Raw genomic sequence first — 72089 nt, 5'->3', positions numbered from 1 at the left:
TGAAGATTTTCAATTAAAAGAATAATAAATCTACATTTATAGAAGGATTCTCACAATGGTCACTTCTTTCAATTAGATCCCCTTCAAGCCTTTGGGATGCCTAATACTTTCTTATATAATATAGTTGGGGCTTGCTACTTGTTGGCGTGTTGGGGTAAACGAACTTGATGTGTTTTTTTTTTTTATCTCATAGTTGGAGTCTATGGAATAAGAAAGAAATTTGATAACTTGAAAAAAGTGGTAACTTGACAAAAGTTATAGAGAAAAGATTAATCTCTCCTACCTTGACAGAACTTGTTGTCAATATCAACACCTACAAGAACTTTGTTTTGGAATATTATCAAAACTAATATAAGGATATGAAAGAGTGTATTGTAAGAACCTTGACAAACACGGCCACTGAAACTTGGAACATTGTTTGTAGGAAGAGAAAATTATGTTTCTTTTTTCCAAACATGTATGTTAGTATATTACAGTTTAATGAATATGTTTTCTTATTATCATATATGGTTTCATAATTTAACAAAACATTCGCCAAGACTTCACAATGTTTTATTATTCAGTAAAAGATTTGCCAAGATCTTACAAGATTTTATAATTCAGTGAAAGATTCTCCCATTTTTCCTATGTATCATGGGGATTAGCCCATTTATTATACATATAAATGTAGGGTGGTTCTTAAAATTTTCCCTAAACAAAAAGGATTTGAAAGATCATAAATTTTCTACGACTCGGGTCCAACTAGACAAAGAACATCTGAAAGAAAAACCAAGAAAAGAGAATAGAACAATAACGTTCCCCAGTGAAGTCGCCAATTTGTTAGGCAGAAAAATCCCTCTTGCTAACAGGAGCGATCTCCCTAGATCCTAAAGGAAACTAGAAACAAACATACAATCAAGCTAACTCCTTCCATGAATCTATCTTTTCTTGAATCATAAGCTAACCAGGTGAGAAATGGAAATTCATACCTTATTACAACATGCTTGATGAAGATCCCCCTTTGTGCTTCAGTGCAGCTCCCCCATGCTTGAATGCAGATCCACGCACATGGAAACAACAAAGGATCAAAGGCATATGCATCATAAATGATTCAATAATTCAAACTAGTGATCAAGGAGACTAGTAACAAACATCATTTCAATGGAAAAATAAAAATAACATCATTCCAATGGAAAAATATAAATAACATAAACCATCCATGAAATTCATCAATTAATCCATTAAACAATGCAGTGAGAAGAAAATCTTGTTTGTATTAATTTTAGAAACATAAAAGAGCTACAAAACTTGTGCCTTGATGTTGTGAAGCTCCTCCTATTGATCTCAATCCTCTCCAAGAATGATAAGCTCCCCAATTTGATTACCCTAGCATAAACTTACTCTTAGTAGCCTCCTTCAACTCCCCCACCTATGGCTTGATTAATAGGCCAAAAGGAAGTAGTTTCAAATCCAAAAGAGGAGGGTGAGATCCTCTAATTGAGGGATTAGGGTTCCTTGAGGAAAAGGATTAAGATCCATCATTTGAGGGTTATAGCTCGAATAGGCATCACCTAGAAGATTTCAGTTGGGATATATTTGACCAACTATGTTTCTGGAATGTACTTTTTTGTTTTTACTTTCTTTGATTCACTTATGTGGTCCACAATGGTAGACAGAGCATAATTATGTGATGTTCTGAGGGATAAGTTCAGCGAATGCGCAAAAACTTCTAGGGAAAAGTGCGCAGGACCTACTTAACAAAGTATACACACTATTTTTCCCAAAGTTCTCATCTTCTTCAAGGTATTTTTGGTTGTTTGACCTCTAAGGGAGTTCAATGAAAGATGTTCGCGGATGGTGAGAAATCCATTTATATCAATCAATTGCCATGGTGAAAAAATGACGTGTAGCACTTCGTGACCAAGAAAATCCACACTCAATGGAGTAAGACATATGCAAAAATCATCCAATTGTGAAAAAATTGTGTTCAAGAAACTAGTGAACTCGGGGATGTGATCATCCGACTATCATCTACTAAACAATTTCATCAATTTATTAATATTGTAATTGTGGGCTTCTCAGAAGCATATGGGATATTGTTGAGTAGAGACTGGTCAAGAAAGTTGTAAGGATAATTTGCTATTGACTGGTCACAATTATGGATCACGTATAACGGCAGGAACAACCAGATCCGAGTATTGTTATAGAGATACATGAAGCACAACATAACTCCCTTGAATGGACATAACGAGCCATTGGATTTCATGGAACTTGTTTTCGGAAATTATTTTCTAGAGACACAATTGGGGTGCTATCTTGCAGAGCCATCCCCTATCCCACCAGAAACACAGTTGGACCTCCTTCCATGTTCAACTAGCGAAAATGAAACTTTTGTAGTAAGTAGTAGTAATATTAGTAGCAGTAGTACTAGTGCGGTAAGTGGTCCATGTACAGATGATATGTGGACCATGTACTTTGATGGATCCAAAACACAAGAGGGATTTGGAGCTGGTTGTGTTTTAATAGACTCATTGCAAAGAAAAAATTTAATCTTTAGTCGCACTCATCTTGGGCTTACAGAAATCCATTGACCTCAATGTTGCTATCCTGAAAGTGGTAGGTGACTCTGAAATCGTGGTGCGTTCGGTACGTAACACTATACACTATGTGTCACCTCATCTTAAGAGTTATCAACAAGAGGTATGGCGACTCATTTCTCTTTTCCAAGCTTTCAATATTATTTCAGTACTAAGAATGTGTAATGCAACTACAGATGCCTTGACAAATGAAGCTTCTAGGATGTTACCATTAAGGGACAATTGTACTATTGAAATTATGTACAAACCATCCATCCTAGACAACATCACTAATTTACGCATTTTTTTTATGATGACCAATAGATACTGCATTTTATGGCCAATGCTGATGTATTCAAAGATGCAGCGATAGACGAGGACGAGCACGAGCAGATTCTGTAGAACGCAGCTCGTAGAAGAAAAGGAAACCTCATCCCCAAGGGTGTGGTATCACTAGAAACATTGTATGACCTACAGAACCATTTTCAAGGACCTGTGAATGCTAAGACCCATAGATCTACATTGTCGCATGAGCAAATTAACCTGGGAACAAAAGAATCTCGGTACTTGTTGTACACCACAATAGTGGCAAGATTTTATCCGCCTATTCAAGTAGTACAGTGATGTATTCGCTTGGACGTACAATGATCTTAAGAAATATGACTATTGATCCTCAAAACTGCCCTTTCCTTAGCAACTCTTCTCATCCCTTTTCTTTGTTTTTCCATGAAGAAAATGCATCTCTATCATCAATAACCAGTATATATCACCTTAAGGAGAACATTTTAGTGATTTACATATTATTCTTTTGTGTTTTTCTGTTTGAATAAGTTTTTGTCTTTTAGCTATGGTACGTAGCCTATACTGCAGCTAAACGGTTGTTCTACAACTACTTCCATGCTCTAACAGGTTCCAGGTGTCAGAAGGAGAAAATAACTACATGGGCAGCTTGGAAATCATTATGACATGGATTGTGTCCTATTCACCTAGCCCAGGTCGACAAGGAAGATGGTACAAGACTCCGGTCAATGGAGAAGTCAAACGTAGAGACCGAAGGCAACAGGACTCTGTTTCATGGATAATCAACACGTTTCACAGTGATGGGAAGCGTTATCCGAAACAACTTCCTGAACCAACGGACTCCAACAGCCATCTGTGCAACCGAATCCAACAACCATCATCTTAGATTTATGTCTCCAGCAGCCGAGGAAGAGAATTCTGTGTGCCTGTCTGCTACATGTTTTTAGTTGTAGCTTATTTTTCTCCACAAACAGTTGCATAATTTTCTTATAAATACCTATGTAAAGAACTCAGAACCAGTTCGAATTTTCGCATGTATTAAGCTCAGACTACTGCTCTGTAATTTTGAAAAACTCATTTCCTGTTTTTAATATGAAGACCATGTGATTTATGGATATCTGAAAGCGTTTCTTGGAGATTGATTGAGCACACATAACCTGATCAGTTGCAGAGGGCCCCTGCGCTGACTAAGGTTTCATTTCATTTTGTTTTGTCTTTTCTAGTTAACTATAAATTCACCATTTCTTTCACAGTGTTCATAATCATTTCCATACTAACCTTGTTTATAATGCAATCCTTATCATTTTCTTACTAATGCAGAATAGCTTCTTTCAGTGCAGAATAGCTTCTTTTTGCTTAATTTCTTTCTAGTTTTTATCAGTAGTTAGAAGTTGAAATGCAGTAGTGTAATGTAGTTGTTTCATTTATTGTTTCACTAGTCTTAAGTTTTTCAATTAGACTGATCAGTACCATTACAGTTCTTGCCATTTTTTTACTAGTTTATTGACTCATGGTGTAGATGAATGTTTCTAAAGAGCCCTTCTAGTTGATAACTCATCTTAAACTAAGTGGTTGAATACTTCATTCATGCAATGAGTCTTTTCTGCATTTTTGCATTTATCTTTTCTTAGAATAATGAAGTACATAATTCCTCAAAATGTCATCACAAGGAGGTTTTTCTCCCAAAATTGAGAGGCAGAGTAACTAAGCACTTCATTTAGTTTTGTTTCCATAGTAGATTAGTTGCAATTTCATTCTTAGTCTTGGTATTTCATTTAGTTTTGTTTCCATAATAGATAGTTGCAATTTTACTTTCAGTTTTAGTATTTCATTTAGTTTTGTTACAGAATAGACAATAGTTGCAATTTCACTTTCAGTTTTCAGTATTCCATTTAGTCTTGTTTTTTTGTAATTGAATAGACAGTAGTTGTAATTTTACTTTTTAGTTTGTAGCTCATGATTTGGAAATAATGATATGATTGGAAATAGAAACTCTGTTTTCAATTCTTGATTAAACTTTGCTTCCAAATCTTAAGCTCTTTTTAGTTCTCATTTCTTTAGGTTCTTAACAGTCTTTACTGAAGTTAGATTTAAGATTTTGTAAAGTACATTGTAAATCATTAGGGATTAAAGGATCAAAAACCCCCAAAACAACATAAAACTCAAAAACAATGAAGTAAGAAGGGTCATCTAGCACATATAGTGCACTACATTTCATCAGTTTACGATACCTGGATTGATAATTTATGTAGAGAAATTTAGGACACTAAATTGATCAAACATTTTGGCGTCGCTGCCGAGGAAGTGTAACTAGGTAGACTTATCTCTTAGATTCAAAAAAAAAAAAACAAAACAAAACAATGACATGCATAGAGAAAGAGACTCTAAGGGTAGATTTATAGCTAGGAGAAAAATTTCGATTCCTACAATACCACCTACTCCACCAAGAGTTAGAAAAGAAACACCTCCATCCCAGACTCATACTCCCAGCCATATGATTCCTGGAATTCAAGGGGTAGAAACTAAATCAAAATATTCTCCTACTTCATCTACCAAAACAGTCCTAGGAGAGAAAATTTTTGAATCTCCAACAGCAGGGATAACCTTTTTCACCTCCACAGGAGAGCCTATTGTAGTTGAAGAATTAGGAATACCTGGTGAGGAAGAAAAAGTAGAAACTCTCTCCCATAGTCCATTAATAGAAGAACTAGAGGAGGAGGGAATAACCTTGCAAGTTGAACCCTATACTGACTCTGAAGAAACTATAATGGCAGAAGAAGAACAAGATGGAGAATTCTCACTATTTGGAGGAGGGGGTAGAGGGAGAGGTAGAGGAAATAATGGAGGAGGTAGAGGAAATAGGGAAGTAGATAACTCTTTTGGATTCCCTATAGTGGATGAGGAAACACATACCACAATGAAAAATATCTCACCATCTGTCCTCCCAAACTTCTATGGGTTGAGAAGTGAGGACCCTGAAACATTTTTGTTTGAGTTTGAAGTCTTGTGTAGAACTTATGACTATCTAGAAGACTCTCAAAAAATCAAATTGTTTCTTTCAACACTAAAAGGGGCTACTTTGAAATGGTTCATGGGGTTAGTCACTCAATCCATTAGAACATGGAATGACATGAAAAAGGAATTTTTGGATAGATACTTGGATTATTATATGCCTACCAATCATAAAGATGAGGTATTCAAAATGATGTAAAGAGAGGATGAAAACTTAGAAGATTTCATTGAGAGATTCAATTATAATTTGAAGAGAGCAAAGATGAACAATTTAGATGAAGAAACTTTCAAATCTCTTTTGTTAAAGGCCATTAGAGATGAGTGGATATATATCCTTAACATGATGGGGAAGGGAGACATCTCTCAACTTCCATTGAGTGATATAGGAGAACTATGTGTTCATCTCTCAAGAGAGAAATATAAAACAGGGAAAGGGCCGAGAGATGCTTCTCTTGTTAGAGCAAACAAATCTCCAACTGGATCTATAAGTAGGGCAGAAATTGGCAATATGCTTGATGAGTTTAAAACTGATATTTTAGGGAGCCTTAGTGAGCAACTAGACACCCTTAAAATTCAAAACAAGCAGAAAATAGAGGCTAATGCTTTAGCCATTTTTTGTCCAAAATGCAAAAAGAAACATGCTCTAAAGGAATGCCCTTTAGATGCAAAAATTGTAGAAACTTATATGATCTGTTTGGAAAGTCATGAGACCAAGGGTTGTCCCTCAATCCCAGGTATTAAGGTTGTCTTTCAAGAGGAAACAGTCCCAAATTCTGTAGAACCTCTTTGTTTTGTTACAAGAAGACCTTGGCAGGGGCCACAAAATCAGGGATTTAACAATCCAATGTATCTTCAGCCCCCACCAAACTGGAATTCTTGGCAGCAACCTTGGCCTCAACCTCAATCTCAGTATCAATCTCAACTGTGGGCACAAGAGGTACAAAATCCTTATGGGAGATTTTCTCAATATTATCAATATCCTCCATCCTATCAGAATTATACTCCCCCACAAAATCAGCAACAAAATCAGTAACCACAACTTCAAAATCATAACCCTCAACTTTCATTTCCATTTCCACAACAACCTCCACAACAAAGTCAACATCCTCAACTCTTACTGCCATTTCAGCAGAAAAAAAATCAACTACCTGCCCAACCATTACCAAACCCCAACAATAAAAACCCTCAGAATGCTTACATAGTAGAAGGACAATAATTTCCAACCTACATGATTACTCCTCTAGATCTTAATGATGTTCAGCTAAGATCTTGTAGGATATTAGAAAAGGAAAGACCTTCTGTAGTTATTCAAGAACAAGACACTTCTGAGGAAGTTTCTATAAAAGTCAATAAAGGTTTTGAGGAAACATCTCTCCAAAACCAAAACAATGAAAAACAAAAACAAAAAGAACCAGTAAACACAATTCCTATCATTGAGCAACCAGCATCTATTTCTACACCTCCTTTTCCCGAGAGACTACAAATTGATAGAGGGCTAGAAAAACAGATCTTGTTGCCCAATTATGATTTTCTAGATGAATTAAAGAATGCATGTATCAAAATTCCTTTGTTACAAGCCATTAGAGAAATTCCCATTCTAGCCAAAACAATAAAGGAGTCGAGCATCAAAAGACCAGGAAGAAAATCAAAAGAAACAAAAAGAATTCCCTAGTAGGAAAGATAGCAAACACAATGATGGGAAAAATAGCCATGCAGAAATATGTGGATCCAGGGAGTCCAATTGTCAAGACACATATAAATGGAATTGAAATTCCAAATACATTGATTGACTTAGGGGTAGCAATAAACATTATGAGTAGACAAACTATGGAGCAACTTAAACTTCTAAATCTTCTTTACACAGCTACCTTACTGTAACTTGCAGATAGATCAGTAATCAAACCAGATGGTGTGCTAGAAGATATTTCAGTATCCTTAGATTCTTGGAAACATCCTGTTGATTTCATGATCTTAACTCCCAAGAATAACCTAGGAGGACACCCACTCATATTAGGAAGACCTTGGCTGGCCACAGCTGATGCTTTTATTAGTTGTAGATCTGGTGACATGTATATTTTTTATGGTAATTCAACAAAGAAATTTACTTTGTATCCTCCAACAAAAGGGATCACAAAAATAGATGACAAGGAGTGGATTGATGATGAAGATGATATTCAACCTCTCTTTACTACGTCAAAAATTAGTGAAGATAGTCAAATATTGAATACATTGGAAAATTTTGAAACATCTTCAAAATATCATCATGCACAATTTCAAGAAAAATCTAATGTTGAATACTTGTCATCTAGGAAGATGTCTCTCTATTCTATGGAAGAGTTTGGTAGCTCTACAATTGAAATTTTTCCAAGTAGGACATTGAACATAAACAAAAACTTCGGGAAACTACAACAAGAAGAACTAACCAAAACATTACAAAAACATTCTGTTGCATTTGCATGGGAGTACACCGACATGAAAGACATTGATCCTAAGAATTGTATCCATCATATCTATATTGAGGAAAACAGTAGACCAATTAGACAACCTCAAAGAAGAATGAATGCAAATCTTAGGGAAATTGTAAAAGAATAGCTCCAAAAATTACTCAATGTAAACGTCATTTACCCAATTTTAGATAGCCAATGGGTTTTTCCTTTGGTAATTGTGCCTAAAAAGAATGGTAAATGGAGGGTGTTCATTGATTATCGAGAATTGAATAAAGAAACCCTTAAATATCACGTTCCTTTACCCTTTATGGATCAAGTTTTAGATACATTAGTAGGTAAGAAGTATTTCTCATTCTTGGATGGTTTTAGTAGTTATAATCAAATTGAGGTAGCACCTGAGGATCAGAATAAAACCACATTTACTTTTCCATGGGGAACTTTTGCTTACCGAGTATTTCCTTTTGGATTATGTAATGCTCCTGCAACATTCCAAAGAGCAGTACTAGGAATTTTTTCTGATCTAATACATGATTGTGTAGAGGTATATATGGATGATTTTATAGTCTATGGAAACACATTTGAAGAAGCTTTGGAAAATTTGGAAAAAGCTCTTAAAAGATGTAAAGAAACAAACCTTTCATTGAGCCATGAAAAATGTTTTATGATGTTTACAGAAGGTATTGTTTTAGGACATCACATTTCGGGAGATGGGATTAAAGTTGACAAATCTAAAGTTGAAGTCATCTATAAGTTATCAATTCAAAGTTTCCAAAAGGATGTTAGAAGTTTTCTAGGATTTACAGGATATTATAGAAGGTTTATAGAAAAATTCACTAAAATAGCATCTCCACTCTTCAAATTTCTTACAAAAGATTATGAATTCAGTTGGAATCCTGATTGCCATTAGCATTTGAAACCTTAAAAGAAAAAATTTCTGAAGCACCTATTTTAAGAGGTCCAAATTGGAAACTTCCTTTCCATATTTCCACAAATGATTTAGATACAGCTCTGGGAGCTGTATTGGGACAAAAATATTTGATTCCTTATGCCATTTACTATACAAGTAAGAATTTGAATCCCACTGAGTTGAATTATACTGTGACTGAAAAGGAATTTTTAGCTGTTGTTCATGCAATTAATAAGTTCAGACACTATATAACAGGCTATGAAACCTTTGTTCATACAGATCACTCTGCAATTAGATATTTGATGAATAAACCTATTACTAATGGTATAGTTACAAGATGTATTTTACTTTTGCAAGAATTCAACATTACTGTGCTAGATAGACCTGGAAAACAAAACACAATTACTGATTTCTTGTCCAGGATTCAGAATATCAAAGAAGACTCTCTGGTTGAAGATAAGTTTCCTGATGAATATCTTTTTGCAGTAACTACTCAAACTCCTTGGTTTGCAGATGTTGCTAATTACTTGGTTACAGGGAAGTTACCTTCACATTTGTTTCCTAGAGAGAAAAGAAAGATTATTCAAGAAAGTGCAAGATATTCATGGATCACTAATGAATTGTATAAAACAGGGCCAGATCTTATGATCAGAAGGTGTGTCAGGGAAGATGAAATGCCTAATATTCTCAAAGCATGTCATGATGAGCCGTGTGGTGGACACTTTGCTGAAAAGAGGAAATCCTACAAAATCCTTTCTTTAGGATATTATTGGCCATCCATCTTCAAAGATGCTAAAGAATATGTTAGGAGGTGCAATAGCTGCCAAAGGGTAGGGAAACCTGCTCCCTCAATTGAAATGCCATTACAAACTCAGGTACTTATTAAACCCTTTGAAAAGTGGGCTTTAGACTTTATTGGACCAATTAATCCTCCATCCAAGCAAAAAAAGTATATATTGGTATGTACTGGTTATGTACTGGTTATGTCACCAAATGGGTAGAAGCCAAAGCATTACCTTTTGCTAACGACAAATCTGTAGTTAATTTTCTTTTTTAGGACATCTTCACTCGTTTTGGTGTTCCAAGAGAAATTGTGACAGATCAGGGATCTCAATTCACATCCAACAAGATGGGAACGCTTATGGAGGAGTACAAGATCAAGCATAGGAAATAAACTCCCTATCATCCACAAGTAAATGGTCAAGTGGAGTCTACAAATAAAGTGATTGAAGGAATCCTCACCAAGACTATGCATCTACATAAAAGAGATTGGGCAGAAAGGCTTCTTGAAGCCTTACGGGTCTATAGAACTACACGGAGGAACACAATGGGACATACACCCTATGAACTTGTTTATGGGAAACAAGTCCTGTTCCCTATAGAGTTCCAAATCAGAACTTTCAAGATGGCAGTCCAGTTGGGGATGGATTTATCAGAGGCTCAAAAGCATAGACTGAAGCAATTAAATAAACTTGATGAAATTAGGCAAGAAGCAGTTCAAAGGACTGGTATTGTCCAACAACAGAGAGCTAAATGGCATGACAAATACATCAAGGACAAGAGGTTTCAAGAGGGAGATTGGGCACTGTTATTTGATTCAAGTTTAAATATTTTCAAAGGAAATTTCAAACTCATTTGCTTGGGTCATATGAGATTGAAAAGGTTTTCAGTAATGGAGCAGTGAGGATGAGAACAATAGATGAAATTCAAACTCCTGTTCTTGTGAATGGTCGTAGATTGAAAATATATCAAAAACCAATCTCAAAGCAGGAGTTCATCAAGATCTTTCAGAACAATTCTGAAATGAAGTTAGTGAAGAAGAATCCTTCTTCTCCACCAACTTAGTCTTTATTTTTCCTATCTGAAAAAAAAAAAATAAAAGAAAAAGAAAAATAAAAAATAAAAATAAAAATAAAAATTGTATAGGGTTGAAAACCAATCATTGATTGGCATACTTATACAGAAAATACATGGGGAAATCAGAATATTCTGACACCCTATATTTTCCATTTCCTTTCTAAAAAAGTGGTGACAAAAAGCCACAGTCACTCAGCATTTTGCAAAATTCATTGTCTCATTTCATTTCACTTTGTTTTACCTTTACAGCTTCACTTCTTTCCATTGCCATATTTCACCAATAAATTTTTCCTTTCCCAGAATTTCTTTCATCTCCATTTTTCATTTATCATCATGTCTTATTTTCACTTACATAGCCATTTCCATTTCATTCATTCATAAGCCATATTTTACTCTCTGTTTCACATTCTGCAGTTGTTTTCACATTCTGCAGCTGTTTCCACGTTCTACAGCTGATTCTGTTCCGTAGTTGATCCTGTTCTACAGCTAATCTGATTCTGTAGCAACAATTTGATTATCAGTGCACAAATGTCCAATTCATAATAAAATATTGTATGCAGGTAATTGAAGAAAAAATCAACTTTGAAGACCAATCATGCCTAAAGCACCTGTGGCGCAAACATCAAAATATTAGCAAGTGGGAGGTAAAAGTTCCAAAGGTGAAATACAAAAATTTATTTCAAAAAGCAATTCAAAAACATAAGCTTGTATAACATGTATGATCACATGTCTCCTTGATTAATCATCATGTGATTTTACCGCCACGATGTCTCTGGCATATCTTCCATCTTCAATGAAAAATGGTCCAATGATTCCTTCATAACTGATCTCCATTTTAAACTCCATAACTTGTACTTAACCGAACTTCTACAGCTACACCTGTTAACAGTCAGATTAATGACATGACCTACCTATATACGACTCTTCAAACCCTGACTGTTTATTTATTACATGCCAACTCTTAAGTTTTTCTCTCATATTTACGCAGCCACTTTGTGCATACAGTCACTCTGTTTCCATACATTTTGTGTATACAGTTACTCTGTTTCCATATATTCCGTATATACAGTCATTTTGTTTCATATTCATAGTCATTCTGTTCCCATATACCGTGTCATCCTATTTCCATAATTCATAGTCATTCTATTTCTATATACCCAGTCACTCCATTCCCATATACGCAGTCATTCAACATACACAGTCTTCCTATTTTTGTATACACAGTCTTCCTATTTTTGTATTCAAAATCTTCTTATTAACATATACGTAGTCATTCCATTTCTTATACAGTGGGAGTAGTTTTGAAGGGTACCCGAGAACAGAGGATATGGGGGTTATTGTTAGAACTGAACCTGTAGGAGTAAGATACATGGATGGGTTTCTGCAGCTGAAAGGAATGTTACAGAAGGCCAGTTGGTTGTGTTTTATTGAAAAATTTAACAATTACCATAAGGAAATCACTAAATCCTTTCCCAAGTCTTTTGATGGCACGGAGGTGGAAATAGGGGACATCAAATTTTCAGTTATCGAGTCCTTCATAGCAGAAGCAACGGAACTCCCAAGGCTAGGAGAAAGGTGGTTTAAAAACAAAGAGTTTCATGATGAATCTTGGAAGGTGATTCTTAAATTGATGTTTCAGTCTTTAGAAAAGGAATTTCAATTTCTGCACTGAAAAACAAATGGAGTAGCATGTTGTTAATACTGCAAAAATTCATTACCTGTGAAGGGAGGTTTGGGTCTATGTATGTTTATCATATAATATTGTTAATGAATTTTCTAGAGAATGGAACCCTCAATCTTCCCTTTTTCCTTCTGAATAGTCTGAGAAGAATGACAACTAATGTTCAAAAGAAAGTTGAATCAATAAAAACCACTCTATATCATCATGGACTAGTGAATATTTTAGTTGAATTTCACTTGATAAGTGTAGGGGATACATGGGAGGACTTCTTGGTAAGGAATTTCTTCCATGATGCTCCAAATTTATCTGAGGGAAGTCTTGTTAAAAGAAGTAGAAGAAGAAATATCAGCATTAAAAGCTCCTCACAAAAAGATGATGTAGAAATGGCTCCTAAACCAGAGGTTAGGAAACAGACTAAGCAGAATAGAAAAATGAAAGAAAGGGTTGAAGAAATCAATAAGGACATCCCTGAACCTTCATCACCACAGGAAGATGAACAACTACTTTCTAAAAGACTAACCAAGATCAAAGAACAAATCAAGAAAAATAAGGAAAAAGGAAAGAGGAAAAAGGACATAAAAGAAGAAACCATAAGCTTCCAAAATGTGAGAAGGAGTTCTAGACTCCGAGGCAAGGTGAAGAAAGTGAAATAAAAAGAGGCCCAATTTATAAATTTAGAGGAAGAAACTCCAGTTCAGTCCCCTGACAGTATTCCATATGAACAAAGTCCACAGAACTCTCCTCCACAGAATTTTGAAGGCATCCCATGTAGAGCTTCTCCTGGAATTGATCCAGTACAATAGCAAATCTATGACTACATAGAGTCATTAGAGAAAAAGAGTACCTCAGTAGACCCAGGGACTTTAGCTAATCTAGAGCAGCCTATCACCTCACAAGAAACTCTAATTAGCTCTCTCAAACAAGAGATCTATGAGCTAGAAATTCTGAACAAGCACATCCAAAAAGAAAATGAAACCTTAAGGGAACAGAATAAGCTTGATAGAGTTATTCATGACAATACAATGCTACACTTTGGACTATGGCACAAGAAGAACATGAAGCTGAAAAGAAAAAATAAGAAGCTGAACAAGACACTTATTAACCTCAAGTACAGATTTTTTATGAGGAAACCAAGGATGGTAGTCAGTGCAAAGAAAATCAAGAAGAGGAAGTTGGATGAGTTGGCTGAAGTATCAGAACAAATGTAATAGGAGGAGGAAGTTCACAATTTTGGTTGCATGGGGACATGCAATGGTTTTTCAGTGGGGGTATGTTGAGCCTCAAAACTGCCCTTTCCTTAGCAACTCTTATCGTCACTTTTCTTTGTTTTTCCATGAAGAAAAGGCATCCCTATCATCAATAACTAGTATATATCGCCTTAAGGAGAACATTTTATTGATTTACATGTTATGATTTTGTGTTTTGTTGTTTGAGTAATTTTTTGTCTTTTAGCTACGGAACGCAGTCTATTCTGTAGCTAATCGGTTGTTCTACAACTACTTCCATGCTTTAACAGGTTCCAGGTGTCAGAAGGAGAAAATAACTACATGGGCAACTTGGAAATCATTATGACATGGATCGTGTCCTATTCACCTAGCCCAAGTCAACAAGGAAGATGGTACAAGACTCCAATCAATGGAGAAGTCAAACGTAGAGACCGAAGGCAACACGACTCTGTTTCGTGGATAATCAACACATTTCACAATGATGGAAACTGTTATCTGAAACAACTTCCTGGACCACGGACTCCAACAACCATCTGTGCAACCGAATCCAACAACCATCATATTAGATTTATGTCTCCAGCAGCTGAGGAAGAGAATTTTGTGTGCCTGTCTGCTACGTGTTTTTCGTTGTAGCTTATTTTTCTCCACAAACAATTGCATAATTTTCTTATAAATACATGTGTAAAGAACTCAGAACCAGTTCGAATTTTCGCATGTATTAAGCTCAAACTACTGCTATGTAATTTTGAAAAACTCATTTCCTATTTTTAATATGAAGACCGTGTGATTTATGGATATCTGAAAAGGTTTATTGGAGATTGATTTGAGAAACTATGTTTTCATTTCTTGATTAAACTTTGCTTCCAAATCTTACTTAAGCTCTTTTTAGTTCTCATTTCTTTAGGTTCTTAGCGGTCTTTACAAAGGTTAGATTTAAGATTTTGTTAAGAACATTGTAAATCATTAGGAATTAAAGGATCAAAAACCCCCAAAACAACATAAAACTCAAAAGCAATGAAGTAAGAAGGGTCATCTAGCACATATAGTGCACTACACTTCATCAGTTTACGATACCCAGATTGATAATTTATGTAGAGAAATTTAGGATACTAAATTGATCAAACAATGACACACAAATAATTCAGCATGTGATATTGATCAAAGAAGGGGCCAAGCCTTTTCAACAAAAACTGAGGAAATTTCATCCAACACTTGAGCCCCTCATACACAAGGAATTAACAAAGTTGTTGGAAGCTCAGATCATTTAAAAATTGCGACATTAGGCATGGGTATATAAATTAGTCCATGTAAGGAAGAATTTCGGGGAGATCTGCCTCTATGTAGATTTCCACAACCTCAACTGCGCCTCAGACAAAGACAAGTATCCAATGTCATCCATGGAGCACATATTGAGATAGTATCTGGGGCACAAATGTCTTCTTTATTAGATGGCTTCTAGGGCTACAACCAATTTCTGGTAGCAGAGCCTAACACACTGAAGACTACATTTCATACCAAGTGGGGTTTCACATTTCATTGAATGTCGTTTGCGCTGGTTAATGCAAGTGCAGTGTTTCAGTGTGCAATGGACATTGCCTTCCATGGGCTTATCAGATAGAGCATGGTGGTCCACCTCGATGATGTAACAATGTTTTGAAGACAACGATAAAACCACCTATGTCACCTCAATAAAAGTTTTGAGTGATGTCGAAAATACAGGATATCCTTGAATCCCAAGAAGAGCATCTTTGTTGTGTCTGAGGGTAACATGTTTTGACATATTATTGCTAAAAGTGGGATCAAGGTAGATCTGGATAGGGTTTAGACTATCATGCAGATTCCCCACCCCATGAATAAGAAATCCATGCAATCTTTCTTAGGGAAGATCAACTTCCTTAGAAAATTCATCTCCGACTATGTTTAGGTCATCAAACCTATACAGGAGATGATCAAGAAGGATGTAGTTTACAGTTGGGGGAAAAGGTAAAAGGATGCGTTTGCCCACATGATGAAAGAAATAGCATAAGCACCAATGTTGTACAACCTAGACTTCAACAATGACTTGTTTCTCTACACTTTTGCTTCCGACACTTCTCTCGTTGTTGTGCTCACTCAGAAGGACGAGTTAAACAACAAGCGACCCATCTCCTTCATGAGCGCGAGCCTGCAAGGACCAGAGCTCAACTACCCCACTGTTGATAAGAAATATTATCCAGTATATAAGGCGGTAAAACACTTCAGACCCTATCTGTTGAAAACCGTTATATTATCTATGTCCCATACCCAACAATTAGATCATTGCTTGTTCAGTAAGAGATGGGTGAGAGAAGGGTGAACTGGATGAATAGATTACAGGAATACGATCTTGACATCAAATTGGTTCATACCATCAAGGGTCATGGTCTTTGCAAGTTAGCAGTGGAAGAATTCACTACACAAGGAGAAGAAGAAGAGCTCACAGGTTGGGAGCAAGAAATAGAAATGTACAATGTTGAGCGAGCCTCTCCCACTTTAGACAAAAACTCTTGGTACGCATATGTGTGCTGGTATCTTGATCATGTCACTGTGCACTCTCATTTCTCTTTGTCGTAGAAGAGGGCACTCTAACTCAAACCACTATCATACCATTTGGTGCGTGGGGTGTTGTACAGAAAGCACCACAATGGGATATTACTTAGGTGCCTGGAGGCATAGGATTTACGTGATCTCCACGACGGACCAGCCAGGGGAAATTTCGTGGGAATCACTACAACACACAAGGTCATGCGGGCCAGTTTCTACTGGCCTACATTATTCATAGATGCTCATGCCTATGCCCGCAAGTGTCCAATCTGTCAAAGGTGCGTCGACAAAAATCGGAAGTCAACAGCCTCGCTCCAACCTGTTGGAGTGGAAGAAACGTTCCAACGTGGGGCTTAGATATCATTGGTGAAATTTTCCCTCATTCATCGAAGAAACACCGCTATATCTTGACTACTACAGATTATTTCACGCAGTGAAGAGGAAGTTCCACTGAAACAAGTGAATGATCAGGAAGTCATCAACTTTCTACAGCAGAATATCATTTCCAGGTTTGGCATTCCTACGTCACTTGTTTTTTACAATGCAACATACTTTCCTTTGTTAAATATTTATGATTTTGCATTGGAAAATGGTATTGTCTTGAAGCATTCTGCTAACTATTATCCATAGGGGAATGGTCTTTCTGAATCCACAAATAAGAACCTCATTCATATGATCAAAAAGACATTTTCTCTGAGTAACGAAATGGGCACTCCGCTTTGGTGAATGCTTTATGGGTTGACCGAGTCACACCTAAACCTTCCCTAAATACCTCCCCTTAATTTCTGGTGTATGAAAAGAAATCCATCCTCCCGCTGAACATATACTTTCTTACTCTCAAATTGTCCCAAGAATCCTAGGGCAAGCCATGTCTCTTAGTTCAGCATAGGATGGACACTTTGCATAAGCTACAAGAATAAAGGTTGAAAGAAAAAGAAAAATTTTCTCTCCATCAGAACCGTATCAAGAGATGGTTTGACATAAAGTCTGTAGGGAAGACTAGATTCAGTGTGGGTGACTTAATCTTGAAGTGGGACAAAACCCATGAAGACAAAGGAAATAACACTAAGTTTCAATCCCTGTGGATTGGTCCATACATATTCCATGAAAAGCTTGGCCAATACACGTATCGTCTTTAATCACTTGACAGGAAGATTGAATCTCTCCATGTTAATGGCCAAGAGTTAAAATATTACTTTCAATGAAGATCTGGGGTTGCGCCCCACACCATGTACATAGTCTTTTGTTGTTTATTGTTATGTTTTCTTTGGTTTTATGTTGTTTTGCTTATGTAAATAAGTGTTTTTCCTTACTGTGTTGTGGCTTCCAAGTGTGTGTGTGGTCAAAGTTCAAAGAGTCTTATGACATTGCAACCCTTGGCCAATCCTATTTCCACCTTCTTTGTATTGGTTGTAATTTTTTGCCAATGAAGTTCTGACGGAAAATATGATCTGTTCGTAAGGAGATTTTTGGTCCAACCATTGACCTATGTCCAGTTTGGCAACCTCATGCCTATACTCAGTTTTCTGCTTTGGTGTTTTCAAGCTCATCCAATCTAAATGAGCAAACCTAATTCAAAGGTATTTATATCCTTCTCTGGAGGAACAACCTCTCCTACTCTCAATAAGCCGAGATCCCTTTTCCACCCCAAAATAAATTAGTGTCGATGCACAATTATCTTTAAATAAATAAATAAAGATGAAAGAAGAGAAAGGCTTCCTACGTAAAGAGTTGAAGTGGGAAACTCCAACAGAGTATTGTCCAGGCTCACTGGTACTGGAGAAATGCTTGTGTTCCTACGTGACTCCATTGGGGTACTTTCCAGGCCTGTTGGCAGCGGAGCCACAACAGAGATGAAAAAATATACTCTGAAAATATTAAGATCACAAGCTAAACTACCCTTCCCAATTCAAAACATTGTGATCTGGTTGAATCTTATGTTGTGTTCAACTGAGAAGGTACAAAGAAAACCATGTCTTCCCATGGGATAAGTGGGGAAGCCAAAGTAATCTACACGATGAATCAATACTCCCTAAAGGAATGAACCAAGACAGAAAAACTTGTATTCAACTAGTGTGTCGCCAAGTGTTGTAGTGGCTGCAACAGCCTCCAGAATTTTGCCTTGCACTTAAATTTCAAAGCCTTCCTTGTTCTTCCCCTCTATTGTTGCAAACACTTGAGCTCATTTCATGAGCTTTCTTAGAGTCTTTTTACCCATTTTTCTTGTTTGATCAACTGTCGTCTTTTGGTATGTTTGATTGTTTTACCATGCTTGCAGTCCTTTTCTGGTGATTTTGAAGGTTTATCTTTGTGTATTTGAGTTTTCCTAGCTATGTAAACATCTGTCACACTCATACACAAAGTTTTAAGCATTTTCGCACAAGTTTCGTCACAGTCATCCTAAAGTCTATCTCAAGTGTCGCACTTGTCACTTTTTGTTTTAGGATAGTCTCACAGAGGGTAATGCTTTGCCTTGTTGTTCTGGTGGTATATGTTATCATGTCGTCAAAGTATGCTAAGTGTGTGATCACAATTTCAATTTCCTCACAAGTTCACTTGCCTCCCATACTTAGCCATTCCTTCGAAAATCCTTCCGACTGGGAAACTCACTTTCATCGGACCCCGACTGAACTACACACTGTGTAGTCTCAACCCTCCGTGATGCAAACATACTTCCTAGAACTGCGCAGTCACTATCCCCCAGGGCATTTTCACTGCGCACTTCCAGAGCTGAGTCTGCCTTCAACTCGAGCATTGTGTAGTAACTCCTCCCAACCTGACCTAAACTACACATTTCACAATATCAGTCCTCAATCTTCCCCCCTTTCCTGCTGGAAACCTGCAATGCGTAGAGAACCATACTTGCCTTACATCCCAGAACTGTGCAGAAGTGTCCTCGAGTGTCCTTCCTCAACCGAGACCCACTGATCTCAAGAACTACGTAGATTTGTCCTCCAGGACCCTTTGTTTCCCAGTCCTGTGTTTCCTGTGAAAAATGAGTAGACCTTACTCCCAAGATCCCATCCTACATCAGCTAATGATTGTCTCAACTATGCAATCATGTCTCCCAGTGGCCCCTCAACAATTTTTCCTTGCTGGGAGGATTGTGCTCAAAAGTTCCTCAACCAAGCCTGATCTGTGCTTTGTGTAGTCTCAGTGACCAAACTCCCTCCCTATCACTGGAACTACACAATGCGTGGGTATTGGGCCATCTTTCCCAGCTTATCACTTGTCCCAGGTCCAGTCCATGGGTAAGAGTGCATCATCTTAGACTAGGGAGTTTTTGGATTTGATGTCGTCCTGTCATGAGTGAATTGTAGGAATAGGTACATCGTTAGATCATGTTGAGATGATGAAGAAGGAGAAGAAGGAGAAAACATGCTAGAAGACTCACTCACAACTATACAAATATATAATCTTATCACGAACAAGAAAATGGAACACACGCATGCAACCACCTCTCAAGACAAAAGATCATTGAAGACCCTGCATCATCAAGTTATGAAAAGGAGAAGAGATAGCACATCTAAGAACACATGTATCACCCAGAAACAACAGTTGCTTGACATTTCCACCTTAGTAAAGCTAGTCCATGTCAGCGGTGTCATGTCAATTCGTGTCATGAATTTTCGAAGGCCACATCACTATTATGAGTCGTGTCTATTGTAAATCGAATGTAATGTAAAGTGGAAGTCTAATGGACACACATGAATATGAAGAGTCATGTCAGTTGAAAAGTCATAGGAAGTTGAACAGTTATTAGGGTAGTCAAAGAGTCACAAGGGTCAAGCATCACCCCTTGGTTATATACCCCCTCATTTTACGAGCAAGGGAATTTTCACCTTGGCTCCTCCTGCAGAGCATAGAGAGTTTCAGTTAGTTCTTTAAGGAGCAAGGAGTGGCTCCAATGTCCTGCTATTGGGGCTAGCGATGTATGATGTTAATATGTGTCTTAGATATTTTTCTTAATACAAAATCCTTTTTCAGGCCAACATGTTTCCATGCATGACTTAATATATGTTTGTAATAATATTTTGTGAGCATTTATATTTCATGTTTGTTTCACATGTACTAAGTTGAATTATTTCATTTGTTTTAATGCTATCTTGTTGGAAATGTGCTATAATGGTTTTCACTACTGTCTCATCCTTGTGGGCTATTCCGCAGGATACCAGATAGAAATTTACCCACTCATTGGTTATAACGACCGTCACATTTGTTGTGGACAATTCCACTAGATGGTAGACAAACCTTTCCCTATTCTTTATTTTTAACAACTATCACATCCACTATGGACTATTCCGTTGGATGTTGGAAATGCCTTCCTGGTTCACTATGTCTCTTCATAGGTGGTACTATTACCTCTCACTTAGAGGCTCACTTTTCTCCCCCATTTTTCAATAAGAAAACCTAGGCACAGTTACGTTGCATAGTCACCTTGCTTTTTGAAGGTACCATTGTAACACTCTTATGTGCTGAAAGCTATAGCACAGGAAAATCTCTAAGTATTTGGCAATGGGGCCATCATACCGAATGGGACTCCTACACCAAACAGTGTGAGGTCTAATTAGGACCTCATAATGGGTAGATCCCCTGAATTTTGGTGGACCCAACACCGTCAACATATTCCTACAAACTTATGTGGAACAGTGAAGAATAAATCTCCTTGAGTTCTGCGGTGTTTTATGATATTAATTGATGACTACACTAGAATGTGTTGGGTTGGTATGCTAAAATTTAAATATGAGGCTTTTGAGAAACTTAAAATATTCAAGGTTATGGTTGAAAATGAAATGGGATTAAAAACTGAATGTCTCAGACTTGATCAAGGGGGTGAATTCATATGAGAAGAATTCTTTGATTTTTGCGCTTAACATGGTATCAAAAGACAATTCTCTATAGCCAAAACTCCTTAACAAAACAGAGCTGCATAAAGAATGAACATAATTGTTCAACAAATGGCTCATGCAATGTTTGATGAATCTGGAGTGTCTCATACCTTTTTGGGAGAAGCATTACAAACAATCGTCAATATCCTCAACAAATACCATGTAAGAGTTAATAGTGACAAAACACTGCATGAACTATGGTATGGAAAACCCGCAACTGTTAATCACTTTAATATATTTGGGAGAAAATGTTTTATCAAAATAAATGAAGATAAACTTAGAAAATTTGAACCAAGGGAAGATGAAGGCATTCTTCTTGGTTACTCTGCTAGAAGAAAAAGGTACAAATGTTACAATAAGAGGCTCCATAAAATTGTTGAATGTATAGATGTTACAATAGATGAAGGATCTATATGCCCCAAAAAGAAAATATTATATGATGTTGAACAACCCAACACTGAGATAAAATAAATTGCAAGAGAAGAAGAATGATAGGCATCATAAGAAGAAACCAGAAAAGACCTCATCCAGGTATGTGCAAAAAAAACATCATGAAACTCAAATACTAGGTGACAAAGAGGTTGGAGTACAAACTAGAAAGAAATTTATTGGATCCTCTAGTCATTTATCTTTGCTATCTACAATTGAACCTAAAAATGTGCATCAATCAATCCAAGACGAATGTTGGATTAAATCCATGAATGAAGAACTTAACCAAATTCAAAGAATCATACTTGGGATAAGGTTCCAAGGCCATGAAATAAAAATGTATTTGGTACAAAATCGGTATTTAAGAACAAACTAAATGAGAATGAAGAAGTAGTCAAGAATAAGGCATGAATTTTCTTCAAATGATATGCTCAACAAGAAGGATAATATTTTGCAAAAACATTTGCACATGTGGCTTTCCTTGAAGCCATCAAAATGTTCCTAACATTTGCCAACTTTCGCAAATTTAGATTATATCAAATGGATGTTAAATCCATATTTTTGAATGGGGATCTAGTGGAAGAGTTATACATTGTAAAACCTAAAGTATTTAGACTTGGTAATGATAAGAATCTTGTTTTCAAACTCAAAAAGGCTTTGTATGGGCTAAAACAAGCTCCTCGATCTTAGTACTAATGTCTTGAAAAATATCTTTAGCAACATGGCTTCAAGAAAGGATCATCAAATAACAACTTATATATCAAAGTAGACAAATAAAAACTCTTGGTGACCATAGTTGTTTATGTTGATGATATCATATTTGGTAGCAATGTTGACTCAATGAATCAAGGATTTCTAATAGCTATGCAAAAGGGGTTTGGAATGTCACTACTTGGTGGGCTAACATTTTTTCTTGGATTACAAATACCTCAAACTAAGGATGGATTTTTTCATTCTCAAACTAAATATCTTAAGGATATCATGAAGAAATATGGATTAGAATATTGTAAACATATTTTTGCACCTATGGTAATAGGATGCAATATCAACAAAGATGATGACTTCCCAGTTGTTAATTAATCTAAATATGAGTATATCATTGGAAGTAATTTACTTTATATTATAGGTACTATACCAAATATTATGCATGCAGTTGATATAGTTGGATGTTTTCACGAAAATCCTAAGGAAACTCATCTCAAGGAAGTCAAAAGCATTTTTGAGTATTTGAAGGGAACTCTAGACTTTGTACTATGATATCCATTAAATAGAGATTTTATGCTTCAAGCATACATTGATGCAGATTGGCCAGAAGCATGGATGATTGCAAAAGTACCACTGGAGGAGCCTTCTTGGGACATTGCTTAGTTTCCTCATTGAACAAAAAACATAGCTTTATTTCCCTATCAACTGTTGAAGCAAAATATGTTGTAGCTATAACTTGTTGTACTCAACTACCTTGGATGATTCAAACATTGCAAAATATACAAGTCAATTTTTCACAACCTGTGTATATTCTTTGTGAGAACACCAATTTCATCGATATATCTAAAAACCTGGTTATGCATTCGAAGAATAGGCACATTCCAATAAAAAATCAATTTCTTAGAGAGAAGTAAAGCTAGAATACATTCCTTCACTAGAACAAATTGCAGATCTATTTACCAAACCTATTCCCCATGATTCTTTTGAATACCTTAGACAATGGTTGGGGATCATATATGCTTCTCCCCTCTCCTAATTTTCTCTAGAAAAACAAGGGGAGCATGATCTCAGGGGGAGAATGTTATATGATGACACATCTCCTTGATATGAGAACAACTGAGTCCATTTTTCATGTAAAGCGCATATGCATGCAATCATATAGCCCTGAACCATGTTGTTCTCTCTATTAGGTCAATTTGTTGGTTATGAATGATATTTCATAATTAGTCACCATGCATCTTTAGTCAGCATTGGATGAGTATCCCTTCATGTAGGTACGCATCCATCTATTTTTTCATATTTCACTGTCACATATTTTTGGCTCATTTCTAACAATTGGTATATGCAACACATTGCTCATATTTGTAGCCCCTCTACATGCTTAGTGGGAGTAATATCCGCAAGATAGAAGATGAGGTTTGTCAACATGATCCTTTTATGGTTTATTCACCCTTTTTCCTTGATGTTAATGGGGAAGGAAAGTTTAGTTATCACAATTTAGTCGACCTGCAGAGAGAAAGGGTAGGTTGAAATCAAGCCAGAGGGGGAGAATATTAGAATCTTGGTTGGAATTGATGTCAACAAGTCATTTGTAGGAGGATGCAAAGGTTCCTAGTTAGATAATTCCTTATGATGATGACCTGATGAGTGAAGATGAGCAACAAGAGGTTGGACAGGGTCTAGAGAGGCTACCGAAGTCTGGACAAGGTTTACAGAAGCTTAGTTGTGAAGTTCTGAGTAGAAGATTGGGTAGAGGAGGTTCCTAAGTAGCAACCCGAGTTATAAAATGCCTCACAAAGTAGAAATATGAGTTATAGCACACTTCTTGAATGGACAGAGTGTGTTACCATTTGAAAGGGAAGGAAAAAAAAACCTTGGGGTAGAACCAAGGAATTTCCCAAGGTATTCACGTGCAGAAGGTTGTGAAACATCTATTTGATCTCAACAAATTTTACCATCAACAAATCATTGGGGTTTCCCATGGTAATCATAAGGAAAAGAATCTATAAAGGGACAAGGAGTTTAGTCAGTCTAGTGTGCATTTGTATGAGTCATATGTGTTCTATCCTGGAACAAGTATTTGCACTAGTGGGTGAGGGTTAATACTTAAGCCAACTCAAGGTTCAATAATCTAATGATATGGTAACTATTGCTCAACATATCTCACCTTATGTGATTTCCAGTGATTTGATTTTATCTCACCAATGTCCAAGTCACGTGTCAATTTAATATTTAAGTTTAATTCTTTGAGGGGAGAATATGAATATAGTTATTGTTTGAATAAGCACATAGACAACAAGTGTTTCTTTTCATTCTAGCTTGAATTGAAAAAGTTCCTTGATTTTTTTACACATCATAGTTTTATCATTAAAGTCTTGTGAGCACTGAGAGGTCTATAAAATTTTGTGCACCATCGCTCCACAAAAATTATTGATCAATTGTGCACTCCTACAATGTTTACAAATAGGTCTTGTGTCTTGTCATAAAGACGTTGATGACTATTATTCATTACAAAGGGTGTATATGTGTAAAGGGGTAAATATATAACAATGTAAGCATAGTGAAGGTAGAAGTTCTTGATTTTCCATAGATTATTTTTTTTGTTGGGGTATACTCATATATCCATATGTGCATATTAGTAGTTCAGTTTCTGAGTTTGTACACATAGTGAATAGAGGATGAATATTTTTTTTTCATGAGTTTAAATTGACATTTTTTTTAAATACACAAGGGAGAGATCTATATGCATGGACAAAGGTTAATGTGTGAAGTTTTTGCTTGTTTTAATGAATGAACATTGCCATGGTTTCCCTGTAATTCGATTTGCTACTTAGAGTTTACAAGAGTGTTTAAGAGTTATGTAGAATGACTTGATCTACTATAGATAGATTTCCATTGAATTTTTGCAGAGGATGAACATGCATAACAATGTTTTAATTACTTGGTTTAAACTTTAATGGGTCTTTATGATGCCAATGTTTATTTTGTAGAGATGGTTAAGTACGTAATTGATGACTGAGTATGGTGTATGAAGAAACCAATGACAAACTTCTATTTGACATAGTTTTCTCTTACATTTAATTGAACCTCATGTATGTATGACCTTGTATGCCTAAAGGAATGAAATTATAAAGAGACATTCATCATATGAGAGATAATTGTTGATAGATCTATGCTTTTTAACATTAGATGCTTATCTATTGTTGTTGTAGAAAGGTCGTGTGCACGTGATAGAGGATTATGTACAATTTTGTTTGGACAAAGGCTTACAAATTGGATGTGTATGCAAGATTGATGAAACTTTTTCTTGTCCTTTGTATGATGGCTTGTTGTAGAGGTTGAGAGTTATCTTTATTTACTATAATGAACTGAGTTAAGCATTATTGGCACCTTGTGCTTATAAATTCCCATGATGACTTCATTGCTTGTCTTGCAAAGAGATTGTCATGATATAACGCGGGAATCACCACTATGGTGATTATTTATTGAATGAAGGGTTTATATTTATGGTTGATGAAAGTAGCTACTTGTTTTGTATCTTGAAATGAGAGTATATTCTTATGCTTGAGATTGGTTTGTGAGAGGCTTGACAAATTGCAGATATATATATCGTAGTTTTGATGTTGGATGTACTTGATTCATAGAAGTTCAAAAGGTTTATTTTGTTTTGTTGAGCATAGTGATTATGTGGGTCTAGTTTGAAACATTCTAAAATGAGGCCTACCAAATTTGTGATTGTTATAAGTGGTCGCAATGTGATTTTTTTTAAAATTTAGATCACAAGAGGTCAGAGGGAGTGGTAGCTTCCTTCTTGTAGAAACTGGAGAATTTAGTGGAGGTAGTAGCCTCTAGCTGATAGGAGCTTGCACACTGGAAAAATCCTTAACTAGTGTAATATGCAAAAAAGTTCTTTAATAATAACTGAAGACAAAGCAGACAATAGCAGTGGTGATTTTTCCCAGTTAGGTTTCTCACCTAAAAGTCAAGTGTCCCATATGATGATGTTCTTGTTGATTTATTGATATTGTTTGTGATTATATGCTCTTATTATGTTATCTAGCAACCCTTAACTCAATTATTCTTTAAAATTGCAAAATATAAGTAAAAATACTAATTGCATGAAATATTGATTCAACCCCCCTGCCTTCTTAGTATTTCTAACATTAGTAAGTCAAAAAGGCACAACCACAAATTCATAACAGCCATACCTTTTTCAGAAAGAATTTTAATGGATTTCTTCATCCTTAATATTCATCTAGTGATATCCAAACCTCAAATCGATTTTTGAGAACATCACCGCTCCTCACAATTGATCGAACAAGTAATCAATTCAAGGTAAAAGGGTATTTGTTCTTTATGGTAGCTTTATTGAGTTGCCTATAATATATACAAAATCTGAGTGTGTCATCCTTCTTCTTTACAAACAAAACTAGTGCTCCCCATGGTGACACACTTGGTGTAATGTACCCCTTGTCTAACATTTTCTTGAGCTACAACTTCAGTGATCCAGGTGGATATTGGTGGTCACTCACCTATTCCATCTAGACCTCCAGTAGGTTTCATCTGTTTCCTTGATTATAGTAGAATTTACTATTTTTAGTATTTTTTTGGGTCCTGAACTTCTGGAGTTGTTTTGACCCCCTAAACAACATGTTTTTGAGGTCCCCAATAGGCCCAAAACCATTGGCAAGGGCCTAAGACAAATATTTTGCTACACAGAGAGATATTTCCAATGAGGTATCGTACGTTCCAAACGGAGATCATATGACCAAGTTACGACCTCGGGAAGTTGGCTTCCCAACTAACCCCAACGGAGCCCAAAAACTCTTGGTGTTCTATCTCCTAGGGTCAGGGTTTTGGATGTTTAGGGGTTTACTTTGTTGTTCAATAATAAAAAGGGCCTTAAGCCTCATTGTAACATAATTTAGAGGCATGTAACCACCACATCTCTTCTCAGAGATAAGCTACCATCACCCGAGCTAGTTTATTTCCATTTTACTCGTAAGCATCTTTCAGTTCTTTAATATTAATGAATTGAAGTTTTATTTCTGTTGCATCTTTATGTTTATGTTTATGTGTATATCCGTATTCTATTGCATTCCTACATAGATCTAGATCAATGGTATCAAAGTGGTATGCTCTTTCTTTTTTTTTCTTTACATGTCCCCAACAAGGTCAAAGTATAACAAGTTAGGGCTTGAACTGGTTGAACCTTTGCAAGATCAGCCTCGTCAACCCCAACAACCTCCCATGGGGGAAGAAAAGAAAGATGAGGGAGTAGGAAATCCTTTAAAAGTATTGCTTGAGGAAGCCCTCGAGCGATATAGGAACGCGATGATGAATAACTTTGCCCAGATCCTATGATGGCTACCCACAGGCAATGCATCTTCATCCAACAACCACTCTAGAGGTGCCACTCCCTTAAAGGTACAAGTCAACTTTGACATTCCCATATTTGAATGCCAGATAGATGCAGACACCGTAGATAGATGGTTAAATATGTTGGAAGGGTATTTTTTGGTTCATGACTTTTCCAATCGAGAAAATATTACTTTTGCACTCCTCAAAGCCACCCCCATGTCAAGGACTGGTGGGAAACCTACTGTGAACAAAGGAACGAGAGAGAACCCTCTCCATTTTTAGCTGCACCCACTTGGAATTCTTTCCGAGAAGTCATCAAGGAAAAATATTAAACTGTGGGGATCTATGATGACAAGTACATACAATGGAAGACACTATGACAATAAAGGAACCAAGATGTGCATGAGATGACAAATATTTTCCATACCCTGTGCACAAAGTTGGGTATCAAAGATTTGAAAAAACATCTAGTGCTCAAGTACCGCAGTTGATTGCATAAATATATTCAAGAGGAAATGAAGTTCCTAGACATCTCCTCGCTTGGTGCAACATACCATTACACTACCAAGATTGAGCAAAAAATTAAATAGAAGAAGCGAGACTTTGGATCTGTGAATATGAAGCAAGGGAAAGGCACCCCCAAACTACAGAACAAAGAACAAAGCCAAGGTGGGGTGACCCAGGACAACCTGTCGAAGCCGTAAGAAAATAACAACACCACGAAGACAAAGAAGGACATGAGGAAATGGTGTGAGTTCCATAAGAGGCCCACTCACAACACGAGTGTTGAGCTAAGTAGTCGTTGGTGGCCTAGCTGGAGGCTTCTGAATCAAATGCATGTTCTGAGTCTGAGTCAGAACCCAACAAGGGGAATGACAAAGGGAAGCATATTATTGATGTAGAGCCCAATGCCACTGTTTCCACCACCAAGATCCATAAGGTTGAGGCCAAAGGTCCAGAGGAGGGGGAGCGACTCTTCCACTCACAAATGTGCATGAAAGGTTCTCTGTTGTAGTTCATTGTCAATAGCAGGAGCCAAAAGAACCTCATATCAGCAATTGTCATGAAGCGGTTGGGCCTACCATCTATACCACACCTTCAGGCGTACACCATCGGGTGGCTTCACTAAGGATGAGATCTTTGCATAAGCCATTAGTGCCACCTTCCCTACAGCATCAAGCCTTTCACAGATGATGTATTGTGTGATGTTACTCCTATTGAAGTTTGTGATGTATTATTAGGTCAACCATACTTGTGGAAGCATCATGTTGTGTATGAGTCTAGGCCTTGCACTGTTATTGTTTCTTTGGGCAATAAGTTATACATGGTACTGGAGGTAACACCACCAAGAACCATCTTTTTGAAGCAATGTAGTAATATCAATGTGGTAACACCGCCAACAACCATCTCTCTCTTCCCCTTCTCTCTCTCTCTCTCTCTCTCTCTCTCTCTCTCCTCTCTCTCTCTCTCTCTCTCTCTCTCTCTCTCTCTCTCTCTCTTCCACTTCTCTATCCATATATATTTATCTTCCTCCCCCATCTCTTTGCCTCTCTCTTCTGCCCTCTCTCCCCCCTCCATATCTATATCTCCTTTTCTCTCTCTTCCCCTTCTTTCCCTATATCTATCCTCTCATTTTCTCTCTCTTTCCTCATCTCCTCTCTCCGTCATTCCATCTTCATCTCTCCATTGTTACTCCCTCTCTCTCAACCTCTATCTCTCAATGTATTTATTCTTCCCTCCCTCTCTTTCCCCCTCCAAATCCATCTCTCTCCCTCCCTCTCTCCTCCTCTCTCCCCCCTCCTGTCTATATTCCTTCCTCTCTATCCTTGTCTCTCCCATCTCTATGTATCTCTCCCCCACTCTATCCCCCTCCATCTCACTCTATCTCTTAAATATGATCCCATTGTATTGTATTTAAGAAAGTATCTAAATTAAAAAAAACTTAATTGGTTGTAAAATATTAAACCTATATTATGGATCAATCATGTCAAAGAAAAATACAATAATAAAAAACTTAAAATAATCATGCACTATATTTCCTCTATCATTGGTAGTCACTTTGTTTTCTCTCTTCGCTTAGATCCTTGGTTCAGATGCATCTATCGTGGTTCTTTATCTATTATTTATATTATATAAATTTCACATATGTATATATAAAAGTATTTTCGTTTTTAATTTATTAAAACCTCAATTTAATCTCTATGAGAATATTTTTAATAGTCGTGAGGATGGAGGGTTTAGATATACCTCAAAAGTAATTATAACCTTTTTTCTTTTAGACTTAATTAAAAAATGTTATAAAATTAGATTAAAATAAAGTATTTGTGAAATATTTTGATTTTGAAATAAGTTATGGTTTTTGGGCATGTGGTATTGATAAGCCATGGTATAGTAATAGAATAATTAAAAGCCTATATCCATAACATAATAATCAAAAGACTACATGGCCCATGGTATTGATAAACCATGGTATTATGGTTTTCTTCTCTTCTAGGTATTGGCCCATGGTATTGTAAAAAAACCTATTTAGAAGTTAATAATATCCATGGTAAATATTCATGATTAAAAATCTTGTTATATTGTAAATATTAATTTTTTATCCACTTATTAATTAAAATTAAAGATGGTTATGGAATCATTATTTTAATTTATATGGTAAAATGGATGTTAATTTATAAGTACTATTTAGATGTTATATATTTTAATGTGATATGTATATTATATTTTCTTTTATATAAAAAATTGTTCGTATTTTTATTAATAAAAAACAAAATTACAATATTAAAAAAAATATCCAAAATCTCATATCTCACATCTCACACCTACACATCTACCATATACACATCTAACATCTAACATCTTACATCTAGCATCTCACATATAATGCCCACTTCACCAACATGGGATCCAACATCAAATCACAGTCTCATATAATCCTCAACAAAATGGTGTAGCTAAAAGAATGAACAAAGCTATCTTGAATATGGTTCACTCAATGATGTTTTTCAAAAATGAAAAGTTGATGTTTCAAGCTAATGTGGTTCTATGTGCACTCTATGTGAAAAATAGATGTCCATCTCATACTCTCAGAAATATGACTCCTTATGAAATGTAGCAAGGACACATTCCTTTAATAAGGCAATTTAGAGTTTTTGGTTCCACCTTTTATGCCATGATTCCTAAGGAACAAAGAAGAAAGCTTGATGAAAGGAGTCAAAAGTGAATCTTCATGGGGTATCAAGATACCACCAAGGCATGTCATCTTTATTATGAGGTAAACAAGAATCTTATTCTTTTTAGAGATATGATTTTTTTTTTTAATTTTCCAAAAGTGACAACATTATTGAGAAATAGTTTGATCATTTGGATAAATTCAATCATGGAAATACATATCATGAATTTAATAATGATATTCCATATTATGAAGGGTGGTTCCCTATCTTGGATCAATCTGTGGAATCTCCTTCAAAAGCATTGTCTCCCCCTCATAAATTTCTAACCACTTATTTAGATTAGGAAGTCCCTTTGAGTGATGTAATTAAGAGGATTGGAAGGTTGAACCTTAATGCAACCCACCTCAATCAATGGAGTAGCTTAGACCATCTCAAAAAGGTCCTCCACAATGGGTCACCAAAACACTTGAAAGTTTTCATACCAATGAGATCAGAAAGAAGGGAACTAGAGGTTTCACCAGAGAAGATGGAGGTGATGTAGATAATTCTAATTCAATTGATGTAGATGATATGGATGTTTCACATGATTGAAAATTGAATTTATCTACTAACTTTATTTTGGCATTATTACTATTGTGTTGTCCTTGATGGAAACCTACTTGATGATTTTTCTTTTGAAGGAAACCTACTTGATGAAGATGTCAACATGATGTGTTTACTTGTGACAGAGAGTTTGGTCAAAGGCATATCAGTTCAGAGACAAAGGAATGATAAAGATAAAGTTTGAAGAAGTATACGCAGGTTCTGTGAAGCAAATTCGCGTACATACGTGAGTATAGAGAAGAAAAGGTGCATACAATTTCTGCACCATGGTATTCTAAATATGATCTGTATATGAAACTACTTGAGGTTCATGTAAATTGCAAGTGATTAAATTTGAGTTTTGAGGCTCTTATGTTAAATTCATAAACACATAAAATATGAATTTAAACTTCAGAATTTGCAGAATAAGGTAGAAAATACCACCATAACAGTAAACACAAAACAACAAGTGATGAAGGAGTTCACCCCTCCTGGGCTATGTCTCCTGGTCCAGCGTCCAATGCTTGGCCCTCTTTCATTATGCTAAAAAATGGTGATTACAATTAGTTACAATAATCAAATGGATTCAAAAACTATTCCAACAACTTCGGAGCTATCAAAAACCCCTGTCTAGCCTCTTTTTGCTCCCAAAAAGACCAAAAATTGAGAAAGTTATGAGCTTCCCAAGCTTTGTTACTAGTCGACCTACAAATTCGCCAAGTTCGGCTAACCGTCCTACAAATCTGCCCCTTTTTCAGCTAACTGGGCGACAAATTGGCAAACCGTCGGCCCAAATTGTGGGATCATTAATTTTCCTAATGTCCCTTGTGCGTGCACCGGTGGTCACATGACCCCCAAGTGACTTGGGGTTGGCACCTAGGATTTGGCCCACTTCGGCTGCGCCCCTCGTTCCCAACTTTGTGGTCGCATGTAATGTTTTAAAGTTGTGGGGGCCAGGGCTAAGCTCTGGCCCCTAGTCCCGCCCCTTGTCCATGTGGGTGCGGTGACCGGGGCTAGGGCTATCCCTTGGGCCTTTTACCATACCTCTGCCATATAAAGTTTACATACAATATTCGTGGGTCCTTTAAACAAGGACCACGTATAGCGCAACGGTAATGGCATTGTTTAGTTGGAGAGAGGTTTCGTGTTCGAACCCAACAGAGGTGAAATTTCAACCTACCAAAATTTTAGTGGCCACCGAGGTGCCATGTGGCAGCCTCCAGTTGGTCCACGTTTCACACCACTAAACAATCACATTCAACCAAGTCACCGCCACTAAGAACCTGTCACATGTTGTGATGTCATTGGCTCATGAAGCCCAGTCAAACTTGCATAGTCAATAGGCCTAGTTAGCTGTACGGACTGCTGACTAGGCAGCTTGCACAATTTTTGCCAAAATTTGCTTATTTGGGAAATTGATCAGAACTCGTTTTTGGGAGCATACAACATCCGTTTTCCATGAAACAAGTTGCGCCAGATTGAGGACGAAAAGATATACACATTCGTTCCATTTTCAAGCCATTCCGAAAACTTTAATTTTTGAGCATATTTTTTATCCAACGGATGAAAATACCAAGGGTCTTTACCATGGTATTAACCTATGGTATTGAGCCCAACAATGGATATTTGATACCGTCCAATAATATCATCGACATTAGTATGGTTTTGACCTATGGTATTGGCTAAGGGCTAAGCTATATAAGGAGATGAAGATCAAAGTACTTTGTGTGTGCAAGTAATGAATATTTCATGAATAGTTAGATCTGAAGCAAGTGTGCATGTAATGGGATATTAATGAATAGTTTGATCTAAAACTAAGTATGCACCTGGGAATTTGATTATGGATCAGATCTAATAGATCTGAAATGACTATATTGATAATGGATTGATTTGATCTGTAATGTTTATGTCTGACGCTTTTTTGTTATGTATGCCAAGAGATGGGTTTCTTCTAAAGGTCTGATGTGCAGTGAAGCTATAAGTCAATAGTTGCAGATATATACATGGGTTTGATAACCTGAAAGTTGCGTACATATGCGGGTTTAATTATGGGTAGTCGCGTATTGGTTCTGCAGTATAGACAGATTTGTACGTGGGTATGCCTCTTGAAAGGCACATACATACGCGTAAGTATTTTATGGAAAGCACGTATATAAGCTAGGGTTTTGTTGAATAAGATGTCTGATCAGTGTAATCAGTCTTGTTGTGTTTCTGTTGTCTATCAATGAAGTCTTACTTGATGATCTGGTCTTAATAATGATGTTTGAAGATGAATTGATTGAGGTTTTCTATGTTGAAGAGTGATGATGCTACTATTTGTATGTGATTGAAGATCAGTGATGGTTCTGTGATTATTTCAAAATGATTCAATGGTTCTGTGTGTAACTCAAATTTTATTTTAGAGTGACAGTGGTTCAGTTTCAGGGTTCAATGTTTTGAGATCTGTACGCAGGTATGCTTAAAGGAAGTCGCGTATACACGTAGGTTTTCTAAAGTAAAGTAGCGTATATATTCTAACATTTTATTTATCAAGGTTTGCAGGAGCAACAATTGGTTTCAGTGATGGGTAATAATGTATGGCTTGGTATATTGATAAGTGGTTGTGCATTGAAGTTTCTTATTTGATCTAGTTTAGTTTGATCTAGTTGGACTAGTTACATTAGTTTATTAAAATTCAGTGAATTAATTCAGCATCTGGTTATGTATTTGGCTCAGTAATATGTGATGGTTTCAGAATGTGATTGAGTGATTGATTTGGTGGTACAAAGATGCAGATTATGTTTTCAGTATATTAAGATATGTACGCAAGTACTCTTCATGGAAAATGCGTATATACACGGATATGCTTAGGAACAATAGCATATACATGTTGATATATGGTTGATCAGGATTTGTAGTGTCATAATCTAGTTTCTGTGATGAACAGTATGTGGATTGGTATTCTAGTAAATTGATTTACAATGATCTAATTTCTTTGAGTGTTTAAGAATATGTTGATTGATTTGGGTCTCAGTTGGTTCAATGATTGGTTAATTTAGTTGATTCAATGATTGAGTGATTTGTTGCAATGTTCAAGCTTCAGTTTTGATATTTGGTATTGGAATTAAATGATGGTAGTGGGTCCAGTTTGAAAATTTGATGGAAAGTGGCCTACAAGTTGTGATGTTTTGTATCAGGTGGATCCAATGTGAAAATTTATGAAACGTGGTCCACGAAAGTGATGAGGGTTGGAGCCTTCAGTAAGGGAGTCAAAGCTTCCTTCTAGTGGTAACTGGTAAATCATATCAGGGGGTCGGAGCTCCCTTCCGGTGGGTGCTAGTAAATGCAATCAGGGGGTTGGAGCTCCCTTCCAGTAGGTGTTGGAGAACAAGAGAAGGTTGTATCGTTCTACAAGTGGGTGCCTGCATGCTGGTATGTTTCTGCGCTAGTACAAGATTGTAACAATTTTTTCATTATAATAAGATGAAGACAAAGACGACAACAACGGTGGTTTTTCCCACATTGGGTTTCCACCTAAAAATCATGGTGTTCATGTGTGTTGATGTGATTCTTATGTTCGATGCTTTGTTTTGTTCTTACTGCACATGGTTACTATTTAATTAATTCCTAATGAAGTACTGATACACTGGTTCAAGTTGAACAGATGATGAATTAACTGAAAAGTTAGTTAACTAGATATACACTAGTTGTTTGTATAAAAATCACGTACATACGTGGGTTTACTTCATTATAGTCGCGTACATAAATCTGGATAAGAAAAGAAAAGGTTTTAGTGAATTCAATTGATTTAGATGATATGGATGTTTCACATGATTGAAAATTGAATTTATCTACTAACTTTATGTTGTAATTATGACTAATGTGTTGTCCTTGATGACAACCTACTTGATGAGTTGTCTTTTGAAGGCAACCTACTTGATGAAGATGTCAACATGATGTGTCTACTTGTGACAAAGAGTTTAGTCGAAGGCATATCAGTTCAAAGAAAAAGGAATGATAAAGATAAAGTTTGAAGAAGTATATGTGGGTTCTGTGAAGTAAAGTCGCGTACATACGCAAGTATGGAGAAGAAAAGGTGCATACAATTTCCGCACCATGGTATTCTAAATATGATCTGTATATGAAACTGCTTGAGGTTTATGTAAATTGAAAGTGATTAAATTTGAGTTTTGAGGCTCTTATGTTAAATTCATAAACACATAAAACATGAATTAAACTTCAGAATTTGAAGAATAATGCATAAAATACCACCATAACAGTAAACACAAAACAATAAGTGATGAAGGAGTTCACGCCTCCTGGGCTACGTCTCCTGGTCCAGCTTCCAATGCTTGGCCCTCTTTCATTATGCTAAAAAATGATGATTACAATAAGTTACAGTGCTCAAATGGATTCAAAACCTATTCCAATAGCTTCAGAGCTATAAAAAAACCCCTGTCTAGCCTCTTTCTACTCCCAAAAAGACCAAAACGGGAGAAAGTTATGAGCTTCCCAAGTTTTGCTGCTAGTCGACCTACAAATTCGCCAAGTTCAGCTAACCGTTCTACAAATCCACCCCTTTTTCAGCTAATTGGGCAAAAAATTGGTGAACCGCCAACTCAAATTGTGGGATCATTAATTTTCCTAATGTCCCCTATGTGCGCGACGGTGGTCACATGACCCCCATGTGACTAGGGGTTGACGCTTAGGGTCTAGCCCACTCCAGTTGTGCCTCTGGTTCTCGGCTCTGTGGTCGCATGGAATGTTTTAAAGTTGTGGGGGCCGAAGTTAAGCTCTAGCCCCTGGTCCCACCCCTTGTCCATGTGGGCGCGGTGACTAGGGCTGGGGCTAGCCCTTGGGCCTTTTACCATACCTCTTCCATATAAAGTTTACATACAATATTTGTGGGTCCTTTAAACAAGGACCACGTATAGCACAACGGTAATGGCATTGTTTATTTGGAGAGAGGTTCTGTGTTCGAACCTGGTGGAGGTGAAGTTTTTCCCTGCCAAAATTTTAGTGGCCACTGAGGTGCCACGTGGGAGCCTTTGGCTGGGCCACGTGGCAGCCTCCGGTTGGTCCACGTTTCACACCACTAAACAATCACATTCAACCCAATCAGCGCCACTAATAACCTACCACATGTCGTGATGTAATTGGCTCCTGAAGCCCAGTCAAACTTGCACATTCAGTAGGCCCAGTCAACTGTACAGACTGTTAGATTGGGCAGCCTGCACAACTTTTGCCAAAATTTGCCTGTTTGGGAAATTGATCAGAACTCGTTTCCGGGAGCATACGACATCTGGTTTCTGTGAAACAAGTTGTGTTGGATTCAGGATGACGAGGTCTATGCAGTCATTCCATTTTCAAGCCATTCGGACAACTTTCATTTTTGAGCATATTTTTTATCCAACAGATCAAAATACCAAGGGTCTTTACCATGGTTTTGACCTATGGTATTGAGTCCAACAATGGATATTTGATACTGTCCAAGAATATCATCGACAATAGTATGGTTTTGACCTGTGTTATTGGCTAAGGGCTAAGCTATATAAGGAGATGAAGATCAAAGTACTTTGTGTGTGCAAGTAATGAATATTTCATGAATAGTTAGATTTGAAGCAAGTGTGCATGTAATGGGCTATTAATGAATAGTTTGATCTCAAACTAAGTATGCACCTAGTAATTTGATTATGGATCAGATCCAGTAGATCTGAAATGACAATATTGATAATGGATTGATTTGATCTGTAATGTTTATGTCTGAAATTTTTTTTGTTATGGTTCTAAAGGTCTGATGTGCAGTGAAGCTATAAGTCAATAGTTGCAGATCTATATGCGGGTTTGATAACCTGAAAGCTGCGTACATATGCAGGTTTAATTATGGGTAGTCGTGTATTGATTCTGTAGTATAGATAGATCTGTACACTGGTATTCCTCTTGAAATACGCGTACATACGCGGAATTATTTTATGGAAAGCGCGTATATAAGCTAGGGTTTTGCTAAATAAGATGTCTGATCAGTCTAATCAGTCTTGTTGTGTTTTTCTTGTCTATCAATGAAGTCTTGATGATCTGGTCTTAATAATGATGTTTGAAGATGAATTGATTAAGCTTTTCTATGTTGAAGAGTTATGATGCTACTAGTTGTATGTGATTGAAGATCAGTGATGGTTCTGTGATTATTTCAGAATGATTCAATGGTTCTGTGTGTGACTCAAAGTTTATTTTAGAGTGACAGTGGTTCAGTTTCAGGGTTCAATGTTTTAAGATCTGTACACAGGTATTCTTAAAGGAAGTTGCATATATATTCTGACATTTTATTAATTAGGGTTTGTAGGAGCAACAATTGGTTTCAGTGATTGGTAACAATGTATGGCTTGGTATATTGATAAGTGGTTGTGCATTGAAGTTTCTGATCTGATATGGTTTAGTTTGATCTATTTGGACTGGTTGCATTAGTTGATTAAAATTCAATGAATATTTCAGTGAATTAATTCAGCATCTGGTTATGGATTTGGCTCAGTAATATGTGATGGTTTCAGAATGTGATTGAGTGATTGATTCGGTGGTACAAAGATGCAGATTTAGTTTTTAGTATATTAAGATATGTACGCATGTACTCTTCATGGAAAGTGTGTATATACACGGATATGCTTAGGAACAATAGCATATATATGTTGATATATGGTTGATCAGGGTTTGTAGTGTCAAAATCTAGTTTCTGTGATGACCAGTATGTGGATTGGTATTCTAGTAAATTGATTTACAGTGATCTAATTTCTTTGAGTGTTTAAGAATAAGTTGATTGATTTGGGTCTCAGTTGGTTCAATGATTGGTTGATTCAGTTGGTTCAATGACTGAGTGATTTGTTGCAATGTTCAAGCTTCAATTTTGATATTTGGTATTGGACTTAAATGATGGTAGTGGGTCCAGTCTGAAAATTTGATGAAAATTGGCCTACAATTTGTGATGTTTTGTACCAGGTGGATCCAATGTGAAAATTTATGAAACATGGTCCACGAAAGTGCTGAGGGTTGGAGCCTTCAGTAAGGGAGTCGAAGCTTCCTTCTAGTGGTAACTGGTAAATCAGATCACAAGGTTGGAGCTCCCTGCCGGTGGGTGCGAGTAAATGCAATCAAGGGATTGGAGCTCTCTTCCAATAGGTGTTGGAGAACGAGAGAAGGTTGTATCCTTTTGCAAGTGGGTGCCTGCATGCTGGTATGCGACTGCGCTAGTACAAGATTGTAAGAATTTTTTCATTATAATAAGATGAAGACAAAGATGACAACAACGGTGGTTTTTTCACACATTGGGTTTCCACCTAAAAATCATGGTGTTCATGTGTGTTGATGTGATGCTTATGTTTGATGGTTTGTTGTGTTCTTACTGCACATGGTTACTATTTAATTAATTCCTAATGAAGTACTGATACACTGGTTCAAGTTAAACAGATGATGAATTAACTGAAAAGTTAGTTAACTCGATATACACTAGTTGTTTGTATAACATTCGCGTACATATGCGGGTTTACTTCATTATAGTCGGGTACATAAATATGGATAAGAAAATAAAAGGTTTTAGTTAAGTTTAAAATACTACCCCACCCACATATTTTTCCCAACACTTTAAACCAACTTTCTTTAAAGAAGCTACTTCTCATGATGAATGGAAAGTAGCAATGCAAAAGGATTATGATGTTCTCATCTAGAATGGAACATGGAATTCAGTGGACCCTTCTCTCTGAACCAGCCCAATTGTCTACAAGTGAGCATATAAGAACAAGTACAAATCATATGGCTCACTTGATAAGGACAAAGCAAGGATCATGACAAAAGGATTTGCATAGAAAGAAGGTGTTAATTATGAAGAGACTTATGCCCCCAATACAAAATGGGCCACCATTCAGACTCTATTGCCTTACCATCTCAGAATGGATGGAAAGTTCATCAAATGGATATGAAGATTGCTTTCTTGAATGGAGACTTGAAAGAGAATGTCTTCATGCCTTAATCAAAAGGTTTTATTGTGAAGGGAAAATAACAGAAAGTATATAAAATCATCAAATCCTTATATGGCCTAAAACAAGCACTGCTTGTTTGGTATAAAAGTTAATTGAGCATCTTTTGAAATTAAATTTGAAACACTTCCATCTTGATGATGCAACATTATTTATCAAGAAATTGGAAAATTTGTTGTACATATATTGTGGTATATGTAGATGATCCATTGATAATAAAGAATAATGAAAACTATATTGAATATATAAAGAAACAATTGAAGAAGGGATTTGAGATGACAGATTTGGGACACCTTCGCGACTACTTAGGCATTGAATTGAATAAACACCCAAACCATATTTTCATCATCCAAAAGAAGTACATTGGGGAATTGTTGAACATGTTTGACATGGTTACATACGACCCTCTATCTACTTTGATGGAATACAACTTGAAGCTCATATAAAAAGAACAGAATGAGTTTGAGGATGCAACCAAATATAAACATCTTGTGGGATGTCTTGTCTACCTTCCCTACTATAAGACCAAATATTTCATTTATTGTTGGTATTCTTTCTAGATTTATGCAAAACCCTTGTGAAGGACATTGATTTGCTGCAAAAAGTGTTGTGAAGTACTTACTTGAGACTTTAGACTCAAATATTCAAGGGTAGATGACTTCAGTTTGATTGGATATTCTATTTTAAACTTTGACACAAATAAAATGAAATGTCGACTTAAAGTTATCTCATGAGTCTTGGATTAACCACTGTTACTTGGAGGTCACGTAAATGAACAAAGATTCTGCGATAGAGACAAAATATGTGGCAGTTACATAATCAACAAAGGAGACTGTGTGGCTCAAGAAAATACTTGAAAATTTGTAGCAGTAACAAGTGCATTCTACTCATCTTCTAGTTGACAATAATTATGTGATCAAGTTCACCAAGAATCCCAGATTCCATGATTGAACCAAACACATCAGAACAAAGTATTATTTGATTTGATATTATATAGAGGCCAAGACAAATCATTTAAGACAATGTTCCACTAATGAGCAAATTGCAGACATCTTTACCAAAGCACTTGAAAGATAAAGGTTTGAAAAATTTAGAATGATGTTTGGGCTTCCAAACACCCTTTCTACTTAAAAAAATAATGTTGGACATAGTCTTTTGAGATTTTTGTCATATAAATATAATTGTAAAAAAAAGATAAAAAAACATTTGGAAAATGAAACACAACATCAATCCATTATATAAAACTAATTACACATTAACAAAACTAGTCATTCACTAATTAAATTTAACGATGAACCACACTGGTTGGTTCAAAACACGTTGATAAATGAAATTTAACGTGATTATCACCAAACACATGTCTCAAAAACTTGATATGAATCACAAAAACCTAAATTCAACAATTAAATTTAACCACCTTCTAAAAACTTAAAATTAAATTTTCAAAACTCAAATATATTAATATAACCTTTAATATCATTTAATTAAAATAACCATGAATACGATCTTCATGTTACAAAATACGTTATTTCTTAATGATGGATAATGTCGTCTATGATACATGGATTTTTAGTGCAGGAAACAACACCCACTCTATGGTAGTGCCTAATCCCACTCATTTCAAAATCTATCACCCATCGTTCGTAGCAAAGTTTCGGAATCCTGACTTGACAGTTGAGGAGCCCTTCAAGAAACGCTTCCAAACGGTAATGGGGGGCCAACTCGGCGTTGTGTATTTATTATATTTTTTGAGATTTTTATTTTTGTCAAATTAGATATTTAAGTGAATTTTTTTGAACGTTTAGATTGCGAAAAGTTCACAATTCAAAAAATTGTTAGAAAACCCTCCAAAAACCTAAAAAATAGACTACGGCCACGAGCTCTATCTAAGCCCCGTAACTTCAGGAGAAAGCGGGGATATAAAGTGTCTTTGAATTCATCCCGCTTCTTTCCTGGTCAAAGGTGTGAAAGATATAAATTCCAAAAAATATATATATATCCAACACACTCAAGCAATTAGCAATTAATGAACGCTTGTTGTTTAAGCAGAAATACAGAAACTGTTTCACTGGTTTTTCTTTTATTTCATCAGACTTTATAGTAGGACTTTAAGTCTCTTCACACTTCATACAAAACTAGATTTAAATCACAGAACTGCTTCACTGCTTTTTCCTTTTATCTCATCAGTCTTTATAGTCAGATTTTCTTCATACTTCTTCATACAAAACTTGATAAAAGGAAAAAGGCTAAAAACAACATTGGTTTACTAAATATTTGTTCTATTAACATTATCATAAATACATCAAGAGAGAGGATACAATGATTATATTCATCTACTACAAACACTTATATCATACTTTCCTATATCCTTAGTGCTTCTTTTGATAGCTGGCCAACCTTGCAGTTAGGTTCCCTGAATACATACTGGAAAAAATCAGAGAATAATTGGGTTCTTACCTCTCTTTTCTATTTAATAATGAAACAAGAACTAAAGCTTTCACTCTGGAATTTCCATTTACCCAGTCTACCAAAAGATTGGAGTCTCTTATTATTTGTATAAACTGATTATATATATAATGTATGTTATTTTATTACATTATGGATTTAAAGTTCATTTATTTATAAACAACCTTACATAGGGTGATATTCCTCACTCATCCTTGGCTGTAGAATGCACTTGGCTTCTCTCTGTGCTACCAGAAACAAGTTCATCTTCAGATGTATTTGATGGCAGCATCTCATACATCCTTGATCCAGGGACTGTTATCTTAGTTGATATTAATCGCAATGCCTGACTCAGCGCATGCTTATTCCATCTTTGCTGGATGAAATCATAATTGCAAGCACCATAGCAGTCACTGGAATAACAATGTCTCCAAATCTAGAATAGAAATCTGAGCTAGGATCTGCAAAAGAAGATTTGAAAAGTGGACTTGCAAATTCAAATCCATCTGCAAAGTAAGGATTGAAAACTGGAGGTCTGAAGTAATCATAGATGTGAGGAAGGAGCCGCAAAACAGTGATACCAATGTAATAAATTTTCCTAAGTGGTTTTCGTTCAAAATGCCAAAGAGTATTACCCACAATTTGAGGAAGCAGGAAGAAATCCTGTACCAGACCCACATACTCCTGAAGCTCAGTCTCCCAGTCAAGTTGGTTGTGCCCATGGCGTTCTGCGTCCAGATACGCTGAGGACTGAATTGGGCGGCTACTGGTCTTCATATTATGAACAATCAGCACAATTAAAAAACCCATAGCATGTATAGCAAAGGAAATAGCAAGCACTCGTTTATCACTTGGGACTCTCCATGGCTCTAAAGGACTCCTTGTCAGCAAGTGAATACGAGATTTCCAAACCTTTTGGAACAGTCTAAGTGTGAATAGACATGCAATCAACAGTAGCAGTTTAACCATGAACTCAATCTTGTCAGACCCTCGGCTCTGAACCGAATAGATAATAAAATTGTCCTGGGGTTGAGATTTCATACTTTGAAACAGGGCATCTGCACCTGTTATGAGAGGAATACTATATCCGATGGCTTGAAGTCCCAGCATGACAAGAGAGATGTATGGAGCGACTTCTGTATTCTGTTGACTGTACAATAATTGGCTGAGAATGCACCCAATCATCAGTGATGCTGTCAATATACTCAACACCCCTTCGACAGTTTTGCGAGAGATAATGTCTTCACTCTGCCTCCAATATAGAATGGGAAGAGTCTTGATTTTGATCTGCTTGAAAAAATGTGGGTCGTCATCAGGTCGTTGGCTTTTCATCTTGACGGTTGGATTTCTGAGCCACCTGCCATTTGTAGGTGGATATTCCACTTTCACTTCAACGAGGAAATCAAATCCATCCTGCAGATCCCCTGTTTCATGCAGAAATTTCCATGGAGATCGAATATCTCTGCATCCTGTAAGGTACATTATACCCACTCTTGGATCATAGAGACCCTCAAGAAAAAAAGATTTGAAATCTTGCCTTCTAGTTTCAGTTGCGCATCAACTTTGAAGGACTTCTCCTCCTCTGGTCCTTTTGAATGAGGCGGTTCCCGAACGTTCTCGGATATGAAATAAGTGTCTGAGGCTTGGTCCCAACCAACTCCCACAAATTCCTCGATGGTTATAACATCCAAACTTATGAAGATCTTGACAAAATTCCCTCTGGAAAACAGGTCAAACGCGCCCCGTGAATTCACTGAGAGATCCTTGCTTAGAACAGAGAAACTTTGTCTTGTCTTGCCCAAATCTTTCTGGGGATACTTCAACAATGATTTGCCAAAGCCACCAGCATCATCCGTCTCCATTTGTGCCAATTTGGTCTTGTTGTATTAGTATGACATATTGTTTAACACATCCTGTGGCACGTCGAGGATGTATCAGCTCAAATGAGAGAGGATAGAAGGAATTTGTACCATTCTCAATGCTGAAAATATTGCCAACAATTACGCTTCTTCGTTTGAGTGAAAGTGAAAGGGGGATGTAAATACAGATTCGTGAATTATAGGCATTGTTATTCTTGATGGATCCAAGGCATCCCACCATACACAGTTGACCAGAAGATAAGTTCCATTTTCCGTCGGTAGGCAATGTTAAGCCATCAAGGTCTGATCTTTTGCTCGCCAAATACTGTTTCTGTGAACGAGGCACGGCTCGAAAAATCGCACTAACATTTGCAATACCTGAATTAGATAGGTCTGTACACATCAAATCCTGCATACAAAGCTTTGTGTCATCCAAACTGCCATTAGTATCTATAACGAATGGACCCAACTTGCTACAATAGGCAATCTGTGTCGTTGCACTGCCAAGAGGGAACCACGTCTAGAATTTGACCAACCATCAGTTGCTTTATAGCTTAACAAAATTGCTTCGCTCAGTATACTTTAATACCTTTTGACTGGAAACCGTTTGGATTTTGGTGAGGAGCACAAGCCTTTGCGGCCAGGCTGTCAGAGTCAAATTCATAATTGGAATCAGCAGCGAATTGGGAAGAGATGTCAATTTCATCAAAATAGCTTGAATTAGAGCGTTGATTGAGGCTTTTATAGTGTTCCTCGAATCTCCGTGGTAGTCAGAGAAAGCTTCGTCGGATGGCGCAATTGCACCTAAATTCTATTTGGTAACAGAGTGGGGGACTATAATTCTGATTTATTTAACCAATCACAATGATCTGCACCATTTTATGGATATGGCCAACTAAAAAATCCCACTCACTTTCACTAGTTAGCCAACCACCCACTTTAGACCCACACCTCCACTAGTTAGCCAACCACCCACCTTTTTTAGACCCACACCTCTAATCTAAATGATGGATAGGCAAAGGCTTTTCGGGGACGATGTAATTGGAGTTCCTTCTCATAAATGGTATCGGCTCACTGGAGTCACTTGTGGTGAATGGCAAAAGAGGAGCAGAGCCCTTGTGTTTCTTCCAATCCACATTTACGAAAAAGAGCTCCTTCTCAATCATATACATTCGGTTCTTATCTGGATGCAGCACCGAAACCTCTGCTAAAACAGGGCCACACTCCTCCTTTATCTCATTAAAACGACTGTAAGTGAACTTGTAAGTTGAATATGGATAATCCCATCCGGATCCAGGGCCATAGTTTCAGAAGTGTAGAAACTAGCAGCCAATACCCATATCCCAAAGAGACCTCCGAAATAAGCTCCCATGTTTTTTTACACAATTTTCTTCAAACGGATTCAGTTTATCGCAGGGAACAAGGGCTTCCGATGCAAGTGGAACTACATTATAATAATATATACGCGAAAATCGTCTCTCTGGAAGACGCTGCGAAACCCATCGTCCAAAACAGGTGGTGTTTTAAAATCCATCTCCAAAACAGGTGGTTTTTGAAATCCGTCTCCAAAACAGGTGTTGTTCTCCACAGGCCGCCTTCCATTAACGTGAAAGTGTCTTTCAATCCAGGGACGTACCTGATGGACTTTGATGGGCAAATTTTCCATCACATTGTGATTTGTCTGTGATAGTCAAAAAAATTCTATGCACAATATGATTCGTTTGTGATATTCAAAAAAATTCCATGTACAATGTGACTTGTGTGCGATAGTGAAAACAAATTCTATGCACAATATGACTTGTCTGCCATAGTCAAAAATCTCCCATGCACAATGTGATTTGTCAACGATAATTAAAAAAAATAAAAATCAAAATCCATGCACAATGTGATTTATGTGTGATAGTCAAAAATTTCCATGCCCATCACCATTTTGTAATAAAATATAATTGAAACCGGAATTAGAATTGGAAAAACGGTTTAAATCAAATTTGAAATTTTTAAGTGATAACGTGATGGACTGGTCTATGTTCGTTAATTGAATACGGGTGGTTTATCCAGGTTACAATTTTGTTCATAAATTTATTTTTGTTTGAATTTATTTTTTTTTTTTTAATTTTAATTATAAGAGTGTTTAAATTATTTTTAATGGTGGAAATAGATTTAGCATTGATAAAAAATCTTGGATTCCAAAATTCTAAAACTTTAATCTAAATTTCCTAAATTTTTAATTAATCTTAATCAAAATCTTGCCAGAATTTTCACTATTTTTTTGCGAAATTGTTGGGGTTTGGAAATTGTTGCGGTTTGGTGTGTATTCTGTCTAACTTATAGACAAAATAGACTTTTCCACGGTTATCCAGCAAAACAATTTCAAACAAGAATGTGATTTTTTGTTGTTTAAAATACATTTTTGAATGTATAAATGAATTCGTCCCTAAAAAAATACATAGAACACTCAAATTTTACAAATTAAACAACATTTTTAAAAACTCTACCATATTTTAATCAAAATTAAGAAAAAAAATCAAAAATTATAATACCCCATTACAAATTGTTCTCCGGCTGCTGGAGAACCATATTGTCAACGAACAAGCTCCGTAATGATAGCACGGTTACCTGTTACGACGGGCTCATCTCCGTAGCGGTCCAGGGGCAGGGCCACGTCTTATGAGAATTTGGGAATAAGTGGATAAAAAGATGGATTATTTGAGTGGCAGCTATGAGATTTGATCATGGGTCTCCCTTAGATTAGGTCTAGCATGAGATTTGATCATGGGTCTCCATTAGATTAGGTCTAGCAGTTATCAATTCACCATGTGGTTAAAAAAAAAAGGTGGATAATTTGAGAATACGTGGATAAAAAGGTGGATTGTTTGGTCTATTTTTCCAGTAGCGTGAAAATTGAAATTATGTTTTAGGAGTGTCTTTTAAGATATTAAATTTTACTTTTATATTTAAAGATATAATTTAAAGAGTTGTGAAAATTATAATTTAAAATCATTGATGTTTATGATGATGATGATGATAGTGGTTACGGGACCAAATTGGTCTATCGGACCTATAATTTTCTTAATTTTTAATTGTCAGGCTCCTCGTATTTCTTGGCGAGATTGGTGTTGTAGCTTTCTTTTTTTTCTCTATGATCTTCCAACTTCCTTTATCTTGCATCTACTTCATCTCTTCTGGTTCTTGGGACATTGGTGTCTTAGCTTCACAATCTATTGTTCGTCCTTTTGAAGATAGTCGGAGAAGAAATTTGGAGATATAATTTATATGTTTTAAAATTTTTAACATAATAGTTTTTTTTTATTTTTTAATTTAAGATAGGATTTAAATATAATAATATATTATTATTAAGTTGAAATACTTATTTTACAATTTAATAGGGGGGAGGTGAGAATTTAAAAATAAAAAATAAAAAATGTGTTATAAATAAAAAAATAATGTTAGTTATAATTAAAAAAAGAAAAATACAAAGTAAAAAATGTGGAAATGAGATATTTAAATTTTATAATAAAAAAAATATATTTCAATATTTATTTAGTCTTATATATATTTCTTTAACATTCAAAAATACAATTTAAACAATAAAAAATAATACTATGTATTTTACAGTCTAAAAAAATTTGCATGTCTATCAATTCATGTTAAATATGTACTAAAAATAAATCTATACTACTTTTATAAAAAAATTATATATAAATTATAAAAAAAAAAAACTTTTTTTATTCTTTTTCTAAAATATGTTTATCCCCTACTTTATTTTGAAAAAATGATTACAAAAGATCATTGTAGATGCAAGCAGATTACTTACAAAGTGAGTTATAATGTGGGTTATGAGATATGGAATAATTGATGACACTTACCAGATGAGTTATAATGTGAGTTGTGAGATATAGAATCATTATGTAGTTGATGACTTGACTTTTCTAATTTAAATTTGATGTAAAATTATAATTTTAAGCTTAACGAATTGTGATTTTTAATTAATTTTAAATTTTAAATTTATATAAATATTATCAATTTTAATAAATTAAAAAATACAAATTATCAAAATTTTCAAATAAAAATTATAACAAATTAGGTCAACTAAAATGTATGATTGACGACTGTGAATTTTGCATACATACATTAAGGAACAATTTATTTAATATAATAGAGTTTCTTCAGATCTGTGAAGGATCCTGTCAACCCAAGGACATGAAAGGGGTTTATATTATTCCTTGTTCATGTGGGACTCCCTATATTGGTGATACTGGTCGTTCCATTAATCAAAGGATTAGTGAGCACACGAGTTTCCCATTTCCATCATCGGAAATTTAGGGAAGCCCTTGAGATTGAAAAAAGTCCAAACAATCTCTATAGGGAGGATGGTTGGAAGATTAGTAGCTGCTAGGTTGCAGCCCTCTCCTCCTAGTCGTGGTCTTCCTGCCTTCCCTTCCCTTTGTTTGGTTTTTTCCTGTGGTCTTTTAAGATTTTTTCCCCTGATTTTCTTGTTTCTTGGGGCCTTCCTTCCTTGAGGTTCTTTTAGTCTAAAGGTTTGTAGTAGTCTTTTTCTTTTCTTTTCTTTTCTCTTTTTTTTTTCCTAACTTAGAGAAAATAAGCTTGAAATTAATTTGATTTTTTGACCTTTAATTTTAAATATTTATTTTTTTATTTTTATTTTTATTTATTTTATTTATTTAACCCTTTAATTACTCTAGTTTTTATATATTGAACTAACCTTTGAATTAAAATTAATTTATTATTATTTTATTAGTAATATTATAAATGTAAATAATATTACAACTTGCTATTTAGGTATTACCCCAATTTTTATAACTTTTATAACTAACTACTCCATTATTTAAATAACTTGGTTGACTTTCTATTTATTTGTTTATTTATTTATTTATTATTATTATTTTTATATTTTTTTATTCTTATTATTTTTTATCATAATTAAATTTACTCTATTACTTGATTAATTTCATATTTGTTAAATTTTATTTATAACTATTATTAAAAATTAATTTAATTTATAATTAATTTATTATTTATTGGTATATAGAATAGCCCCTTTGACTTATATATATCCTGATATTTATGTATTTTTATATATTTAATAATGTTTATATTTAACTATTAATTACTCTTACTTTTTAGATACAAAATCTTTGATAACTAATTATTAATGTAAATTAATTTAGGTTATAATTTATTTTAATATATATAAGTGGTTAAAAAGGGTCCATTAGCTTTTAAGATTTTAACGAACTTAAATCAATTTTGTAATTAAATATTGGTTATTCCCCTAATCCAGTCAAATCTAGCCGTTGTCAATATAGTCGTTATCTGGTCTTGGAATACAGTCGTTGGAGTTTCTGCTCTATCTATTTAATCATACTAAGCCTTGGAATAGAGTCTGGTCTTGGAATAGAGTCGTTGGAGTTTCTGCTCTATCTATTTAATCATACTAAGCCTGATCTGCTCATTCAACTTGTCCTGACAATGAACCATACTTGTTGGTTTGAAAAGCGTCGACAAATAAAATTTCTTGTGATTTATGCCGAAGAAACTCTCTTATATTTGATATGGATCACAGAATCCTCAATTCAACAACAATTTATCTATCAGATGGAGACCTTATATTTGGTATGGATCACAGAAGCCTCAATTCAACAACAATTTATCTATGAGATGGAGACCAAGTTTACTATGAATATGCGTTGTAAAGGATATGGTAAAAGTTACTTTTTCCTATTTGATATGGATCATAGAAGCCTCAATTCAACAACAATTTATCTATCAGATGAAAACCAAGTTTACTATGAATATGCCTTGTAAAGGATATGGTAAAAGTTACTTTTTCCTCAACACGTCTTTGGATGGAGAGTCACAATAGATGTGAAGACTAAGTTCAAAAAGAATGCAATCAATAAATTAAAGGTAAAGATGTGGTCAATGTGTCATCACAAGTTTGGTATTTACTTAAGAGTTTTAAAGTTATATATATATATATATATATATATATATATATATATATATATATATTAATTTTAGAATGTTTTTTAGTGTTTGAGATATTTTTAAATAATTTTGATGAAATTGATTGTATAAAGTAAATATTATTTTAAAATGTTTTAAATATATTTCATTTTAATTTTGAATTTATCAAAAGTTGACAGAGATCAAATCTGTCTTCACACTAAAAGAAGTTCACATTTTAAGAGATTTGATTTTTCTCTAAGCTTGGTAGATCCATAATTAAGATGTATTTATGTTGGTTTTATTATTAATTATAATTAATTATATTATAATTATTAATTTTTATTTTTATTTTTAGTTTTAGTTTTCTATAATTTGATTAAGTCAAAATGTTTATTGATTATTATCATTATTAAGTATTTGTTTTACTTTATTTCAATTTTAATTTTATTTTATTTTGACCAAGTCAAAATATTTATGGGACATTACAACAACTCTACATACTGAGATAGAGAGCGCCTCTCTAGAAAATTACTTTTAACTTCTTCTTCTTCTTTTCTAATTGAGCCCACATGTAAATGTTTACAAACATTTACACCACTATAACATTTCCCCTATATATTTTGGTTTTTATATTTTTTTGTAACCTTGGTGGGACTACATATTCATCATGTCCAATATATGAACCAGTTATTTCACAGAACACCCCATTCTCGTCTATCCAAGACCTCGTGGATTTTTGGTTTTTATATTTAATTTTTAAAAATGTTATAAAATAAAATAAAATAAAATTTTATAAAATATTTTGATTTTGAAATGAGTTATGATTTTTGTGGTATTGATAAGTCATGGTATTGTAACAAAGTCAATTTACAAGTTATTAATATCCATGATATGTTTATTGTAAGTATTATGTTTTAATTTAAAAAATAAAATATTTATAAAAAAAATTATTTGAAGAAATGAGTTATGGTATTGATAAACCATGGTATGGTATTGGCCCATAGCATTACAAGAAAGATGTTAATAATATCCATGATAAAATATGGGTGAATATTCATTGTTAAGAATTTTTTTATATTGTAAATATTAAAATTTTATGTGTTTATTAGTTACATTTAAATATAGTTAATTTATATGCTAAAATAGATGTTAATTTATAATTATTATTTATATGTTCTATTTTGTGTATATTATAGCACATTTACTCTATACTGGATTAGAGAGTGTCTTTAAGCTCAATTAATTTATAGTTATATGAAAATTAAATTATTTGATTAATAACACAATGTTATTATAATTCTTATTAATTGTGATTGAAATAATAATAAATTGAGTTCGTATAAGCATATATATTATGATTCTTATTAGTTGTGATTGACAATAATAATAGCTTGTGTTCATATTGTGAAATAAGAATTTATTATATAGTATTAGAGCCCAGATATGGTTTCAAAAACATAATAGAGTAACAAAACAGTAATTAAAGTTGAATTGAGATTTTGTTTTTAGAGATTCCAGAAGAGAATTTTTTTAGAATATTGACATTAAAAACCAAAAATGCTATGCTCCTAGATCCTACAGATATGTTTGATTAATGCATATTAATGCAATATTGTATTTGTTGTATCAGATACATTTTAAGAATTCAAACGTCAATGACAGTGTACCATTAGACAAAACAACTGTATCAGTACATCATTGATTGAATATTTCATAATTGGCTGTTGAATGATAATGCAACTATATCAAGATATCTCTGATTCAATATTTCATGATCGACTGTGTTTTTAAAAGAATAAAAAAGATCATAATTTTATTTTGAAAAGACCAAACTCTTGTTTGTTTTTTTTGCATTTTCCCGATGATAATATTCCTTCACGCTTCGTTATAAGCTACAGTTGATGACCAGTTGCTAAAACCCTAGGAAGATCAAACTGAGATAACTGAATCTCAAAACATGAGACAATCTGCTTAGTAATGAACAATGGGCGACTAGAGTTCTGGTTACCAAGAAACCAGAATGAAGTGTCAGAAGACGAAGAGTAATTCAGATTTCTATTCACTATCATGGAAGATGCGGCTATATACGATTCAGCGCATGAAATCACAGTAAACAGAAACTAGAATCTGGCTAAAGGGAAATGGAATGGCATGGTTTCTGTTCAATCAATCGCATCTCTAAACCCCGTAATTTCAATTAAGTTTCCCTGAACTCGACCCGCTCCTTTCCTCGTCAAAGGTGTAAACTGGTTACCTAAAAGCTCTCGCTCTCTCTCACATAGATATTCCAAAATACAACCAAAAATATATATCGATGTAGCACCTTCTCAATCATGTACCTTCGGTTCTTATCTGGATGCAGCACCGAAGCCTCTGCTAAAAAAGGGTCACACTCCTCCTTTATCTCATTAAAACGACTGTAAGTGGACTTGTAAGTTGATGGATCATCCCATCCCAGGGCCATAGTTTCACAAGTGTAGAAACTGCCAGCCAATACCCATATCCCAAAGAGAGCTCCGAAATACTCTCCCATGTTTTTTTACACACAATTTTCCTTCAAACGACGGATTTAGATTATCGCAGGGAACAAGGGCTTCCGGTGCAGGTGGAAGTACATTATAATAATAGATACGCAAAAAGCGTCATCTCTGGGAAGACGCTGCGAAATCCGTCGTCCAAAACAGGTGGTTTTTTGAAATCCGTCTGGTAGTTGTTCTCCACAGGGCTTCCATTTACCTGATGGAATTTGATGGGCAAATTGTCCATCACAATGTGATTGGTCTGGTCTCTCACACTGAAAAATTTTCCATGGGCAATGTGAATCGTCTATGATATTTAAAAATTCTCCATGCACAATGTGACTTGTCTGCGATAGTCAAAAAATTTCCATTCACAATGTCAAAAAATTTCCATGCACAATGTGATTAGTGTATGAAAGTCAAAAAATTTCCATGCATAATGTGACTCCTTTGGGATAGTAAAAAAAATTCATGTAGTGTGATTTGTGATAGTTAAAAAAAAAATTTCCATCCAAAGTGTGATTAAAAATTTTCCATGCCCATCAACATTTTGTAATAAAAGATATAATTGAAATAGAATTGTAAAATTAGTTAAATTTAAATTTTTTTTATTAGAATCTCTTTAAAAAAATTCAAATTATTAAAATATTTGAATAGTGGGACAACAAAGGCTGGTACCAAGGAGACTACTATCATTGATACCATCACAGCTTCGCCACTGAGCTTATTAGTGTCCTTGGTGAGGTAGGCGGTGTCCTGTTTTGTCGTCCATCTCACCTGATGGTGTCCAAAATATCTCTTTTGCTACAGAACAAAGGGTCAAATGGTGCAATGAAGAAGTAAAACCAGCGGTGGCGATACGCAAGAAGGCACGGTATCGGCTTCCATTAGGCTATCCCGCTTTGCATGAACCTGAAGCGGGCCTGGAACCTATAATGTCGCAGCACAACAAGGAAAAGGTATGCTCCCATGCGAATTAAAGGTTTTTTAATCCCAAGAAATGGCAGTTTTGGGCCGGGGGAAAATTGAAATGGGGTTTTTTTAGCAATGTTGTTTTACAAATATTTAGGTCAAATTTTGTGTTGAATTTCTGTGAAGAATTTCCATCCTGTTGTTTTTCCCCTTTTGAATTGTTCTGGTAGACTGTTTCCGCATTAAACAATTTATTAGGGCATTTAACAGTTATCTCTTAAAGTTTGTATTTTTACGGTGATTATTTCCAATTTTCAGTGACCATGTAGTAAGCTATAGATTTACTAATCTTTCTAGAGTTTTCATAATTTCCCTTAAGATAGGGGCTCTAGGAAGGTTTCTTTCATGTTATCCAGCGATCCCAATCTTCCTCCCTGAACAACGGTTTTATGAAGGCCAAAACTTTTATCCAGAGTCCAAATGTTGTTTGTGTGTCCCTCTGTTACACAGCTTTTTCCATTTGGACCACTGACTCACATCCTAGAGCGATGGTGGTTTGAATGGAGCAACATATTCTCCGTTTCTCGACCCTGCAAGTATATAGCCATTAGAATAGGTTTTAGTTGGTGGTTTTGCCAGGGTTGTTACTGTATCTATTGTTGCGAGGGACCAGAGCTCTAAACCGCCTTGACAGTGGTTTTGGGATCGCTTGGTTTTTCCAGGAAGGTTTCCTATCAGATTTCGATTATTCATTTTTCTAAGGGTTTATTTCAAATCATTTATTTAATATAAGAAACTTGCTCCTATTAGCTAGCTCGGACTGGAGGTGACGAGTGTCCACAATCGGCCTCATAGTCTGTTTCGCCTGACATATGTCCCAGCTACCTATACGTGTAACTTTATTGTTCTAGGATAGTGAAGATACCGAGGAGATTTCCAAAGCAAGTGGCTAATTCGGTGGCATTGACATTCTTTTTGACAGAAAAATCCAGGCAAGTTTAGGTGTGGGTGTTGAGGAGCCTACTCGAGGTCAGGAGGTACTTAATTTCTGGCGTGACATTCCCTATAGTTGGCACAGGAAATATTCCCATGGGAATGTACCTAGCCTGACAAGTATATAACCTGATGCCGTAGACATTCTCGAGAGTGGTGATTCCGAGGACGGTTGGGACGTGGGACCCATCGTTATTACTACCGGTTTCATAGATAGGCGGGAAGGCTTTTAAATAGAAAGGACACCTCTGTTATACACGTAGGCGGATGGACCCATTTGAATCTGACACATCTCTACATGAAGCATTTATCCAAGCCACAATGGCAGCTGAGTCACAATGCCACGTAAACCAAAATATGATGAGGCAAGTGGCACACTCCCCTCGGCTGACAACCTTGGGGGATGGACGTGACTTGTGGATGGAAGCAAGTATTATGCCATGAAACAATCTTGAGAGGAAAAAAGATGGCGAAAGGAAGGGTGGTAGAAAACAACGTCCCATAAAAATTACTGCTCCTGCGCCTATTCTCTCATTTGGTCACGACGTGCTCCTTGATCGTATTACGAGTCTTCAGAAGAGAGCGTTAGTCGGAAGGTGGTACTTTTATGAAATTGAAGAAGCCGAGATGAGACAATGGCTGGCCAAGAAGTGGGAAATCCTGTTGGGCTATGTTCCTATGGTGGTGAAACTCATGGGAGGATGGTATAGCTTTCATTTTTTGAGTGAAGAAGACCTCAGAAAAATAGCAGAAAGGCCATGGGTCAAGGACCAAGGCTTTTTGGCAATGTACGCTTGGTACGTGGGCTTCAATCCCTTGAAGCAAACGCCAAAGAACAAACTCATATGGGTCAAATTTCCCGGACTGCCATTGGAATTTTGGACCAAGGAAGTCTTTTTTGATATTGGAAACGCCATCGGAAAATTCGTCTACGTAGATCCTCGCTGTTTGGGAGCTAGGGATAAGAGGATTGCTTGGGTCCTAATAGAAAAAGACTTTGGTGAGGCTTCTCCGGACCACATTGAACTAAAATGGGAAAACATGAACCTCACTCAGTGTCTGGATTTCTGGGGAATTCCAATCCAATGCCTCAACTGTCACCAAACTGGTCATCTAATTGCAAATTTCCCCAAAGAAAGGGGGGCATGGCAGTCGTTGTGGGAGCGTAAAGGGGCTCACCAAAGGATGTAGAAGGAAAACAAATCGGAGTTCTTTTCTCCTCGTCATGGCTATGCCAACAAATCCAACGGAAATACTTCGGGCTCAGGTAATTCTAGTCATACAAATCAAATATTTTTTGAACCTTCTCCTAGATTTATAAAAAAGGCATATGTTCCTATTCCTATTCAAATCCATTCTTCATCCCCATTGTCTGAGCAGTCAGGTTCCCATATAGCTGTTGATTCATCTTTTCGAGAACATCCCCAAATGTTTTCTTCTCCAGTGTTTCCTCAGATGTCGCTACAGTCGCAACATACTATGATAGACATCCCATCTACCTCATATGCCACATACACACAAGCCCGAAGACTTCATTCTCCAGCGACACAACCAAATTCTCCAAAAGATAAAGATAAGGCACCTGCCCAATTCTCTCCGGCATCCTCTCCAATTAACTCTATTGACAGTGACCTTGATTTCCTCCTACAAAGGAAAACTCTTGACCTCAAATCGCTTACAATACATAAGCCAAAGGGATCTGGATCTCCTGTAATCAGCCCAACATCTGCAGGGAATATTACTGTGAGGCGTAAAAACAACAAAGGCAGCAGACATTTTAGAGGTCGCCCTTGTCAAACACATACTACCCTGACAAATTCGTCATCTCTCATTGATATTCCCATTTCATCTCCCATCTCTCCCAGGGCACTTAGAGCTTGCATGCCCTCCAATAGGCTCAAATGAACTCAATTCTATCACTGAATATAAAGGGTTTGGGGGCCCATCCAAAATTCCTCGCTCTAAGAGATCTTTTCATTTCATCTAAATCCAGCATAATTCTCATCCAAGAATCAATGCACTCTGCTACCCAAACAGTTGATTATTTTAGGAGGATGCTTCCCACATGGTATATAATGGCAACTGATGCCAATGGTAGATTTGGTGGTCTTGCTGCTTTTTGGGACCCAAGATGGGCAAATATGAAGGATTTTTCTTGTACGGTGGGTATTTTCCTAATTGGTCGTATCAGAGGTATCCCGGGAAGATCACATATTCTCAATGTGTATGCCCCCTACAAAGAGGGGGAAGGGTTTTGGCATACAATGGAGGTATCGAGGATTCTAAATGCTCCCTCTCTGATTTTGGCAAGGGATCTTAATTGTACCTCAGGCATAGAAGAACTGTGGGGACTATCTAGGGTGGTAGACAGAATGGCACAGGAGTGAAGAGAAATTATCCTATCACACAACTTATAGATGTCTTCCCTCCCAAAAATGCTCCCACTTGGGATAAGGGAAGAAGTGGTAATAAATATATAGCTAAGAGACTTGATAGATTTCTTGTTCAAGAAAAAATGATAGAGAAGATGGGGGATGTTAGATCCTCGTTGTTTGGGAGCTAGGGATAAGAGGATTGCTTGGGTCCTATTAGAAAAATACTTTGGTGAGGTTTCTCCGGACCAAATTGAACTAAAATGGGAAAACATGAACCTCACTCAGTGTCTGGATTTCTGGGGAATTCCAATCCAATGCCTTAATTGTCACCAAACTGGTCATCTAATTGCAAATTTCCCTAAAGAAAGGGGGGCATGGAAGTCGTTGTGGGAGCGTAAAGGGGCTCACCAAAGGACGTAGAAGGAAAAAGAATCGGAGTTCTTTTCTCCTCGTCATGGCTATGCCAACAAATCCAACAGAAATACTTCGGGCTCAAGTAATTCTAGTCATACAAATCAAATATTTTTTGAACCTTCTCCTAAACTTATAAAAAAGGCATATGTTCCTATTCCTATTCAAATCCATTCTTCATCCCCATTGTCTGAGCAGTCAGGTTCCCATATAGTCATTGATTCATCTTTTCGAGAACATCCCCAAATGTTTTCTTCTCCAGTCTTTCCTCATATGTCGCAACAGTTGCAACATACTATGATAGACATCCCATATACCTCATATGCCACATACACACAAGCTCGAAGGCTTCATTCTCCAGCGACACAACCAAATTCTCCAAAAGATAAAGATAAGGCACCTGCCCAATTCTCTCTGGCATCCTCTCCAATTAACTCTATTGACAGTGACCTTGATTTCCTCCTACAAAGGAAAACTCTTGACCTCAAATCGCTTACAATACATAAGCCAAAGGGATCTCGATCTCCTGTAATCAGCCCAACATCTGCAAGGAATATTACTGTGAGGCATAAAAACAACAAAGGCAACAGACATTTTAGAGGTCGCCCTTGTCAAACAAATACTACCCTAACAAATTTGTCATCTCTCATTGATATTCCCATTTCATCTCCCATCTCTCCTAGGGCACTTAGAGCTTGCATGCCCTCCAATAGGCTTAAATGAACTCAATTCCATCATTGAATATAAAGGGTTTGGGGGCCGATCCAAAATTCCTCGCTCTAAGAGATCTTTTCATTTCATCTAAATCCAACATAATTCTCATCCAAGAATCAATGCACTCTGCTACCCAAACAGTTGATTATTTTAGGAGGATGCTTCCCACATGGTATATAATGGAAACTGATGCCAATGGTAGATTTGGTGGTCTTGCTGCTTTTTGGGACCCAAGATGGGCAAATCTGAAGGATTTTTCTTGTACGGTGGGTATTTTCCTAATTGGTCATATCAGAGGTATCTCGGGAAGATCGCATATTCTCAATGTGTATGCCCCCTACAAAGAGAGGGAAGGGTTTTGGCATACAATGGAGGTATCGAGGATTCTAAATGCTCCCTCTCTGATTTTGGCAGGGGATCTTAATTGTACCTTAGGCATAGAAGAACTGTGGGGACTATCTAGGGTGGTAGACAGAATGGCACAGAAGTTAAGAGAAATTATCCTATCACACAACTTAATAGATGTCTTCCCTCCCAAAAATGCTCCCACTTGGGATAATGGAAGAAGTGGTAATAAATATATAGCTAAGAGACTTGATAGATTTCTTGTTCAAGAAAAAATGATAGAGAAGATGGGGGATGTTAGATCTTCTATTGTCGAAAACTTCGTATCAGACCATTGCCCAATCACTCTTCTTTGGCGTAATTCTGAGACAAGGTATGGATTTCTTTTCAAATTCAATCGAATCTGGCTAGAAGATTCAAATTTTGATTCCCTTGTCCGATTATTCTGGAAGGAAAGAAGAAATACAGAGGAGGATTTTTCTAGCTCAAAAAGATTTATAAATAGGCTTTGATTCCTTAAAATAGAGGTTAAAAAATGGGAAAGGAAGAAGGAGGAATTGAGAAGGGAGTTTGCTATTATTGAGGAGGAATTAAAAACCATGCATAATAAAATGACTTCCCATGTTCTCCCTCCCATAGTAAGGGAAAAAATTCATGCTTTAGAACTAGGGAAAAAGAAAATCCTTCAAATTAGGGAGATGACCTGGAGGTTGAAAAGCAGAGCAATATGGATCAAGGAAGGAGATAAAAATACCAATTTCTTCCACCACTTTGCAAATCACAGAAGAAAACAAAATTCTATTTGGCAGATAAAGGATGGTGAAGGGAACAGTTATAACAAGCAATTGGATATTACAGATCTAGTGGTATCATATTTTAAAAATGCATATAATAGAGTGGAAATGGAGGATATGGATGCTCAACCGTGGGCAAATAAAATGTTTAAAGAAGAGGACAATACGGAGTTGTTTAAGAAGGTTAAGGAGGAAGAACTGGTTCAAGCAATTAAATCAATGAAAGGAGATAAAAGCCCGGGTCCAGATGGATGGACAGTAGAATTTTTTGCTCATTTCATAGAATTATTTCAGGAGGAGCTGATACAAATGGTGGAGGAATCTAGGACGAAAGGCTTCATACATCCTCATCTAAATTCCACATATATCTCCCTTATCCCAAAGAAATCAAAGATAGAAACTTTTGCGGATTATCGTCCAATATCACTGTGTAATCTAACATATAAGATTATCTCTAAGATCATAGCCAACAGACTGAAAGGTTCTTTATCTAAATTCATCTTTCCTGAGCAATATGGTTTTTTAAATAACAAAATAATCCATGATGCAGTGGCGGTTGCACAGGAATGTATGCACAATATTAAGTCAAAAAAGATGAATGCAGCAGTGATGAAGGTTGACTTAAAAAAAGCTTATGATTGCTTAGATTGGGGATACCTAAGAATGGTATTATTTAAAATTGGCATAAACTCAAATATGACTAAATGGATCATGGGGTGTGTGTCTTCAGTTCACTATGCAGTGATAATTAATGGATTCCCATCCAATTTTTTTGTTGCTGGTAGAGGACTGAGACAAGGATGTGCATTATCCCCTCTTCTTTTTATCCTGACAATGGATGGATTAAGTTTAAAAATAAAAAAAAAGATGTGTCCATTGGAGAATTTGAAGCACTAAAAATCAACATTCGTGTCACAGTTTGTCATAGTTTTTTTGTTGATGATATTCTATTGATGGGGATGATAAACAGAATCAAATGGTTTTGTCTTTCCCAAATCATAAAGAAGTTTGGGATAGCCATGGGACTTGTTCAAAATGAACATAAATCTATTATTCTATATGGCTCATGTAACCAGGATGATATCACATATATCAAGAATTGTTTTGGAGTAAATGCAGAAATCCTATACAAGGGCATGAAATACTTGGGGTATCGACTGAAACTAGGTAGCTATAAAAATGCAGATTGGATGTGGCTGGTGGAAAGGTTTTATCTGAAGATTAAGGGATGGGAACATAGATGTTTATCTTTGGGAGGAAGTATCATCCTCACACAGTCAGTTCTTACTCAGATGGGGATTTACTAGACACACTTGTTTCGCATTCCTCAAATGATCATTAACCTTCTGAATAGAGTAATGGCAAGCTATATATGGTCTGGCGCAAGTAGGAATTGCAAATATCATTTAGTGAAGTTGGAAAAGATCACTAGACCCAAAATTTTGGGAGGTTGGGGTGTTATAAACTTGAAGTTTTTTGGATGGGCTCTTATTTTAAAATATTTATGGAGAGGCATCAACAGTAAAGGCATATGGGAGAAGATGATTCGATCTAAATACATGAAGAATAAGGAGTTTTCCTTTTGGTTAAGACAAGGAGCGATAGGGAAAAAAGGCGGCTTACAGATTTGGAACAGCTTTAGAAGGGTTAAGAATATACTCTTTCAAAATATCTCATGGTTCTTTGGATCAGGCAACAGAGTTTTGCTGGGAAAAGATTGCATTATAGGAGCAGGTGAGAGTCCACCTGGGACAGTGGAATTGATACAACATCTGAACAAAAGAGGCATTTATGTTCTCAGTGAATGGAATGGTAGCATTCCAATTTGGCTTGACTCCTCCCAACTGAATCTTGCTGATCAGTATAAACTGGATTGGCTACAGTTTGTTAAAACTTTAAAGGAGGCAGGGATATGTTATGACAAGAAAGGGGACTGTATTGCATGGGTTGGAAAAAATAATATTATAGGAGAAATAGAGGTGGTAGACTATTATCTCAAAATATGCCTAAAGGAAATTCAGAATATAGAATCTTTTTGGTTTTACAGTTTTTGACAAAATAATATTCCAATAAAAATTTTAATCTTCCTTTGGCTAACGTGGCGTAACAAGAATCTCACATGGACAAACTTACAAAAGAAGAACCACCATGGTCCTGGGATATGCTATCTGTGCAGGCAAAATTCTGAGGATAATGAACACTTATTCTTACACTGTCATAAATCTGTTAATATCTGGAAACACTTCACCAGTAAGCTACAGATTCCATTCATTCAGTTTAACACAATAGAGGAGTGCTTAAAATGGTGGAGCAATCAGAGTAAAAGCAGGAGGTTGCTTACTTTGGTTGTTCTCTGGGAAATTTGGAAAGGTCGAAACCAACTGATTTTTGGTTCGAATAGATGGGGGGAAACATAATCTATGAACTCATAGAGCAGTGGGTTGTATCGGATCAGATTGTAGATATCAAAGGAAAAAAAAAGATAGAGAAGGGGAATTTTCAGATCACCAATTACCCAGTGGGGTTTTTTGATGGGGCAACTCAAGGAGGAAGATGTGGGAGCGGTTTCTGCTTAAAGCTGTCAGAAGAACAAGAGTTCTGGATACATTGGTATGGGGGAGAAGGAACAAGCATGAAGGCAGAAGTTGTTGCTCTATGGGGTTTATTATGGTTTATTAAGTTTTTGGATATCCCTCAAGTACAAATTTTTGGGGATTCCAAATGTTTAATAGATCATGTTAATGGAAAGAACAATATCCAACAAGTCTCCCTACAAGGTTGGCTGAGACGTATAAAAAGCATATGGAATACCTTTCAGAATCCATCCATTGAGCACATCAACAGGCCACATAACAAAATTGCGGATGATTTATCGAAGAAAGGACTACTAGCCACAGAAGAAGATATGTATATCATGATGAAAATGGGAACAGATGAGACAGAAGTAGAAAGTTTAAAGCTGCCGGGATAGACCACTGAAGACCTTACAAAAAGGTAGAACTTCAATGCAGATAAGTTCATAAAAATCCCTGTTTCTTTTTGTTTAAAATTTTGTACAAATTTTGTTTCAGTTATTGTATAGAAAACATATGAGGAATGACCATTGTATGGAAGTGATTTACAGAACATGTAAATGACCTGAGACACATCTTAGAGCTTATAGAATCTCTTTGAAATTCAGTGATATATTTGCAATTATGCCAGAGAGAATATAGTTCCACACATGTTGCAAATTGTAGATTACAGTTCAGCTGTATGTATGTTGAATATTTTATACCCCATGTAGTCATGTTGTAGATACCACAGGGTTTATGAAGACGATACGTCCATCATAAATATATAATGCTTTTAATCATAATATAAAATAAACGATTTGAATATTTTATATCCTATGTAGTCATGTTGTAGATACCACAGGATTTATGAAGACGATACGTCCATCATAAATATATAATGCTTTTAATCATAATATAAAATAAACGATTTTTTTCTTGCTAAAAAAATAAAATATTTGAATAATAGAAATACATTCTATACCTTCAAAATTCTAAAATTTAATAATTATAACCCAAATTTTCGAAAATATCTAGTTTGTGGGCTAAAATGTTCTCGCTGAATATGGGGTGTGTTCCAAATTGTTCTCCGTCTGTAAGGATAGCACGGTTACGTGCTACGACACGGACTTATCTCAGCAGCGGCCCAGGCGCAGGGCCACGTCTTACGAGAAATTGAAAATTGGGTGGATTGTTTGGTCCATTTTTCCAGTACCGTGAAAATTGAAATTTGAAGTTGTTAGTGGTTTTAAATTAATGTGTTTTAAGAGTATTTTTTAAAATATTAAATTTCATTTTTATATTTTTAAAGAGTTATAAAAATTTTAATTTAAAATGATTAAAATTTGTATAATTTATAATTGAAATTAATCCAAAAAATTTACATCTATATTATAAATTACAAAAATCTTAAATCTAATATAATTTATATATTTTAAAAAATATATTTTAAATCTAACATAATTTATATGTTTTAAAAAATTTAACATAATATTTTTTAACTATTATTAAATATCTGTAAATTATAAAAAGAAAAAGGTAATTCAATTATGCTATTTGAATCAACCAGTTTTTCCGTCTTTGACCCAATTATCCCCTATATTTTCAAAAGATTATTACACCAGATTATCACACAAGGTGAGTTATAATATAGGTTGTGAGATAGGGAATCATTATATAGTTGTTGTTTTGACTTTTTTTTAAAGTTTAAATGTGATGTAAAACTATAATTTTAAGCTTAAGCGATTGTGATTTTTAATTAATTTTGAATTTTAAATTTATATAAATATTATTAATTTTAATAAATTAAAAAAATTTATTAATTTTTTCAAATAAAAATTACAAACAAATCATATCAACTAAAATATATGATTGACGAGTGTGGATACTCCGTACGTACACGCGTTAAGGAACAATTTGTCTGAGATGGAGACCAAGTTTACTATGATGATTAATCAAGTAAATATATGAATATACGTGATAAAGGATATGGTAAAAGTTACTTACGTGCTCAACACGTCTTTGGATGGAGACTCATAATAGATGTGAAGACTAAGTTTAAAAAGAATCTCATCGATGAATTAAAGGTAAAGTTTGCCCGTCTGTCATCAAAAGTTTGGTATATTTACTTCAGAATTATATATATATATATGAAATGATTGTATAATGTAAATGTTATTTATGTTTAGATTTATTTTAATTTTGGATTTATATATTAGATTTATTAAGTATGGAGAGATTAAATTCTTTTTCACTCTAAAAAAAATTTGTATTTCAAAATATTTGATCTCTTCCAATTTAGTAGATCCAAAATTAAGATGGATCTAGGCTTGTTTTATTATTAATTATAATTATAATATTAATTTTTTATTTTTTTATTTTTAGTTTTATGTAATTTGATCAACTCAAAATGTTTTATTGATAATCATCATTATTAATTATTTTGGTTTATTTTGTTTTATTTTTTAATTTAATTTTAATTTTAATTTTATTTTGACGAAGTGAAAATAAGACATTACAACAATTCTATATTATTGAGTTGGAGAGCACCTCTCTAGGCAATTACTTTTAACTTTTTATTATTTTTTCACTGAGCCCACATGTAAATGTTTGTACCATATAGATTTTCCTTTTTATATTTAATTTTAAAAATAAATTAAATTAAATATTATAAAATATTTTGACTTTGAAATGAGTTATGGTTTTTGGGTAAGTGGTATCGATAAGTCATGGTATTGTAACAAAGCCAATTTATAAGTTATTAATATCCATAGTAAAATGGAGGAGAATGTCATGGTTAAGAATCTTGTTATATTGTATGTTTATTGTAAGTATTAAGTTTTAATTAAAAATAAATAAAATATTTATAAATTTTTTATTATTATTTTGAAATGGGTTACGGTTTTTTGGCATGGTATTGATAAGCCATATAGTTAATTTATATGATAAATATCATATTTGTAGTTTATAATTATATAAAGATTAAATTAATTAAATTGTGTGATTAACAACATAATGTTATTATAATTCTTGTTAGTTGTGATTATTGACATCTACACATCAATTAATTTGTAGTTTATAAATATATAAAGATTAAATTAATTAAATTGTATGATTAACAACACAATGTTATTATAATTCTGGTTAGTTGTGATTGACAACAATAGTAGCTTGTGTTCATATAGTGTTAGGTCTTGAAAGTATGGATTGTGATATTGAAGTAGATATAATCATATAAAATTGTGAAATAAGAATTTATTATATAGTGTTAGAGTCAAGTTGAGGATATGATTTCAAAAGCATGATAGAGTAACATAGCCATTTTTTGGTTCCAAAAGTTAGAATAACTAAAGTTGAATTGAGATTTTGTTTTTAGAGATTACAAAAGAGAAGTTTTATAGAATTTTGTATTGAGTGGTGGGAAAGTCAATTACATTTCTCAACAAGGGAGAGCTCCAATAAATTGGCATCCTCACCACCTTACTTTTTGAGATGAAGTTTGATGGGAAGAATTTTGGGATTTGATAATTATCAGCGTACTTCTTGAGATGAAGTTTGATGGAAAGAAGTTTGGGATTTGGTAATTTGAGATTTTGATTTTGTTCATGAGGCAAATTTTGTTGAAATTGGTCAATGGGAAAATAACATCTCCATAAGGCAATGTTGATATGGAGAAGTAGAAAGTTTGAGATGAAGATGGAATCTATATTCTAGGAGCTTCTATAATGGGTCACATTATTTTTGCAAATCCAAAGCATGGCTCAAAAAATAAAATCTAGAATACTAGTGTAGAAATTGTATGAGATATCCACTCATGAATATGTTGTATATAAGAAAATAGCTTTATGCACTAAAGGTGAAGGAAGGAGAAATTATTATAGTTATATGTCAATGACTCTTGATGTATGAGATTAGTGGGTTACAATTAGGGACAAGGTGGATAAAAAGGAGTTTATTATATTGATAGCTAGTGGCTTGACTATTTCATTTTAATCCTTTGTTACCATAATGAATATGCCAAATGGAGCTTACTCTCAATGGGTTAGAACTTTACATTGTCGATAGAAGAATAATTGAAAAAAAGAATTGGACATAGTGCCTCTTACAAAGTATATATTGCCAAGTTAAAGATGAAATGCATGCAATAGAACAAAAAAATGTACAAGATTGAGGAGAAAACATAGAAAGTTTGGACATCAAGAAAATAAAGAAGTTATTTCAATAGTGAAAATAGAGGTCATAATTACATGTGACTAGTATGACTGACTAGAAAAAAGTAAAGGAGGACATAGTCGTGATAATTTTTTAACAACAAAAAGTAGGAAAGAAGGACACCAAACAATATTTATAACATCATTGATGGCCACAAACTCCTATAATGGTATAATGATGCCTGATACAAAGAATTGAGCACAACTAATCATATGATAGGGAATAAAGAAAGGTTTGAGAGATTAAAAGAAGAATATCTTGGTAACTTTGTTAAGTTTAGTGATAGCTACACTCTTAAGATAAAACGTAATGATAACATTTTAGTAGTTATGGCCATAAAGACATTGCAACTGTATCACACATTTTTGGATTGAATTTTTTAATTATTATATACCAATTAAATGACCATGATGAATCAAAAGGTTGAATTTGATGATCAAAAGTGCTTGATTAAAAATAAGAGAAACAATACCAAGTTTCAATACAAGGATATGGTATCTATACATTTTAAGCAAAGGTTGTTGAAGAAGATGACTCTTCGAAACAAAGGTCATTGAAGAAAGTGCATTAGCAACCTCAACAATGGATGAAAGTAAATTATTTCACCAATAATTAAATAATTAAATTTTTAAATTTTCAACTATTTGAATTGTTATATAAGTAAATTATCTAACCAAATATTGAACAACTACATTTTTAGAACTTGCAATGGTAAAGTACAATATTTAATGTGAGGTGGTACCAAATCAAGTGGAGGAGACAAACAACTAGTGCGAGTGATGCTTTGGAAACCCAAAAGAGGATGGAAGGCCAGGCGAGGAGGCTTAGAAGAGGGTTAGGGTAAAACCCTAGTGTTTTACTACAGCACCGACTTTCACCAACTACAGGGACCCGCACGACCGACAATTTGGTTCCTCTGTTTCCTTTGTAGTTGTTTCCATCTGCCGGCGGTTACCTGTTTCTAGCATGGGCGATGTCATGGAAATTGAGGAGCTTGATTACACCGAGGACCCTTTTCCTAACCGAGTGATTTTTGGTAACCCTAACCTTAATCCTTTGGTCTCAGGTTCACCTCTTCCGTCTATTACTGTTCCGTCTTGTACTGCTCCGGTGGTCTCTTTCCCTGGACACAGTGCATCTTTGCTCGTCTTCGAGTCATTATCTATTGATTCTCCTGCTCTTTATTGCCCTCCTTTATCTCTGGGAACCCTACACATACTCACTGCAATTTCGCCGCCCTCGCCCTCTTTTGAGTCGAACCCTCCAGCAACCCACCTCCGTCCATCGAGCTCAAATTTACTTCCAGCACAGCCTGAGGAAACCCCAGCATCTTGCGACCAAAACCCTCCCATCTCTGCAAATTCTCCATCGAGTTGTTTTGAAACGCTTGCGGTAAAGGTCAAATCAGCGATCCATCTGCCTCAAGACGGGGTTGTCTCACTAGACCCGCTATCAGATCATCCATCTGCGCCGCGAACAAGGAAGCGAAAAACTAAGTGTGTGAAGGCTACTACAAAGGACATCACCATTCAATTTGGTGAAGGTACTGCTATTGGAGAAGCCATTTATATGGCAAGTACAGTGCTGGTTGGACATGTCCGAGGCAGGGCATACTCAGCAGACAAACTAACCCTGTGAGTGCGAGAAATTTCGGGGAGCATGCTCAAGGATCTGTCAGAGGTGCAGGTACTTCCTAGGGGTTGCTTCACACTTCATTTCGCCAAAGGAAATTATACAGACTTGGTCCTGGATAGGTATTGGCATATTGAGATGGCACAAGTTCTTCTCAAGAGATGGATCACCCTTTTCGACCTAGAGCGGGAGCAGACTAGGGCAGGACCTCTATGGGTTCGCTTGCTTAGACTCCCTTTGCAACACTGGTGTGAGGAGGTTTTCATTAGAATTGGGAATGCCCTTGGCACATACTTGGACCATGATAAGACCTTCGTTCAATCTAAGAATCGAACCCTAGCCCGCATTTTGGTCCACCTAGACACGCGTGAAGGTCTGGAAGAAAAAATCACTCTAGAATGGGGGGAATACACTCGGGTACAGATCCTGTATTACGAAGGAGTCCCATTTCGATGCAAAAGATGTCACAAAGTGGGGCACATCTTCAAGTATTTCCCACTAATAAAAAAATCATAGGATCCTCCGAGTACACCACCTACATCAATGGGGCCTGCTGCATCTACTCAGAATTGCACTCCTGTATCAGCACCTCTGGCACCTGTTCGCAATAGCACTCTGAGGACTGTAGCAGGAGATTGCAGATCGCCATCGCCTCCCTTAACAAGAGATCATGCAGCTGCCGAGGCCACAAAAACTTTGGGTATTCCTCTATCCTCTTACCCTTTCTCTTTTTCATGCAGCTCTCCTCTTGATTCATCTGCCATCAATACTTCTGTGGTTCACTGTACTCTTGCACCTACACCTCCCACCATCACCACCACTATTCCATCCATACCTCCCTCGCCAACCATCTCATCCTCTCCATCCTCAGATGGGATGAATCCACCCCATAATTACAACCTTCGCTCCCGTTCTCACATTGATGGTCATCCGTCTCTCCTCTCAGGATTGGGACTTTCCCTTCCTGGTTCTATCATACATTCATCCTTCGAGAGGAAATCTCATCTTTCAATAGCCATTCAAAGGGCTGGGGCAGATGTTGCCCTGATAGAAGATCCACTTTGGAAGGGGTTCTTAGAGCACTAAATACCCTGGGCAGGGTTCCCCCATGAAGTGCTTCTCATTTAACTACAGGGGCATGGCTAGTGCCTCCAAAAAACTAGCCTTGCGAAAATTATTTGAAGTTGAACCTATTGATATCATCATGCTGCAAGAATCCCTGGGCGAGGCTGAAATTATCTCTAGAACACTAGCCTCCCTCAAACCTGGATGGAAATTTTTTGCCATAGATGTTATGGGGTGATCGGGGGGTTTAGCCATAGGGCACAATCCTCACACCATCAAAGTGTTAGCATCCTGGGGAGGATCTGGGTTTATAGGATTGGATATCTTCTTGACGGAGCTTGGACTGAACCTTGGGTTATCAATATATATGGTCCATGTCAATAGAGAGAGATCTTTTGACGGCACCTACTCAATCTCTCACTCATATCTCCAGACCACATAATTCTCGAGGGCGATCTCAATTTCTCCATAGGATTTGGGGAATCTTGGGGATCTCAAGCTCAAGTTGACACTTTATCAGGATTCATGACGAACCTTTTGGAACAGCACAATTTTGCAGATGTCCCCATGAATAAGCCACTCTCCACCTGGAGAAACAGAAGGGTGGGAGAAGTAGCTCTTGCCAAGAGGTTAGATCATTTTCTAATAAAGGTCCCCCTCTTAAATCAGCTACATCACTATAGACAATGGGTGGGTTTTGGGGGTATCTCGGATCACTCCCCCATATATCTTGAAATCCTTGGACCCCATCCCAAACCCAAAGCTCCCTTCAAATTTAATCATGTTTGGCTACAGGACCCTGGATTCATCAATCTGGTCTCGGATTTTTGGAAAGCCAATCCTATTGCGAGACATGAATCTTTAACAAAGGGTTTCTTTCATAACTTGACCCAGCTCAAGCACCTCTCCATCACCTGGGCTAAAGAGAAAAATCAGAGGGAGGACCTCACCTTAACTCAGATTGAGTCAGAATTATGTGCACTGTTAGATGACCGCAACCTGGGGTTTACATCTGCAAATGAAAATGCTCACCTGATTGAGCTTGAAAACCAAAAGGCAAGGATTCTGAAGGAGAGAGAGGAATCATGGCAACTCAAGAGTAGGGCTATCTGGTTACAAGCGGGAGATGATAACACAAAGTTTTTCCAGAATTATTCTAAAGGTAGAAAAGTTTCGAACACCATTTGGAACTTACCCCTACTTGATGGGGGAGTAGTAGACACCTTCAATAAACTCTCCCAGCTTGGCACCTCTCACTTCAAGCAACTCTTCAAATCCCCACCTGGGTCTAATCTTGCTAACATCATCAATGTTGCTGGTCATTTCCCTCTTTTTGTAAACGAAGATGAGGCAGAAGAGCTAAACTCCTCTGTTACTCCTGGCGAGCTTGAAGGGACTCTGAAATGGTTCAAAAAAGACAAAAGTCCTGGACTGGATGGATGGTCGATCAAATTTTATCTTGCTTTCTATGAACTCTTGGGGGATGATTTGTTAAAAGTTGTGGAAGAGTGCAGAACCTCTAGCACCATATATAATGTTGTCAATACCACTTTCATTGCCCTTATTCCAAAATCAGGTTCCCCCTCCTCCTTCAATGACTTTAAGCACATCTCCCTTTGCAATTACCTATATAAGATCATTGCCAAAATCATTGCAAACCGTATGAGGTCCATCCTCTCTCGCCATATAGCCCCTGAACAGTTTTCTTTCCTTGAGCATCGACAAATTCACAAAGCCATAGGTATGACCCAAGAGGCTATACATTCAATTCGGACCAAAAATCTAAAAGGAATCATCCTAAAGATCGACCTGCGAAAAGCTTTTGATCGAGTTAGTTGGCTCTACATCAAGATGCTTCCCCCATGCTTTCATCACCTGGATTATGCATTCATCTCCACTCCAACTTTTAGTCTCCTCATCAATGGATCCGCCTCCCATTTTTTTCATGCCGAGAGAGGACTTAGACAGGGCTGCCCCCTCTCCCCCTTACTCTTTCTGATTGTCATGGATTGGCTCAAAAGATTACTTGTACAAGCTAAAAGAGATGGCAGACTCTGTGGCCTCAAGATAAATGACTTCTGATGTCTTACACATCTCCTTTTTGTGGACGATGTACTCATTTTTCTTGATGGAAGCATTAGAGACTCAGTCACCTTCTCAAAAATCCTTTCCCTCTTCTCGAAGGCTACTGGCATGCAGGCTAATCAAGGGAAATCCACCATTACTTTAGCCCATACTTCCATCCACGAGTCACAGTTTGCTCAACACCACTTTTCTTATTGTATCTACCCCCTTGATCGTGGACTCAAATACCTGGGATTTTTTATCAAGCCACTCGGTCAAAAAATAGTAGACTGGGTTTGGCTGGTAACCAATTTGGAAAAATATCTCTCAAATTGGTGTCATAGATACTTATCCAGAGCAGGCAGATTGGTGCTTATTAAATCTGTTCTCGAGGCCACTCCTATTTTTTGGATGGCATTGGCATGGATTCCCAGGAATATCCTCACTCGCCTTCAATAGATTTGTAGCAAATACCTTTGGAATGGTCATCAAGACAAAAAGATCTTTGCTTGGGTTAGTTGGACCAAGATTGCTTTGCCCAAAAAATGGGAAGGTTGGGGCCTAAAAGACCTAGCTCTTTTTGCACAAGCCCTAGCTGCAAAAATGGGTTGGATATTATTGACAGGGCAGAATCTATGGACCTCTGTCTCCTATTACAAGTACATTTGGCCTCTCCCAATCATGGATTGGGTTCGCAGGCCTAGCTGGCCAAGAACAGGTATATCATTAGTTTGGAAGGTTCTTTTTCATTCCTTACCAAGCATCCGAAACAATCTTGTCTGGAGAATAAATGATGGATCAAAAGCTCACATAGGACTGGATCCCTGGACTGGGGGGGGAGGAAGATTTCAGCTGCTAAGAGAACTCGTTCAACACCTCAATTCACATGATATAAAGGTCTTTGCACACATAGCTGATCAAAGGAACACCACCATTTTCTCACAAGGACGTAAATTTGCCCAATAGCTTGATATTCGTCCTTAATGGCATTGGGAGTGGCAAGAATATATAAATGCTCTGTGTGAATCTCACATCCAGATTAAGGAGGGACATGAAGAACTTGTTTGGTGCCTGGAAAAGAATGAAATTTATTCCCCAAAGGCCGACTACCTCAGTCTCATTTCGCACAAACATCCTGAGCAGACACCAGAGTGGTGGAAGAGCATCTGGAAGCTTGGTTCTCTTCTGAGAACAAGACTGTTCTTTTGGTGTGTTCTCAGGAACAAGGTCCCCACGGGGGAATCTCTATCACATCGCTCTTTCCAAGGCCCTCATTGGTGTGTATTATGCAAAAAATCTTCTGAATCGACATAACACTTATTTCTTCATTGTGAATCTCTAAGCAATCTCTGGCAGATTGTCTCCTCCTTGATTCATCTGTCTGGAAAATGGAGGGGTGAAAATATTTGTCGAGCATGTGAACATTGGTGCAATATGCATCGAGGTACAAAAAAATTATTCCTTCCCCTACTAATATGTTGGCATATCAGGCTGGCTCGAAACCGGATTATATTTGATGACAGAGCAACTAGATGGACGCA

General features: G+C 36.0%; 1 protein-coding gene across 1 annotated transcript; it reads right to left on the bottom strand.

Annotated features, from left to right (window-relative positions):
* Nucleotides 1-42482: 42482 nt before the first annotated feature.
* Nucleotides 42483-52493, bottom strand: LOC149143733 (uncharacterized). The gene is made up of 6 exons (XM_089451924.1): nt 52300-52493; nt 45133-45238; nt 44580-44635; nt 44136-44490; nt 43669-44008; nt 42483-43555 (listed from the first exon to the last, which is right to left on the bottom strand). The coding sequence occupies exons 1-6, from the start codon at nt 52491-52493 to the stop codon at nt 42483-42485; spliced, it is 2124 nt and encodes a 707-aa protein (XP_089308050.1).
* Between the last annotated feature and the right edge of the window lie 19596 nt (nt 52494-72089).

This window comes from Pinus tabuliformis, chromosome X (assembly GCF_031772625.1).
Source record: "Pinus tabuliformis cultivar Carrire ecotype Pingquan chromosome X, CPIR1, whole genome shotgun sequence".
Classification (NCBI taxonomy): Eukaryota; Viridiplantae; Streptophyta; class Pinopsida; order Pinales; family Pinaceae; genus Pinus; species Pinus tabuliformis.
Note: the sequence above shows the minus strand (reverse complement) of the source record. Positions and strands in the feature narration are given on the sequence as shown.

Coding starts and splice junctions, on each gene's coding strand:
- LOC149143733 (XM_089451924.1), bottom strand. CDS start 52,493: ATGGGAGAGTATTTCGGAGCTCTCTTTGGGATATGGGTATTGGCTGGC. Junction 44,491..44,579: donor AAACGGTTTCCAGTCAAAAG/GTATTAAAGTAT, acceptor CCCTCTTGGCAG/TGCAACGACACAGATTGCCT. Junction 44,009..44,135: donor TTTCACTCAAACGAAGAAGC/GTAATTGTTGGC, acceptor TAATACAACAAG/ACCAAATTGGCACAAATGGA.